Source organism: Oncorhynchus gorbuscha, linkage group LG11 (genome assembly GCF_021184085.1).
Source record: "Oncorhynchus gorbuscha isolate QuinsamMale2020 ecotype Even-year linkage group LG11, OgorEven_v1.0, whole genome shotgun sequence".
In the NCBI taxonomy this organism is placed as follows: domain Eukaryota; kingdom Metazoa; phylum Chordata; class Actinopteri; order Salmoniformes; family Salmonidae; genus Oncorhynchus; species Oncorhynchus gorbuscha.
In genome coordinates, this window is record NC_060183.1 from 66,987,810 (window position 1) to 67,051,041 (window position 63,232).

At 43.1% G+C, this 63,232-nt stretch overlaps 2 protein-coding genes and 2 long non-coding RNA genes across 8 annotated transcripts; 2 read left to right on the forward strand and 2 right to left on the reverse strand.

Moving 5' to 3' along the window:
* Nucleotides 1-16,022: 16,022 nt before the first annotated feature.
* LOC124047932 lies at nt 16,023-21,744 on the forward strand. Of its 5 annotated transcripts, XR_006841142.1 has the most exons (7): nt 16,023-16,174; nt 16,366-16,493; nt 16,797-16,995; nt 19,502-19,631; nt 20,208-20,286; nt 20,467-20,541; nt 20,639-21,744. It is a non-coding gene; the product is annotated as an uncharacterized LOC124047932 (long non-coding RNA). The 5 variants fall into 5 exon arrangements; XR_006841140.1 differs by lacking the exon at nt 20,208-20,286 and having other exon boundaries at nt 16,024-16,174; nt 16,797-17,000; XR_006841141.1 differs by lacking the exon at nt 20,208-20,286 and having other exon boundaries at nt 16,024-16,174; nt 19,502-19,618.
* A 521-nt stretch (nt 21,745-22,265) lies between these two features.
* LOC124049147 (calcium channel flower homolog) lies at nt 22,266-41,726 on the forward strand. The gene is made up of 5 exons (XM_046370516.1): nt 22,266-22,880; nt 36,652-36,724; nt 36,890-37,015; nt 37,170-37,277; nt 37,665-41,726. Exons 1-5 carry the CDS (start codon nt 22,775-22,777, stop codon nt 37,750-37,752), a joined length of 501 nt encoding a protein of 166 aa, XP_046226472.1. The 5' UTR covers nt 22,266-22,774; the 3' UTR covers nt 37,753-41,726.
* Nucleotides 41,492-46,883, reverse strand: LOC124049146 (RNA exonuclease 4-like). The gene is made up of 8 exons (XM_046370515.1): nt 46,142-46,883; nt 45,603-46,009; nt 45,057-45,209; nt 42,345-42,538; nt 42,078-42,166; nt 41,906-41,980; nt 41,732-41,806; nt 41,492-41,635 (listed from the first exon to the last, which is right to left on the reverse strand). The coding sequence occupies exons 1-8, from the start codon at nt 46,355-46,357 to the stop codon at nt 41,492-41,494; spliced, it is 1,353 nt and encodes a 450-aa protein (XP_046226471.1). The 5' UTR covers nt 46,358-46,883.
* Nucleotides 46,884-55,650: 8,767 nt separating this feature from the next.
* Nucleotides 55,651-60,258, reverse strand: LOC124048000. Its single transcript, XR_006841157.1, has 3 exons — nt 60,203-60,258; nt 60,058-60,116; nt 55,651-55,717 (listed from the first exon to the last, which is right to left on the reverse strand). It is a non-coding gene; the product is annotated as an uncharacterized LOC124048000 (long non-coding RNA).
* Between the last annotated feature and the right edge of the window lie 2,974 nt (nt 60,259-63,232).

Below are 63,232 nucleotides of genomic sequence, written 5' to 3' on the forward strand. Positions count from 1 at the left end.
GTAATTAACCGGTTGCTGATAGAGAAGTCCCCTGACTAATTGTCCAGCCCAGGAGCCATATGGGGTCATTCTAAGTGCAGAAATGTGCAGTTATTTGTCACTTGCAATCTACAGTGTGAAAAACATTAAGAACACCAACCTAATATTTTGCCCTTTGAACAGCCTCAATTTCTCAGGGCATAGACTCTACATGGTGTCGAAAGCTGGCCCACGTTGACTCCAATGCTTCCCACAGTTGTGTCAAGTGGCTGGATACACACAGGAAACTTTTGAGTGTGAAAAACCCAGCAGCGTTGCAGTTCTTGACACAAACTAGTGCACCTGGCACCTACTACCATACCTTGTGCAAAGGCACTTAAATATTTTGCTTTGCCAATTCACCCTCTGAATGGCACACATACACAATCCATGTCTCCATAGTCTCAAGGCATAAAAAGCTTCTTTAACCCTCCCCTTCATCTACACTGATTGAAGTACATTTAACAAGTGACACCAATAAGGGATCATAGTGTTCAAGTAGATTCACCTGGTCAGTCTATGTCATGGAAAGAGCAGGTATTCTTAATGTGTTGTACTCTTAGTGTATTTTATTTGATTTATTACACTGAGGGAAAACATAGCATTGCTAAATCCTCAACAGGACAGGGTGTTGTAATTTTCAGGAATTTAAGAATATTTCATTAATTGAAGACTTCTTAACCCCCAAAAAGCATATGTAATATACTGTAATATACTGTCTTTAATGGCCCAGTGCAGTTACAATTCAGTTTCCCTGTGTTTTATATCATATTGTACAACAACGGATGAAACTAACACTGTAAAAGTGTGACTTTTTTCTTGTCTGTGTTATTTCCTGATAGTTGCTGGTTGAATATACATTCTACACAGAACCTTCTCATCAGCAGGTTTTCATTGGTGGGAGTTTTAGCTTTCCATGGTTCTGTAGCTCAGTTGGTAGAGCATGGCGCTTGTAACGCCAGGGTAGTGGGTTCGATTCCCGGGACCACCCATACGTACAATGTATGCACACATGACTGTAAGTCGCTTTGGATAAAAGCGTCTGCTAAATGGCATATTATTATTATTATTACATCCCCATGCGGTAAATTGGTTAATAGACCAATAACAAAGAGAGTTCAAAACCTCTCTGCAAATAACAGCTAGTTTTCACTCCCAGACAGTCCTAGCCAAATCTTTGCTTGAGAAATAGTTTTTTTGCTAAAATGGTATTTTTACCCATTTTAATGGAAATCTATTACAGTAAGGTACTTAATTGTTACCCAGTAATGATTTGATATTGGTATAACAAATGGCTGCATTGGGGCATATGACACCTGTACATACAGAGGTTGAAGGGTGGTTCAGGTTGTATGATTTACTCAATTAGAATGCATATGCAGATGTAGAAACTCTGGAGTGTAGCAGCCTCACTAAAGTGAACCCACGTTGATTTAAGGTGGACAAAAACAATCTTTTAAGAAAATACTATGTACTGTATTATAAATGTAAGAGAATCTTACGATCACCCCTTCAAAATCATACATTCATCTTCACAATTAAAGACAAACCACTAGTCACTGAGTCGTTTCATTCACTTTAAAAGGACATAGGTGGTAAACCGCCCACTACTAAGCACCATAGTAGGTGAGAGAGAAACTCAGGACATGTATTAATGATGATGGCACAGGCTCACCCCGGGCCCTTTCCAGCACCCAGACGAAGAGCACACAGGGATAAATCAAAGAACAGCCATTCGCTGGTGGAATAATTTGGCAGAGAGTCAGAGGAAGAAGTCTGGGTCACAAACTGGACCCATTGTATAAGCTATGTGGCTAGGTCCACTAGCTATGTATGTCTGTACAAACCCTGCAGTATGTTTGAATGACTGTAATTGATGGTTCCATGTAAGAGAAAGGTCATTATTTAAATTGAAGACAGAACATTAAATGAGATTAAGAAATGTATGTGCAAATCAAATGTATTTATATAGCCCTTCATACATCAGCTGATATCTCAAAGTGCAGTACAGAAACCCAGCCTAAAACCCCAAATAGCAAGCAATGCAGGTGTTGAAGCACGTTGGCTAGGAAAAACTTCCTAGAAAGGCCAAAACCTAGGAAGAAACCTAGAGAGGAACCAGGCTATGAGGGGTGGCCAGTCCTCTTCTGGCTGTGCCGGGTGGAGATTATAACAGAACAGTTGAAACTGGAGCAGCAGCACGGCCAGGTGGACTGGCAAGGAGTCATCATGCCAGGTAGTCCTGAGGCATGGTCCTAGGGCTCAGGTCCTCCGAGAGAGAGAGAGAGAGAGAGAGAGAGAGAGAGAGAGAGAGAGAGAGAGAGAGAATTAGAGAGAGCATACTTAAATTCACACAGGACACCGGATAAGACAGGAGAAGTACTCCAGATATAACAAACTGACCCCACCCCCCCGACACATAAACTACTGCAGCATAAATACTGGAGGCTGAGACAGGAGAGGTCAGGAGACACTGTGGCCCCATCCGAAGATACCCCCAGACAGGGTCCAAACAGGAAGGATATAACCCCACCCATTTTGCCAAAGCACAGCCCCCACACCACTAGAGGGATATCTTCAACCACCAACTTACCATCCTGAGACAAGGCCGAGTATAGCCCACAAAGATCTCCGCCACAGCACAACCCAATGGGGGACGCCAACCCAGACAGGAAGATCACGTCAGTGACTCAACCTACTCAAGTGACGCACCCCTCCTAGGGACGGCATGAAAGAACACCAGTAAGCCAGTGACTCAGCCCCTGTAATAGGGTTAGAGGCAGAGAATCCCAGTGGAGAGAGGGGAACCAGCCAGGCAGAGACAGCAAGGGCGGTTCGTTGCTCCAGAGCCTTTCCGTTCAACATCACACTCCTGAGCCAGACTACACTCAATCATATGACCCACTGTAAAGACTTAAAGGTTGAAACCGAGTTTGCGTTTCTCACATGGGTAGGCAGACCATTCCATAAAAATGGAGCTCTATAGGAGAAAGCCCTGCCTCCAGCTGTTTGCTTAGAAATTCTACGGACAATTAGGAGGCCTGTGTCTTGTGACGTATGCAAAAGTCTTTCTAACCATCAAGTGGAATAAGTTACATAAAAACCAGCGTTTAAGGTCTATGAGGTCTTGCAAGAAGTACATACTGCATCAGAGACTCCACAATGTCACAGATACTTCAGCAAGGGATGTACTGTTAACCAAACAGGACGTGGGAGGAGAGGACCAGCAACACAGAAGAGGGGGTAGTGTCAGGAGAATGTGTCTAGTCAAGGACACACACCAAGGCCACAGCATCTGTCAACGTGCATGGGAGAGAGAGGAGAGAGAATTAGATAGAATGAGAGGGAGAGACAGGCAGAGACACACACAGACACACACAGACACACACAGACACACACAGACAGAGATCGATAGACAGAGAAGCAGGGAGAGAGGAAGGGAGAGACTGATTGACAGAGAAGCAGAGAGAGAGGACACCGACACACATACTGTAGAGAGCAACAGGATGAGGTTAACTCTTCACCACCAGTGTGTTCATGAAGTGCAGGCAGCATACCAATCAGCCAGTCTGGGGTATTCCAGGCTGTGTGAGCCTCTAAACCAGTCTGAGAAAATAGTTATCCCCCAGGGCATCCTGTGCTTTATGACTATTACTAGATATACTACTACTAGATATACTCCTATTACTACTACTACTAAATCTACTACTACTACAACATCTACTACTACTGTTACTACTCCTAATACTACCTCTCGATCTACTACTACTACTACTACTAGATCTACTACTAGATCTACTACTACTAGATCTATTACTTCGACTAGATCTATTACTACTACTATTACTAGATATACTACTACTAGATATACTGCTACTAGAGCTACTAATACTAGATCTACTACTACTACAATATCTACTACTACATCTACAACTACTGCTAATGATGCTACTTCTAGATCTACTACTAGATCTACTTCTATTACTACAATATCTACTACTACATCTACAACTACTGCTTATAATGCTAATTCTAGATCTACTACTACTAGATCTACTACTACTAGATATACAGTGAAATACAGTGAAAGGCTTACTTATGAGCCCCTAACCAACATGCAGTTTCAAAAAAATATGGATAAGAATAAGAGATAAAATTAATAAGTAATTAAAGAGCAGCAGTAAAATAACAATAACGAGACTATATACAGGTGGGTACTGATACAGAGTCAATGTGTGGGGGCACTGGTTAGTTGAGGTAGTATGTACATGTAGGTAGAGTTATTAAAGTTGCTATGCATAGATGACAACAAAGAGTAGCAGTGGCGTAAGGAGGGGGTGAGGGGGGGGGGGCAATGCAAATAGTCTGGGTAGCCATTTGACTAGATGTTCAGGAGTCTTATGGCTTGGGGGTAGAAGCTGTTTTAGAAGCCTCTTGGACCTGGACTTGGCGCTCCGGTACCGCTTGCTGTGCGGTAGCAGAGAGAACAGTCTATGACTAGGGTGGCTGGAGTCTTTGACAATATTTAGGGCCTTCCTCTGACACCGCCTGGTATAGAGGTCCTGGATGGCAGGAAGCTTGGCCCCAGTGATGTTCTGGACCGAGCAGTTATACTACTACTACTACTACTACTACTATTAGATCTACTACTACTAGATATACTACTATTACTACTACTTTCAACCATTTTGAAAAGAAGGTCGACGACATCCGATCCTCGTTTGCTATGTCAAACGACACCGCTGGTTCTGCTCACACTGCCCTACCCTGTGCTCTGACCTCTTTCTCCCCTCTCTCTCCAGATGAAATCTCGCGTCTTGTGACGGCCGGCCGCTCCAAACAACCTGCCCGCTTGACCCTATCCCCTCCTCTCTTCTCCAGACCATTTCCGGAGACCTTCTCCCTTACCTCACCTCGCTCATCAACTCATCCCTGACCGTTGGCTACGTCCCTTCCGTCTTCAAGAGAGCGAGAGTTGCACCCCTTCTGAAAAAACCTACACTCGATCCCTCCGATGTCAACAATTACAGACCAGTATCCCTTCTTTCTTTTCTCTCCAAAACTCTTGAACGTGCCGTCCTTGGCCAGCTCTCCCGCTATCTCTCTCTGAATGACCTTCTTGATCCAAATCAGTCAGGTTTCAAGACTAGTCATTCAACTGAGACTGCTCTCCTCTGTATCACGGAGGCGCTCCGCACTGCTAAAGCTAACTCTCTCTCCTCTGCTCTCATCCTTCTAGATCTATCGGCTGCCTTCGATACTGTGAACCATCAGATCCTCCTCTCCACCCTCTCCGAGTTGGGCATCTCCGGCGCGGCCCACGCTTGGATTGCGTCCTACCTGACAGGTCGCTCCTACCAGGTGGCGTGGCGAGAATCTGTCTCCTCACCACGCGCTCTCACCACTGGTGTCCCCCAGGGCTCTGTTCTTGGCCCTCTCCTATTCTCGCTATACACCAAGTCACTTGGCTCTGTCATAACCTCACATGGTCTCTCTTATCATTGCTATGCAGACGACACACAATTAATCTTCTCCTTTCCCCCTTCTGATGACCAGGTGGCGAATCGCATCTCTGCATGTCTGGCAGACATATCAGTGTGGATGACGGATCACCACCTCAAGCTGAACCTCGGCAAGACGGAGCTGCTCTTCCTCCCGGGGAAGGACTGCCCGTTCCATGATCTCGCCATCACGGTTGACAACTCCATTGTGTCCTCCTCCCAGAGCGCCAAGAACCTTGGCGTGATCCTGGACAACACCCTGTCGTTCTCAACTAACATCAAGGCGGTGGCCCGTTCCTGTAGGTTCATGCTCTACAACATCCGCAGAGTACGACCCTGCCTCACACAGGAAGCGGCGCAGGTCCTAATCCAGGCACTTGTCATCTCCCGTCTGGATTACTGCAACTCGCTGTTGGCTGGGCTCCCTGCCTGTGCCATTAAACCCCTTCAACTCATCCAGAACGCCGCAGCCCGTCTGGTGTTCAACCTTCCCAAGTTCTCTCACGTCACCCCGCTCCTCCGTTCTCTCCACTGGCTTCCAGTTGAAGCTCGCATCCGCTACAAGACCATGGTGCTTGCCTACGGAGCTGTGAGGGGAACGGCACCTCAGTACCTCCAGGCTCTGATCAGGCCCTACACCCAAACAAGGGCACTGCGTTCATCCACCTCTGGCCTGCTCGCCTCCCTACCACTGAGGAAGTACAGCTCCCGCTCAGCCCAGTCAAAACTGTTCGCTGCCCTGGCCCCCCAATGGTGGAACAAACTCCCTCACGACGCCAGGACAGCGGAGTCAATCACCACCTTCCGGAGACACCTGAAACCCCACCTCTTTAAGGAATACCTAGGATAGGTTAAGTAATCCCTCTCACCCCACCCCCCTAAGTTTTAGATGCACTATTGTTAAGTGACTGTCCCACTGGATGTCATAAGGTGAATGCACCAATTTGTAAGTCGCTCTGGATAAGAGCGTCTGCTAAATGACTTAAATGTAAATGTAAATGTACTAGATATACGTCTACTACTAGATCTACTACTGATAGATCTACCACTATTAGATCTACTACTACTATTATTACTACTACCAGATATACTACTACTGGGAGAAACTCCCCAAATACAGGTGTGCCAAGCATATAGCGTCATACCCAAGAAGCCTCGAGGCTGTAATCGCTTCCAAATGTGCTTCAACAAAGTACTGCGTAAAGGGTCTGAATACTTAGGTAAATGTGTTATTTCTGTTTTTTATTTGTAATACATTTGCAAACATAAAAAAAATGTTTTTGCTTTGTCATTATGGGATATTATGTGTAGATTGTAACGTAACAAAATGTGGAAAAAGTCAATGGACTGAATACTTTCCGAATGCACTGTATATACACTACATTACCAAAAGTATGTGGACACCTGCTTGTCAAACATCTAATTACAAAATCATGGGCATCAATATGGAGTTGGTCCCCCATTTGCTGCTATAACAGCCTCCACTCTTCTGGGAAGATGTTGGAATATTGCTGCGGGGACTTGATTCCATTCAGCCACACAAGCATTAGTGAGGTCGGGAACTGATGTTGGGCGATTAGGCCTGGCTAGCAGTCGGCGTTTCAATTCATCCCAGAGGTGTTCGATGGTGTTGAGGTCAGGGCTCTGTGCAGGCCAGTCAAGTTATTCCACACCGATCTTGACAAACCATTTCTGTATGGACCTCGTTTCCCCCCCCCTAACTGTTGCTACAATGTTGGAAGCACAGAATTGTCTAGAATATCCTTGTATGCTGTGCGTTAAGATTTCCCTTCACTAGAAATAAGGGGCCTAGCCCTAACCATGAAAAACCACCCAAGACCATTATTCCTCCTCCACCAAACGTTACAGTTGCCACTATGCATTGCGGCAGGTACGTTCTCCTGGTATCCTCCAAACCCAACGGTGTCTAGCGTTACACCACTCCAGCCAACACTTGGCATTGCGCATGATGATCTTCAGCTTGTGTGTAGCAGCTCGGCCATGGAAACCCATTTCAAGAAGCTCCCGACAAGCAGTTCTTGTGCTGACGTTGCTTCCAGAGGCAGTTTGGAACTCGGTAGTGAGTGTTGCAACCGAAGACAGGCGATTTTTACACGCTTTCAGCACTCGGCGATCCCGTTCTGTTAGCTTGTGTGGCCTACCAATTCGCAGCTGAGCCGTTGTTGCCACTAGACATTTCCACTTCACAATAGCAGCACTTTCAGTTGACCAGGGCAGCTCTAGCAGTGCAGAAATGAGATGAACTGACTTGTTGGAAAGGTGTCATCCTATGACGGTGACATGTTGAAAGTCACTGAGCTCTTCAGTAAAACCATTTTACTGCCAATGTTCATCTATGGAAATTGCAAGGCTGTGTACTCGAGTTTATACACCTGTCAACAACGGGTGTTGCTGAATATACCAAATACACTCATTTGAAGGGATTCCACATACTTTTGTATATATAGTGTATATTTATATATTCTTATTTTATTTTTTCATTTTTCTGGGGGGGTGCACAAAATAATTTAGGCAACAGGGATCTTGATCCAGGAGGGGATTGAATGTCTCTGCTGTAACCAAAAAGCTTCATCTTCACATCTAGCCACTTAGCTAGCAAGTTAGTAAGCCAAATGCATAGCCCTGAGCTGCATGTCATTTATTTGACACATCTTAGATTTCTTGTAGTTATACTTAACTTAACTAATAAGCATTGGTGTAGAACGCACCCCCCCCCCCCCCACAAAAAAAATAGAAATGTCGCGATTTTTAACAACGGTATTCAGAAGTAGGTATTTCTCAATACCCCAGTATACGGTATAAATGGTATATTGCCCCAAGCCTAACTACTACCACTAATACATCTACTAATACTACTACCTATATCTTCCACTTTCTATGTGTCTCAACAACCTCTACACACTGGGTATCTTGTTTACAGTCCCATCAGTTGGTTAGCTGTGTCAATTCCATCTGCTGTGCTAAATAGATAGAGGGGTTGAAATGCTATGTCCATCTTTTGTCATTGCGTGACTTGGCTACTGGACAAGGGTTCATGTGAGATGTCAACAGGGTCAAATACAAAACTTCAGCTGCACTCGACATGACATCTCTTACCCCTCTCTCTGTGTTGTTGTCCCATTATGACCCAGGAGCCTCTGTCTACAGTGGGACCTTGTCTTACTGACCCTCAGGGGCCTGTCCTGACTAGCTTTGCTATGTGCTTGTCCTGCTCTCTCTATTGCTCTCATTCTCAAGGACAAAAATACATCCTTATTTTTTTATTTAACCAGGCAGGTCAGTTAAGAACAAATTCTTATTTACAATGACGGCCTACCGGGGAACAGTGGGTTAACTACCTTGTTCAGGGGCAGAATGACAGATTTTTACCTTCTCAGCTCAGGGATTCGAACCAGCAACCTTTCAGTTACTGGCCCAGTGCTCTAACCACTAGGCTAGCTGCCACCCCTTACTGGGGAACTCACTCATGTCCTGGAACTCTGGTATTCTGTGGTGATTTGTTCCACACATTTGGGCTAGTCTATAATACTTTGCATCACAATGAAAACAGAACATCCAGTATCCATCTGGTTGTGGACATGGGTGAGATACAGAAGAAATTAACATGGAGGTCACTAGATTTGTGAGTCAGAAATACAGATCAATTCAAGATAAATCTCTCAAGTTATATCACACATGCACGCACACACACACACACACACACACACACACACACACACACACACACACACACACACACACACACACACACACACACACACACACACACACACACACACACACACACACACACACACACACACACACACACACACACACACACACACACACACACACACACACACACACACACACACACACACCTCTGCCACCTCATATCATAAATAACCCAATGCATTGAGAAGAAGCCCTAGCTATGTCTGATTGGCCGGGAAGATGAAATCTCAGCGGGATGGGTGAGATGGGATCCTGTTGCTACAGCAACGGAGGTGAACCTCCCCCCACTCACCTCGCTCTCAGTTCCTCTATGAGACAGTTACCTCATAAGTGGAAAGAGCTCCGAAACATCCATCTATCACAGAGGCGACCAGCATTTACACAGCTTCATAATGACATCACTAAGGCCTGCAGGTCCCCTGACACCTACTGTCTTTAATGTTTCCCTACTGTCAGAGGAGGCGGCCTGGGATCAGACAGAGAAAAGAGAGGAAGATTAATGACAAAATGAAGTCTGTTTAATGCCTCGTGTCTATCTCAGTCTCCCACCAAATTAGTTTTTTGACAGGCAGAGTTTCTCTGTGATACTGACCTTCAAGTTTCATTACAGAACCATGTCATCAATTTATGATCCTAAAATAGAGAGGTCAGTTAGATCATTTTTCCGATGATCTGGACTTGATCAAACAAAACACCATGTAGAAAGCTTGGTTCATGAGAGGACAACTATTCTGCTTCAGTTTGTTTTTGCATCAACACATTTTCCTTTGATACAGGCAAAGATGACATTCCCCATGGGACAGCCCTGCCTATTCTGCTCAAAGAAAGGCCCCTTTACAAAATCCTTGCAAGATATAATTCTACCAGTTAACTGTGTCATAATGGGCGGACGACTGTTAGATCCTGAGATTGGGTCTGCTCTGCTCTCACAACATTTCTTCAACAGACAACAAGGGAATCCCTCTCTGACACAAAATAATCGCAGGCAATACACACGCACAGGCACACACACACACACACACACACACACACACACACACACACACACACACACACACACACACACACACACACACACACACACACACACACACACACACACACACACACACACACACACACACACACACACACACACACACACACACACACACACACACACACCGAGAAGAACAACGGAATGGGCTACAGGCTACACTGGTCTACAGTGATATGAAACTGTTGATTATGTAAACTCGCTTTTTAAAACAGCGAAATTATCGTCCTCAACCCTCATTCAACAATCACACAGTCAGAAATATGAGAATTCTCATTCAATATGGCCACAGATGAAAACATTCCCAATGTTACTTTCTCAACCAATCAACTATCTGCTCTCTTTATGTATTATCCAACAACATTACAGTATATCTCTCTCTGATTTGTCCAATCCACAAAGGTTGTTTGATACTCCCACCACCAGGCAAAATCATTCCAAGACCTGGAAATGAATCTGTTTTTCTTCTCTTTTCTGCAGCCTTATCCCTTTCTCCTCCCCAATTCATAACTCACATTACATTAGCCTCTAAATTTGCAAGGCAAGGAAAACAATATCCTGTAAAATAAAGCTTTCATCCTAGCAAACACATTTGGTTCCTTGGAAGTTGTGGGAACGTATGTTTTTGGTATCACATTGGTTCTGGGAACGAAGCTATACGTTTCCTGACTTGTAAAACTGAACGTTTTTTAAACGTTCTGAGAACAGAAGTGGAAATGTTACCTGTTCTGGGAATGTTGATTTTTAGGTTGCAGGGAGGCTCTAAGAAAGTTTTACTCTGGTTCAAGTTTTCCTGGGAGGTTTTTAGTAACACTGAGAAAAGGTTATTTGGAGGTTTTTGAATAACTTCCTTAAAACTTTAACTGAATGTTTCAATACGATTTTTAATAACACTGCTATCTTATTTTTGGTTAACTTTTTTGAACTCCAAGCACAGATAGGACACAGGGCAATTAATACCTTAGGCATTAATCATGAAATTCGAACCTACAGTATATTCTTCTGTTCTCAATCCATTGAATTAGTTCACTGCTCCACCAGGATGGCGCTAGCATGCCATGTTTTTTTACTCATTCAAGGCTGTTCATTTTAGTCTATTCACACAGACCCCATTTTAAAGAAAGCAAGCACTCATTAAGATCGGGTGTAGCAAATTAGTGGGTGCGGCCAACACACCTGAACACACTTAACAAGATAAAGGACAGAGTTTTGTTGATGCTGAGAACGAATGTACAGTACCAGTCAAACGTTTGGACAGACCTACTCATTCAAGGGTTTTCCTTTATTTTTTACTATTTTCTACTTTGTAGAATAATAGTGAAGACATCAACACTATGAAATAACACAGATGGAATCATGTAGTAACCAAAAAAGTGTTAAACAAATCTAAATATATTTTATATTTGAGATTCTTCAAAGTAGCCACCCTTTGCCTTGATGACAGTTTTGCACACTCTTGGCATTCTCTCAACCAGCTTCATGAGGTAGTCACCTGGATTGCATTTTAATTAACAGGTGTGCCTTGTTAAAGGTAATTTGTGGAATTGATTTATTCTTAATGCGTTTGAACCAATCAGTTGTGTTGTGACAAGGTAGGGGTGGTATACAGAAGATAGCCCAATTTGGTAAAATACCTAGTCCATATTATGGCAAGAACAGCTCAAATAAGCAAAGAGAAACGATAGTCCATCATTACTTTAAGACATGAAGGTCAGTCAAAATGGAAAATGTCAAGAACTTTTCTTTATGTGCAGTTGCAAAAAAACATCAAGAGCTTTGATGAAAATGGCTCTCATGAGGACTGCCACAGGAAAGGAAGACCCAGAGTTACCTCTGCTGCAGAGGATAAGTTCATTGGAGTTAACTGTACCTCAGATTGCAGCCCAAATAAATGCTTAACAAAGTTCAAGTAACAGACACATATCAACATCAACTGTTCAGAGGAGACTGTGTGAATCAGGCCTTCATGGTCGAATTGCTGCAAAGAAACCACTACTAAAGCACACCAATAAAAAGAAGATACTTTCTTGGGCCAAGAAACATGAGCAATGGACATTAGACCGGTGGATATCTGTCCTTTGGTCTGATGAGTCCAAATTTGAGATTTCTGGTGCCAACTGCCATGTCTTTTCATAGTTTTGATGTCTTCACTATTCTACAATGTAGAAAATAATGAAAATAATGAAAAACCCCTGAATGAGTAGGTGTCCAAACTTTTGATTGGTGCTGTATTTGTTTTTAAATAACATTGTTAGACTAAACAGACTAAAATTGTTCTCTGAACAGTACTAAAGTTTTGTTGTGGTTTCTATTTATTTAAATTGTATTTCATCTTCATTTAACCATGTAGGCCAGTTGAGAACAAGTTCTCATTTACAACTGCAACCTGGGCAAGATAAAGCAAAGCAGTGTGACAAAAACAACAACACAGAGTTACACATAAACAAACGTACAGTCAATAACACAATAGAAAAATATATGTACAGTGTGTGCAGATGTAGAAGAGTAGGGAAGGCAGGCAATAAATAGGCCATGGAGGCAAAATAATTACAATTTAGCATTAACACTGGAGTGATAGATGTGCAGGTGGTGATGTGCAAGGAGAGATACTGGGGTGCAAAAGAGCAAGAGGGTAAGTAACAATATGGGGGTGAGGTAGTCAGGTGTGCTATTTACAGATGGGTAAGCTGCTCTGATAGCTGATGCTTAAAGTTAGAGAGTGAGATATAAAACTCCAGCTTCAGTGATTTTTGCAACTCGTTCTAGTCATTGGCAGCAGAGAACTGGAAGGAAAGGTGGCCAAAGGAAGTGTTGGCTTTGGGGGTGACCGGTGACATATATACCTGCTGGAGCGCGTGCTATGGGTGGGTGTTGCTATGGTGACAAGTGAGCTGAGATGAGGCGGGGCTTTTTCCTAGCATTGACTTATAAATGACCTGGAGCCAGTGTGTTTGGCGACAAATATGTAGTGATTGTCAGCCAAAGAGAGCATACAGGTCGCAGTGGTGGGTAGTATATGGGGCTTTGGTGACAAAACGGATGGCACTGTGATAGACTACATCCAATTTGCTGAGTAGAGTGTTGGAGGCTATATTGTATTTTATGGAAAGTTTTCTTAACGTTCTCGGGACAATTTGTGAACATGACTTTAAATAGAACCACGAGGAAACCTCTAGATAATGTAATGCTGAAGTACTAAAATTCCCACAGAATAGTGTTTATTCTTAACGTTCTTGGAACAATTTGACTTTAAATAGAACCATGAGGAAACCTGTAGGCAACATTATGCTGAAGTACTGAAATTCCCACAGAAGAACATTGTTTCTTAATAATGTTCTCTGAAACTAAATGTAAGCATCTTTGAACTTTTACGAAATATTCCGTTAAAGTAATTAAATTACACCCCCAAAATGTTTTTGTCAAGTTCCGTAAATGGGCTGAGAATATTCCAAAGCCAAACAACTATCTTGCACCATTCCCATAAAGTTGTGGGAAGGTTGTACGCAAAATAACCATAGGACAACCACGCGCTCACCAATCTCTAAGAAACATATGGTTTTTAGAACATAATGTGCTAGCTGGGATGGCATGCACCAGAACATTAAACAGACAAGCTACAGTTCTTTAGTGCTCTATAGAATCCCCTCCTTGACTTGAACCACAGGATCAATCCCTAAAAACCTCGAGTTCATATATTACAGATTGTGCTTTTAACTTAGAGAACTGGGCAGGCTTCTAACAAAGCACACTAAGTTTAAGTGTGAGAGAGACACATTCAGGATTCTATGGGACTTAAAGTAATTGTGAATAGTTTCCATTCCACTCCCAATGTTCTGCCTCAAAGCAAGAGATAACAACTATCTTTGGATATTATTCAAATCACTTTAATATATGTACTACTTACTCAAAAAACAAAGGCTTGGATTTCTGTAACAAACTGGTAATATATGGATATTACTTAGCCAAATCTCTTGAGTTTAAGTTTGAGGCAACCACTTATGGGAGAATTTGGGCATTAATGTATTGAGAACCATGTGAATCAAATCAACATGGCTGTGTAGAAAAGCTCTAATAGGTTAGAGATGTCATCAATAATGAATTTAGGATGCTCCCAGATAGTCTAGCGCTGCTGTCGTTAGGGAGCAGACAGGAAATTCTCTCTATTTCTCTGTATCTCTCTCTCTCTCCCTGTTCTCTCTCCCTGTTCTCTCTCCCTGTTCTCTCTCTCTCTCTCTCTCTCTCTCTCTCTCTCTCTCTCTCTCTCTCTCTCTCTCTCTCCCCCCCTCTCTCTCTCCCCCTCTCTCTCTCTCTCTCTCTCTTTGGGCATTCATGTATTGAGAACCATGTGAATCAAATCAACATGGCTGTGTAGAAAACCTCTCACAGGTTAGAGATGTCATCAATAATGAATTTAGGATGCTCCCAGATAGTCTAGCGCTGCTGTCGTTAGGGAGCAGACAGGAAACTCTCTCTATTTCTCTGTCTCTCTGTCTCTCTCTCTCTCTCTCTCTCTCTCTCTCTCTCTCTCACTGGGTCTCTCTCTTTTTCCTCCCTCCCTGTTCTCTCTCCCTATTCTCTCTCTCCCTGTTCTCTCTCTCTCTCTCTCTCTCTCTCTCTCTCTCTCTCTCTCTCTCTCTCTCTCTCTCTCTCTCTCTCTCTCTCTCTCTCTCAGGTCCATTAGGGATGCTCATTCTGCTGCAGAGGAGAAATATGAAACTGGGAAATTAGCCAGCAGCAAATTGATCAGACCCTTCTGTACCTTTCTGAAGGAACTTGGGCTATGGGGACCAGCACTGCTCACTGGTGCTGAGCTATATATTCTCTCCTGTCGAAAAATGTGCACTGACAGGCAGCATACTGTTATGGGTCAGAGAGTCCCAATAGGCGTAGTTTATGACAACGATGAGGTCATCAGGCAGGTTTATATATTAACCCACCTCCCTCAATCTTACACATAATCTAGTACCCGAGTGAAATGTGCACAAGGCAAGGCAATATGCCTATGTGTGGATGTTCCAAAATGCACACAGCACATACATTTCATGGACAGAGATGGAAATATTGGTTAGAAATTTAGAAAGGGGGAGATCTAAAGATGCAACAACTATCATGGGCTGCTAGACAAAAATAAAGTTGAAAGAAAACCAATAGGTTAGGAGAACGCATACTGTAAAACTTCAACTAAACGCTGAGTCTCAAATTGCTGCCTGTCCCTTTTAACAGCCAGGCAACGGCACACATTTCATCAAATAAACACCCATTTCAAATAAACGCTGGGTCTAAATTAATTGTTTACAAGGTTACCATGAATTGTTTTCAAGGTTTAATGTTTAATTTATTACATTAAATAATTTAGTAATGAGTTAGTGCATATACCGCAATTTTTGTATACCCACTTCTCAAGGCACCACTTACTAAACCACTGCTCCTAAGTCTGAGTTTACCACAGACTTTATTTTCGGCGTTTATAAAAAAAAGTTTTAAAAAGAAGAAAAAGGCTTGAGCCATGGCAGAGTTAGTGCATGTACAGTCGTGAGTTGCCCATAAAAAGACACAATTACTATTGCTCTCTAAAACAGGGAAGGAAAGCTCAGGTCATAGTTTGGAGGGTGCATATTGTGTATGGGACACTGCCCCCTTCCGGTTGTAGGATGTAATAGATTTATGTTCAGTATGTGCATGTGCGAAATTAGTTTCGTTTGTTATAAACACAACCAGACGTCGGACAGCTAATGGGAATTGATAATTTTACTCCTCGATAGTCCATTTGTCAGAAGAAATATGCGTTTTAGCTAGACATTTGGAAATCCAGCGTAAAACTGGTCAACAGCCACGACAGGGCGCAGCCATTTTTGAATGTTCCAACTAAATCGTGAAAAAGGTGGAGAATAAAACGTATATATTTCTATCTGTTCGTTTTTTCCTCTTCACTGAACTTATGAGTTGTATGGTAAAACAATAAATATAATTAGTCAATTCATAATAACTGGTTGTGCTTATAACAAATCCAGCGCAGCGAAAGCAGAATGTTTTTTAATTGCCAAACCATTTCACCCTTTGTTCTCGCAATAGTACAGTCAGGGGCAACATGGCGCTTGGCAGGGTCGGCGGCTGCATCCGAAAACTGCTTCACGATTGTCCCTCAAAGGGATTACTTTGTGGCCGCATACAATCGGACTGTATGGCATGCAGAGTAGGAGGTATATTAATAACTTATTTTATGGTTATGGTGCAGTACCTTGTCAACAAACCACCACACGAGGAATCTGTCTCAATCAATGTCACTGTTGCTGTGACAGCGGTTGAGATGTCTTTTCTTGTCCGGTATTTATATTTAGCCTGGAACTATTTCAAATTTCTAGACGAATTTGTAATGCATTCACTCAATTTCCACAAGTTGTTCAGCTCCATGGGCAAGTACAGTAACACAGTACTCCTGTCAGATACGGTCGAGAATATCTAGTCTAATATCATCTCTGCTCCTGTTGCTCCATTCATTTCAGCAAAAAGGCATCTATTGTCAGAGGATGTTGTCAAACTACAAGAATTTCAGCTTCGGAAACAGGCAGTGGCTCATCAGGTGTCCGGATCAAAAAGTTGACTACTCAAGTTTTAATGTGACATGGACAAGTACAGTGACATGGACAAGTACAGTGACATCAAAAACAAGGACATTTCTAAGTGACCCCAAACTTTTGAACGGTAGTGTATGTGTGTTTAATCTATCTATCTATCTATCTATCTATCTATCTATCTATCTATCTATCTATCTATCTATCTATCTATCTACATATTTGCAAATATATCTATCGTTCGATAGATAGATTGATAGAAATATTTGCAAACATCTAGATAGATAGATATATTTGCAAATATCTAGATAGATAGAAATATTTGCAAATGTATTAATGAAGCATAGTGGTGGCAGCATCATGCGGTGCAGATGTTTTTCAGCGCAGGTACTGGGAGACTAGTCAGGATTGAGGGAAAGATGAACGGAGCAAAGTACAGAGAGATCATGAAAACCTGCTCCAGAGCGCTTAGGACCTCAGACTGGGGCGAAGATTCACCTTTTAACAGGACAATGACCCTAAGAACAGAACGCAAGAGTGCCTTTGGGACAAGTCTCTGAATGTCCTTGAGTGGACCTACCAGAGCCTGGACCTGAACCCGATCTAACATCTCTGGAGAGACCTGATAAAATCTGTGCAGCGACATTCCCCTTCCAACCTGACAGATTTTGAGAGGATATGCAGAGAAGAATGGGAGAAACTCCGCCAAATACAGGTGTTTAAAAAAAATATATATATATTTTTTTTTATTTTACCTTTATTTAACCAGGTAGGCTAGTTGAGAACAGGTTCTCATTTGCAACTGCGACCTGGCCCAGATAAAGCATAGCAGTGTGAACAGACAACACAGAGTTACACATGGAGTAAACAATTAACAAGTCAATAACACAGAGAAAAAAAGGGGAGTCTATATACAATGTGTGCAAAAGGCATGAGGAGGTAGGCGAATAATTACAATATTGCAGATTAACACTGGAGTGATAAATGATCAGATGATCATGTACAGGTAGAGATATTGGTGTGCAAAAGAGCAGAAAAGTAAATAAATAAAAACTGTGGGGATGAGGTAGGTGAAAATGGGTGTGCTATTTACCAATAGATTATGTACAGCTGCAGCGATCGGTTAGCTGCTCAGCTAGCTGATGTTTGAAGTTGGTGAGGGAGATAAAAATCTCCAACTTCAGCGATTTTTGCAATTCGTTCCAGTCACAGGCAGCAGAGTACTGGAACGAAAGGCAGCCGAATGAGGTGTTGGCTTTAGGGATGATCAATGAGATACACCTGCTGGAGCGCGTGCTACGGATGGGTGTTGCCATCGTGACCAGTGAGCTGAGATAAGGCGAAGCTTTGCCTAGCATGGCCTTGTAGATGACCTGAAGCCAGTGGGTCTGGCGACGAATATGTAGCGAGTGCCAGCCGACTAGAGCATACAAGTCGCAGTGGTGGGTAGTTTATGGTGCTTTAGTGACAAAACGGATGGCACTGTGATAAACTGCATCCAGTTTGCTGAGTAGAGTGTTGGAAGCAATTTTGTAGATGATGTCGCCGAAGTCGAGGATCGGTAGGATAGTCAGTTTTACTAGGGTAAGCTTGGCAGCGTGAGTGAAGGAGGCTTTGTTGCGGAATAGAAAGCCGATTCTTGATTTGATTTTCGATTGGAGATGTTTGATATGGGTCTGGAAGGAGAGTTTGCAGTCTAGCCAGACACCTAGGTACTTATAGGTGTCCACATATTCAAGGTCGTAGCCATCCAGTGTGGTGATGCTAGTCGGGCATGCGGGTGCAGGCAGCGATCGGTTGAAAAGCATGCATTTGGTTTTACTAGCATTTAAGAGCAGTTGGAGGCCACGGAAGGAGTGTTGTATGGCATTGAAGCTCGATTGGAGGTTAGATAGCACAGTGTCCAATGACGGGCCGAAAGTGTATACAATGGTGTCGTCTGCGTAGAGGTGGATCAGGGAATCGCCCGCAGCAAGAGCAACATCATTGATATATACAGAGAAAAGAGTCGGCCCGAGAATTGAACCCTGTGGCACCCCCATAGAGACTGCCAGAGGACCGGACAACATGCCCTCCGATTTGACACACTGAACTCTGTCTGCAAAGTAATTGGTGAACCAGGCAAGGCAGTCATCCGAAAAACCGAGGCTACTGAGTCTGCCGATAAGAATATGGTGATTGACAGAGTCGAAAGCCTTGGCAAGGTCGATGACGACGGCTGCACAGTACTGTCTTTTATCGATGGCGGTTATGATGTCGTTTAGTACCTCGAGTGTGCCAAGATTGTAGCGTCATACCCAAGAAGACTGTTAACAAAGTACTGATTAAAGGGTCTGAATACTTCTGTGAATGTGACATTTCAGTTTTTGTTTTTTAATAAATTTGCAAGAATTTCTAAAAACCTATTTTTGCTTAGTCATTATGGGGTATTGCGTGTAAATTTATGAGGGCGAAAAAACAATTGAATCATTTTTAATGGGGCTGTAACAAAACGTGGGAAAAGTCCAGAGGCTGGAATACTTTCTCAATGCACTGTATATGTATGTGTGTATATATGCATGTCCTTACTGTTTGGCTCTAACTACTGTACCTCAACTACTTCTTTTGAAGTTGACAGACCATTTTTTATTCTGCAGGTCATTATTTGGAGGTATTCAATCGGAAGCTAAAGAAGAACGAGTTAATATTGAAGGATGGCCTGAAACTGCTTCTACACCTATGCCAATCTGCAGAGGACATGGTCACAGCCAGAGGTGCCATCTACAGGTATGGGTCACACAGTAAAATACTAGTTTCTCACTAATGCATTGTGGCCACTGGCCAGATGAGTATCCTGACAATTAGCTGTCAAAACAGACCTGAAGATCAAGTCTACTCATCAGCTGTGTTACGGACAGATAAAGCATTAGTTTGAAATAATTTAATGCAATCTTGGAGTTTGACTAATGTTGTAATTCTTTCTTAGTTATGGTTCTGTATTATGTACGTGTATGTTTGTGTGTTGTGCATGTTCGTTCCACTGACCAGGGACCTCGAAGATAACAGTAACGTAGCATTTGGAGAGTTTAAGTTTGGTCCCCCGTTCATGAGGCTGTGCTATGAGCTGGGGCTGGAGGAGATGGCTGCTGCCACTCTGACAGACAAGATAACAATATTTATATGCAGCACTTGGACTACAACAATCAGGGAACAGTCATAATCAACTCTGGACTAAGTGCTGTCATGAACTAAGTGCTGTCATAGTAACTCTAGTCCTCTTGACTAGGGCATTGATTGACGTTTACACATACTGTAGTTTGTGAAGTTGTAAAAATACTATTATTTATCTATATTCTCTAACAGGACATGAGAGGATTATTTTCGGAATCAACCTCCTTCAATATTGCCATAGACATGTTGTTTATGAAAGGATTATATGAGAGTAGGTGGCATCATTTTACTATTAGAAGGCAGACACATTAAACTATAAAGATACATTTTTTAGATGACTGATCTTTGTCATCACTAAACAATGTCTATAATACTAGGTTCTCTGAATGTACTAAGAGACATCTCTCTCTGGCATACAAATGTGTTTAAATATATTTTATTCTCCTTCCAGAGTGATGTTGAAAAAGCACAATCTATGTTCGGTCAGATTATGAGCACTGACAGCGGAATATGTCAAAATCTCAAAGTGAGTGCTAATATTCACTGTCTTTACAATAACTTTGTGACAGTGTCAAGCTGTCAGTCAGGGAGCAGGCTATTTGATGATATTTCTGGTGTTTCAGGTGCTGATGCTGGCTATGGCAGGAGCTGTGAAATAATCACTCTCTGTCTTGACATTAGCATTGGGATCCAGCAGCCCTGCATTTATAAAGAAGCCTGAATTCGCACAGGAAGTGTTAAGTAAAAAAAACTCCAAATGGATGTTTAATGTCTGATGCATAATCTGTGTAATTATCTGAGTCATCCAGTCACTAATATAATTCATCAATACATCTATGTGTGCGTGGTCTCTTTCTCAGGGGACTTAGTGCGTCTTCGGAGCGAGGACAGCCCTCTGATGGCGAGCGTGGAGCAGGCAGTGCCCACCTCCAGCAGGCAGGTCAGGTGACCCAACGAAACCTGGACAAGATGTTGTGTCATACCCCCATGGGGAAGAAGAGGATGCCCATGGGGATAATGGACGAGAGAAGGATCAGCCAGAGGACTCCGAGGCCTCTGCAGTCCACTCTGTTGTCAGAGTGAATGGGACTAGGTGTATCTCTCAGCGTGTTTGAGGGGATCAAGGTGAGGCGCAGAATTGTGAATCTTGATCAAGTACTGAGTAGGTTTTTGGGAGGGGATTTGCAGATCAGTGATTCTGCGCAGTCCGAGTGCAATGTAGTCGATTTTAAACAAACATTGTTTCATTCTAAACTCTGCCTTAATTGTACCAGTCCCTGTCACAGCCATGGGGGTCTGCTCTCACACCACCCAAACAAGGCTGAACAGAGATGCGCTCTCTCCCTACACCCAGACCTGGACTTTATAGAGACCTATAGTGTACCATGCAGTGCAATGTACCTCTCCTCTCAGCCAGAGACCCTTCTGTATTCCTCCTTTTTGATCATATTCTTCACCCGTTCACATGCAATGGTACTGGTATACTAGTTGGTTCTACGTCTGGGGAGCCCCTTCAGAGCATTTCAGACTTTTAACTGCTGGCTGTGAAAAGGTTTGTTGAATCCAAGGGACACCAATGTGTGCAAGAGAAGAATGTAATGGTGTATGTGAGACAGATATGTATAAACATGTAATTATTTGTGATTTATAGGGTAATACATATTGAATGAAATAAAAGCTGATGTTGTAGAACTCTTTATTTTATTGTTGAATAAAGAGTCCTTCTTTACATAAGTCCAATCAAAATGTATTTTTCACATGCACCGAATACAACAGGTGCAGATCTTACAGTGACATACTTACTTGCAGGCCCTTAACCAACAATGTACAGTCGTGGCCAAAAGTTTTGAGATTGACACAAATATACATTTTCACAAAGTTTAACACTTTTTTGGTTACTACATGAATCCATATGTGTTATTTCATAATTTTGATGTCTTCAATATTATTCTACAAAGTAGAAAATAGTACAAAATAAAGGAAAACCATTGAATGATTAGGTGCGGTAGCAGAGAGAACAGTCTATGACTAGGGTGGCTGGAGTCTTAGGCAAAAGTAGGAGCTTCATATGTCTCAGGCAAATCATAATTAAATAGATAAATGCTCATAATTAATTAGGGATAATAAAAAAAACATTACAGGATTTTGTTGTGTCGCTGTGCAGCATCTACCGAACTGTATGGATTGGAACACACCCACATGTAAACAAATAGTGACGTAGACTATATTAGTTCCACCCACAATGCAACGCGGACGAACCTGAGGGATCCTCCGAGAAGACGGGACAGAAAAACAAAAACAGATTAGAGACAAATTAAGACAAAGCAGGTCGTTAAAACGATAATTTCTGAATGGTGTAATTTAATAGTGGTAGCTCTAGCTGCCTAATTAAAAAAAAAAAAAATAGTTTAGTAAGTTCCAACTTTGTTATAGTGGAGGTTAGCGGTGTGACAGAAGCCAGACTTTGCTTTGGCGACAGGGACAGCAGAGTTAGCCAGCTTCATAGCTAATGTTAGCTGTCAGCTATCTTGACAACAAAATGCTCCGTTGATAACCATAGTTTGTTATTTAGCTAGCCAGAGTATAGACCGGATCAAAGCTATCATTAAAACACACATCTCTGTGATTTATTCAACTATCAACAAGACCATTGACGTTGGCTAACTAACGCTAGTTTTCCTTGTCCAAGTGAGCCACAGCCGGTAGTGGCTATTGTTAAATTAACTGAGGCGAGTCGCTGAATCATTTACTGGGTCAAAATGAACATCAACGAGGCGGCAGCTCCGAAACCTGTCACCGACGATGATGGAATGACATGGTGGTACCGATGGCTCTGTAAAATCGTCGGGGTCCTGGGCGGAGTATGTAAGTAAAAACTAACTAAGCGTTTTCATAACTACTGTGATTGACAGTACAATTTGAATGACTAATACACAGGGAGGTGATTTCCTACAGTCAACGTCCCACAAAAAGAGTTGTGACGCTAATATTTGTGTTAACTCTTTGGAATGGTAATCTGTGGCTTTCACTGAGTACTGGGCTGGTACCCAGTTTCAACGGTTCACACTCTAGTTTATTTTTTTTAATATATTTTTTTCACCTTTATTTAACCAGGTAGGCAAGTTGAGAACAAGTTCTCATTTACAATTGCGACCTGGCCAAGATAAAGCAAAGCAGTTCGACACATACAACGACACAGAGTTACACATGGAGTAAAACAAACATACAGTCAATAATGCAGTATAAACAAGTCTATATACAATGTGAGCAAATGAGGTGAGAAGGGAGGTAAAGGCAAAAAAGGCCATGGTGGCAAAGTAAATACAATATAGCAAGTAAAACACTGGAATGGTAGTTTTGCAATGGAAGAATGTGCAAAGTAGAAATAAAAATAATGGGGTGCAAAGGAGCAAAATAAATAAAATACAGTTGGGAAAGAGGTAGTTGTTTGGGCTAAATTATAGGTGGGTTATGTACAGGTGCAGTAATCTGTGAGCTGCTCTGACAGTTGGTGCTTAAAGCTAGTGAGGGAGATAAGTGTTTCCAGTTTCAGAGATTTTTGTAGTTCGTTCCAGTCATTGGCAGCAGAGAACTGGAAGGAGAGGCGGCCAAAGAAATAATTGGTTTTGGGGGTGACTAGAGAGATATACCTGCTGGAGCGTGTGCTACTGGTGGGAGATGCTATGGTGACCAGCGAGCTGAGATAAGGGGGGACTTTACCTAGCAGGGTCTTGTAGATGACATGGAGCCAGTGGGTTTGGCGACGAGTATGAAGCGAGGGCCAGCCAACGAGAGCGTACAGGTCGCAATGGTGGGTAGTATATGGGGCTTTGGTGACAAAACGGATTGCACTGTGATAGACTGCATCCAATTTGTTGAGTAGGGTATTGAAGGCTATTTTGTAAATGACATCGCCAAAGTCGAGGATTGGTAGGATGGTCAGTTTTACAAGGGTATGTTTGGCAGAATGAGTGAAGGATGCTTTGTTGCGAAATAGGAAGCCAATTCTAGATTTACCTTTGGATTGGATATGTTTGATATGGGTCTGGAAGGAGAGTTTACAGTCTAACCAGACACCTAAGTATTTATAGTTGTCCATGTATTCTAAGTCAGAGCCGTCCAGAAAAATATCAGAAGTCAACTGATCAGTGTAGTGTTAGCTAGCTACATAGCTGTCTTTGCTGTCTTCGTATCTTCGTTCCAAGATAATTGTGTTGTTTAGGTTTAGAGTGTGTAGTCTTAGAGTGATTATCTTAATTTACCGAGGTTAGCTAGCCAGCTATTTGTCGTCCTTAACGTAGGAGACTCTGCTAGCTAGCCAACAGCTAGCCAACGCTAGCCAACGTCTTCTGAATAGAACTCAACAACCCGGTCGCATTCACAGGTAGTATCACATTTTCATTTCATTTCATTACAGTACAACGGTTTGATTTGTTTGATCGTAGCTAGCTACATAGCTAGCTACATAGCCGTCTTTGTATCAAAGATAATTGTGTAGTCTAGAGCGATTTTCTAGGTTAGCTAGCCAGCTATTGTCGTTCTTTTAACGCAACTTAACGTAAACAACACTACTAGCTAGCCAGCTAGCCCCCGAATAGCAGCACTGTAGAAACTATTACACTCAACGGAACGACTTGATTAGTTTAGTGTCAACAACGCACCCACTGCCAGCTAGCCTACTTCAGCAGTACTGTATCATTTTAATCATTTTAGTCAATAAGATTCTTGCAACGTAGCTTAACTTTCTGAACATTCGAGACGTGTAGTCCACTTGTCATTCCAATCTCCTTTGCATTAGCGTAGCCTCTTCTGTAGCCTGTTAACTATGTGTCTGTTTATCCCTGTTCTCTCCTCTCTGCACAGACCATACAAACGCTCCACACCGCGTGGCCGCGGCCACGGCCACCCTAATCTGGTGGTCCCAGCGCGCACGACCCACGTGGAGTTCCAGGTCTCCGGTAGCCTCTGGAATTGCCGATCTGCGGTCAACAAGGCAGAGTTCATCTCAGCCTATGCCTCCCTCCAGTCCCTCGACTTCTTGGCACTAACGGAAACATGGATCACCACAGACAACACTGCTACTCCTACTGCTCTCTCTTCGTCCGCCCACGTGTTCTCGCACACCCGAGAGCTTCTGGTCAGCGGGGTGGTGGCACCGGGATCCTCATCTCTCCCAAGTGGTCATTCTCTCTTTCTCCCCTTACCCATCTGTCTATCGCCTCCTTTGAATTCCATGCTGTCACAGTTACCAGCCCTTTCAAGCTTAACATCCTTATCATTTATCGCCCTCCAGGTTCCCTCGGAGAGTTCATCAATGAGCTTGATTCCTTGATAAGCTCCTTTCCTGAGGACGGCTCACCTCTCACAGTTCTGGGCGACTTTAACCTCCCCACGTCTACCTTTGACTCATTCCTCTCTGCCTCCTTCTTTCCACTCCTCTCCTCTTTTGACCTCACCCTCTCACCTTCCCCCCTACTCACAAGGCAGGCAATACGCTCGACCTCATCTTTACTAGATGCTGTTCTTCCACTAACCTCATTGCAACTCCCCTCCAAGTCTCCGACCACTACCTTGTATCCTTTTCCCTCTCGCTCTCATCCAACACCTCCCACACTGCCCCTACTCGGATGGTATCGCGCCGTCCCAACCTTCGCTCTCTCTCCCCGCTACTCTCTCCTCTTCCATCCTATCATCTCTTCCCTCCGCTCAAACCTTCTCCAACCTATCTCCTGATTCTGCCTCCTCAACCCTCCTCTCCTCCCTCTCTGCATCCTTTGACTCTCTATGTCCCCTATCCTCCAGGCCGGCTCGGTCCTCCCCTCCCGCTCCGTGGCTCGATGACTCATTGCGAGCTCACAGAACAGGGCTCCGGGCAGCCGAGCGGAAATGGAGGAAAACTCGCCTCCCTGCGGACCTGGCATCCTTTCACTCCCTCCTCTATACATTTTCCTCCTCTGTCTCTGCTGCTAAAGCCACTTTCTACCACGCTAAATTCCAAGCATCTGCCTCTAACCCTAGGAAGCTCTTTGCCACCTTCTCCTCCCTCCTGAATCCTTCCCCCCCCCCCTCCTCCCTCTCTGCAGACGACTTCGTCAACCATTTTGAAAAGAAGGTCGAAGACATCCGATCCTCGTTTGCTAAGTCAAACGACACCGCTGGTTCTGCTCACACTGCCCTACCCTGTGCTCTGACCTATTTCTCCCCTCTCTCTCCAGATGAAATCTCGCGTCTTGTGACGGCCGGCCGCCCAACAACCTGCCCGCTTGACCCTATCCCCTCCCCTCTTCTCCAGAACATTTCCGGAGACCTTCTCCCTTACCTCACCTCGCTCATCAACTCATCACTGACCGCTGGCTACGTCCCTTCCGTCTTCAAGAGAGCGAGAGTTGCACCCCTTCTGAAAAAACCTACACTCGATCCCTCCGATGTCAACAATTACAGACCAGTATCCCTTTCTTTTCTCTCCAAAACTCTTGAACGTGCCGTCCTTGGCCAGCTCTCCCGCTATCTCTCTCTGAATGACCTTCTTGATCCAAATCAGTCAGGTTTCAAGACTAGTCATTCAACTGAGACTGCTCTCCTCTGTATCACGGAGGCGCTCCGCACTGCTAAAGCTAACTCTCTCTCCTCTGCTCTCATCCTTCTAGATCTATCGGCTGCCTTCGATACTGTGAACCATCAGATCCTCCTCTCCACCCTCTCCGAGTTGGGCATCTCCGGCGCGGCCCACGCTTGGATTGCGTCCTACCTGACAGGTCGCTCCTACCAGGTGGCGTGGCGAGAATCTGTCTCCTCACCACGCGCTCTCACCACTGGTGTCCCCCAGGGCTCTGTTCTAGGCCCTCTCCTATTCTCGCTATACACCAAGTCACTTGGCTCTGTCATAACCTCACATGGTCTCTCCTATCATTGCTATGCAGACGACACACAACTAATCTTCTCCTTTCCCCCTTCTGATGACCAGGTGGCGAATCGCATCTCTGCATGTCTGGCAGACATATCAGTGTGGATGACGGATCACCACCTCAAGCTGAACCTCGGCAAGACGGAGCTGCTCTTCCTCCCGGGGAAGGACTGCCCGTTCCATGATCTCGCCATCACGGTTGACAACTCCATTGTGTCCTCCTCCCAGAGCGCTAAGAACCTTGGTGTGATCCTGGACAACACCCTGTCGTTCTCAACCAACATCAAGGCGGTGGCCTGTTCCTGTAGGTTCATGCTCTACAACATCCGCAGAGTACGACCCTGCCTCACAGAGGAAGCGGCGCAGGTCCTAATCCAGGCACTTGTCATCTCCCGTCTGGATTACTGCAATTCGCTGTTGGCTGGGCTCCCTGCCTGTGCCATTAAACCCCTTCAACTCATCCAGAACGCCGCAGCCCGTCTGGTGTTCAACCTTCCCAAGTTCTCTCACGTCACCCCGCTCCTCCGTTCTCTCCACTGGCTTCCAGTTGAAGCTCGCATCCGCTACAAGACCATGGTGCTTGCCTACGGAGCTGTGAGGGGAACGGCACCTCAGTACCTCCAGGCTCTGATCAGGCCCTACACCCAAACAAGGGCACTGCGTTCATCCACCTCTGGCCTGCTCGCCTCCCTACCACTGAGGAAGTACAGCTCCCGCTCAGCCCAGTCAAAACTGTTCGCTGCTCTGGCCCCCCAATGGTGGAACAAACTCCCTCACGACGCCAGGACAGCGGAGTCAATCACCACCTTCCGGAGACACCTGAAACCCCACCTCTTTAAGGAATACCTAGGATAGGATAAGTATTCCCTCCCCCCCCCTTTAAGATTTAGATGCACTATTGTAAAGTGACTGTTCCACTGGATGTCATAAGGTGAATGCACCAATTTGTAAGTCGCTCTGGATAAGAGCGTCTGCTAAATGATTTAAATGTAAATGTTTGCATAGAGGTGGATCAGAGACTCACCAGCAGCAAGAGCGACCTCATTGATGTATACAGAGAAGAGAGTTGGTCCAAGAATTGAACCCTGTGGCACCCCCATAGAGACTGCCAGAGGTCCAGACAGCAGACCCTCCGATTTGACACACTGAACTCTATCAGAGAAGTAGTTGGTGAACCAGGCGAGGCAATCATTTGAGAAACCAAGGCTGTCGAGTCTGCCGATGAGGATGTGGTGATTGACAGAGTCGAAAGCCTTGGCCAGATCAATGAATACGGCTGCACAGTAATGTTTCTTATCGATGGCGGTTAAGATATCGTTTAGGACCTTGAGCGTGGCTGAGGTGCACCCATGACCAGCTCTGAAACCAGATTGCATAGCAGAGAAGGTATGGTGAGATTCGAAATGGTCGGTAATCTGTTTGTTGACTTGGCTTTCGAAGACCTTAGAAAGGCATGGTAGGATAGATATAGGTCTGTAGCAGTTTGGGTCAAGAGTGTCCCCCCCTTTGAAGAGGGGGATGACCGCAGCTGCTTTCCAATCTTTGGGAATCTCAGACGACACGAAAGAGAGGTTGAACAGGCTAGTAATAGGGGTGGCAACAATTTCGGCAGATAATTTTAGAAAGAAAGGGTCCAGATTGTCTAGCCCGGCTGATTTGTAGGGGTCCAGATTTTGCAGCTCTTTCAGAACATCAGCTGAACGGATTTGGGAGAAGGAGAAATGGGGAAGGCTTGGGCGAGTTGCTGTTGGGGGTGCAGTGCTGTTGACCGAGGTAGGAGTAGCCAGGTGGAAAGCATGGCCAGCCGTAGAAAAATGCTTATTGAAATTCTCAATTATGGTGGATTTATCAGTGGTGACAGTGTTTCCTATCTTCAGTGCAGTGTGCAGCTGGGAGGAGGTGTTCTTATTCTCCATGGACTTTACAGTGTCCCAGAACATTTTTGAGTTAGTGTTGCAGGAAGCAAATTTCTGCTTGAAAAAGCTAGCCTTGGCTTTTCTAACTGACTATAATGGTTTCTAGCTTCCCTGAACAGCTGCATCTCACAGGGGCTGTTCGATGCTAATGCAGAACGCCATAGGATGTTTTTGTGTTGGTTAAGGGCAGTCAGGTCTGGGGAGAACCAAGGGCTATATCTGTTCCTGGTTCTAAATTTCTTGAATGGGACATGTTTAAAAAAAAATATCCAGGCATCCTCTACTGACTGGATGAGATCAATATCCTTCCAGGATACCCCGGCCAGGTCGATTAGAAAGGCCTGCTCGCTGAAGTGTTTCAGGGAGCGTTTTACAGTGATGAGTGGAGGTTGTTTGACCGCTGACCCATTACGGATGCAGGCAATGAGGCAGTGATCGCTGAGATCTTGGTTGAAGACAGCAGAGGTGTATTTAGAGGGCAAGTTGGTTAGGATGATATCTATGAGGGTGCCTGTGTTTAAGGCTTTGGGGAGGTACCTGGTAGGTTCATTTATAATTTGTGTGAGATTGAGGGCATCAAGTTTAGATTGTAGGATGGCTGGGATGTTAAGCATGTTCCAGTTTAGGTCGCCTAGCAGCACTAGTTCTGAAGATAGATGGGGGGCAATCAGTTCACATATGGTGTCCAGAGCACAGCTGGGGGCAGAGGGTGGTCTATAGCAGGCGGCAACGGTGAGAGACTTGTTTTTAGAGAGGTAGGTTTTTAAAAGTAGAAGTTCAAATTGTTTGGGTACAGACCTGGATAGTAGCACAGAACTCTGCAGGCTATCTTTGCAGTAGATTGCAACACCGCCCCCTTTGGCAGTTCTATCTTGTCTGAAAATGTTGTAGTTTGGAATAAAAATGTCAGAATTTTTGGTGGTCTTCCTAAGCCAGGATTCAGACACAGCTAGAACATCCGGGTTGGCAGTGTGCTAAAGCAGTGAATAGAACAAACTTAGGGAGGAGGCTTCTAATGTTAACATGCATGAAACCAAGGCTATTACGGTTACAGAAGTCGTCAAAAGAGAGCGCCTGGGGAATAGGAGTGGAGCTAGGCACTGCTGGGCCTGGGTTCACCTCTACAATGCCAGAGGAACATAGGAGGAGTAGAATAAGGGTGCGGCTAAAAGCAATAAGAATTGGTCGTCTAGAACGTCTGGAACAGAGAGTAAAAGGAGGTTTCTGGGGGCGATAAAATAGCATCAAGGTATAATGTACAGACAAAGCTATGGTAGGATGTGAATACAGTGGAGGTAAACCTAGGTATTGAGTGATGAAGAGAGAGATATTATCTCTAGAAACATCATTGAAACCAGGAGATGTCATTGCATGTGTGGGTGGTGGAACTAATAGGTTAGATAAGGTATAGTGAGCAGGACTAGAGGCTCTACAGTGAAATAAGCCAATAAACACTAACCAGAACAGCAATGGACAAGGCATATTGACATTAAGGAGAGGCATGCTTAGCCGAGTGATCATAAGGGTTCAGTGAGTAGTGAGGTTGGTTGGGGGTCGCGGCGACACACAGCTAGCCAGGCCATCGGTAGCAAGCTAGCATAGGATGGAGGTCTGTTATTAGCCACCTCTTGCGTTCTGTCAGTAGATTAGTGGGGTTCCGTGTGGTAGAGGGGATTAATCCAAATCCAAATCACACAACAACAACAAAAATAAAAACAATAGATATAGTTATAGAGGCCCAAGAAGAAAACATAATAATAAAAATAAATAAATTGTCCGATTGTCTATTCAGATAGCAGCCGATAAGACAGCTAACGGTTAGCAGGCCGCAGATGGGCGTTCAGGTAACGTCGCGACGGAGGAGCCAGCCGGATAACTCCTTCGGGTAGATAACGTCGGAAGTCCAGTTGTGAAGGCCCGGTGGGGCTCCGCATAGGCAGTAAAACGGGTCCGGATAGGTGACTGCAGCCCAGGAGTGATTGATGGAACTCAGGAGTGATTGACGGAGCTGGCTAGCTCCGGAATAATTGATGTTTGCTCCGGAATCGACGAAAGCCGATAGTCACACGGATAGCAGCTAGCTAGCTGTGAGATCCAGGTATGAATGTCCAGAGAGTGGTTGAAATCCAGGGACATGGAGAGAAAAATTGGTCCGGTATGTTCCGTTCCGAGCCACGCTGCGCCGTACAAAACTAGCGATAGATTTTCTTAGCTTGATGACCACAAACCGTGGTTAGCTGAATACTAACGATTTGCCAGTAAAGAAGCTAACTAGCTTCTGAACTAGCTTCTGAACTAGCTTCTGAACTAGCTTCTGAACTAGCTTCTGGATTAGCTTCTGGGCTAGCTTCTGGCTAGCTCCTGGCTAGCTTCTTGGAGGATTACAGATTTGAGGTAAATAATACTTTTTTATAAATATCAATTGGTGAGGCGGGTTGCAGGAGTGTGTTTTGAAGATGAGTTGATGGAAAATGTAAATGAATTATGTGAAAAAAGTTATATATATATATATATATACGGGACAAGACGAGGACAAAAGACGTCTGAACTGCTATGCCATCTTCGATCATTGATCATAGTTAAGGCTGTACAATTATTTTGTCTAATACATCCACAGTGGAATCACCCAACTCAGCAAAACCCACAGATCACAACTCTGTAGAGTTTACTTATTAATTATTGTATTTATTTTTATGTTATGTATCAATATTCCAACCTGTTTAGCATTATCTAGTCCAAATATGGCATTATTCCACTATTTTTTGAATCCGTTTCAATGGGGAACCTTTGTCTGGAATTTGGATACCTGTGTGAAGATAGCTACAATATTGGAATTTGCTGGTTGCCTTCAAAATGAAAGTTACCCATTGTAACTGAGCCAAACAGATCCAAATAGTGGAATAATGCCATATGTGGACTAGATCATGCTAAACCAGGTTGGAACGTTGTTACAGAACTATTTATTTTCTTAAATCATTAATTAATTAAACTCTACATCGTTGTGATCTGTGGGTGTTGCTGAGTAGGGTGATAACCCATTTCATGGGTGCACACTCCATAGGTAAGGCTATATGTACAGTGCATATGTATGCCCCCAATGCAATTATGCGGTCTAGTGCAACCACAGTGGGATTATTTGACTGTTTATTGTCTAATTAATCTATATATTATGTAACTACATTCCAACCTTACTTAACATTATCTAGACTGAATTATTCCACTATTTATGTCTTTTAGGATACATTTCAATGAGGAACTTTTTGTTTTCAAGGTGAACTGCAAATTCCACTATTGTGGCTAATCCTTATTGTCTCTACCTTAACACAGGTCAGTGTTTTCACCTGCTGACTTTAGGCTGATGGTATACACAGCCTGAATGTTGAATACAATTACATTTGAACTTACTCTACCGGTTGTCTGTGGTGTTGGTCCTTCAGATGGTTGAAACTTGAGACAAAATATCCATATTTATTGGTCTGTATTTATCTATTTAGATCCAATATCTTCCAGACAATTCTGCTAATTTAATATATGACAGTTCTCTACCTTCTTCCACTTGCCTCCTCAATTTTTACAGCAATGTTGCAATCATAAAAAAAATATTAAAAAATATTTACATTTCTATCACCTGACACAGGCACAAAACCATGTAAATACTAGCTGACTTCAATTGACATGCGATGCATGCTTACTCTCTCATGACTGAAGGCACGTGCACATGAAGGAAGGGCATGAAATGACAGTGTGAGGCTATACTCTTTTGGAAGCTCTGCTGATCTGCTGTCTTTGAAATATTACAGTGTTTAGTTGAGGCCTTCAGTGTTCTTACTGAGCGCCTCTGTCTGCCCAGACAAAGCACTGCCACATCACTCTACCCCAGCATCTCTCTGTACAACAATAACCCATTAGTCACATGTTCACATTGTTCCTTACAGGAACTAAGAGGCTGGAAGTTGGCACTGTCTGTCTGCTCTCCTGGCTGTCACATATCTTCTTGTGCCATAGGCTTTCTACTTGCCTGGCTGGCACAATAAGTCATAAGCTATGTTCAGTGATAGCTTCTATTTTATAATGTTAACTAGAGTAGAGTACTCAGTGCGAGACAGACAGAGAGGTGTTGTTTCTGCCTGCGTTGCAGTTCCCAAGCAGTAGGCCAATCACATCCCTGCCCTCCCTTCCCACCTATCCCTTCCCTGCTCGCTGTAGCTATGATTCCGGAGTAGTGGTCGCTGTATCACATTCACATGCGGGACCGCTGCATTTTAAATTGGCTCTGTATACTTCAGCATGCTGTTGAATCCGAGCTCAGGATAGGATATGTCCTACAGTGCCTTCAGAAAGTATTGACACCCCTAGACTTTTTACACATTTAGTTACAGCCTGAATTGAAAATGGATTAAATTGAGATTTTGTGTCACTGGCCTACACACATTAACCCATAACGTCAAAGTGGAATTAGTTTGACAAATTAATAACAAATGAAAAGCTGAAATGTCTTGAGTCAGTAAGAATGAACCCTTTGCTATGGTTTACCCTGGATAAGTTCAGGAGTAAAATGTTGCTTAACAAGTCACATAATAAGTTGCATGGACTCACTCTGTGTGCAATAATAGTGTTTCTCATCTCTGTACCCCACACATACAATTATCTGTAAGGTCCCTCCGTCGAGCAGTGAATTTCAAACACAGATTCAACCACTAAGACCAGGGAGGTTTTCCAATACCCCGCAACAAAGGGCACCTATTGATAGATGGGTAAAAATAAAGAATGGATTACATTTACATTACATGATTACATTTTAGACGGTGTATAAACACACCCAGTCACTACAAAGATACAGGCGTCCTTCCTAACTCAGTTGTCAGTGAGGAAATAAACCGCACTGGAATTTCACCATGAGGCCAATAGTGACTTTAAAGCAGTTACGTTTAATGGCTGTGATAGAATAAAAACTGAAGATGGATGGATGGAACAGTGTAGTTACTTCACAATACTAACCTAATTGACAGAGTGAAAAAAGCCTGTACAGAATAAAGATATTCTAAAACATGCATCTTGTTTGCAACAAGGCACTGAATTAATACAACAACAACAACAACAAAATGGCAACTTTTAGTCCTAAATACAAAAAAAGTGTTATGTTTGATGCAAATCCAATACACCACATTAGTGAGTACCACTCTCCATATTTTCAAGCATACTGCATAATGCTGGGTGTTGTTATGGGTATGCGGCTAATCATTAAGGACTGGAGTTTTTCAAGATAAAATATAAATGGAGTGGAGCTAAGCACAGGCAAGATCCTAGAGGAAAACCTGGTTGTCTGCTTTCCACCAGACACTGGGAGATTTAAATCATCTTTCAGCAGGACAATAACCTTAAACACAAGGCCAAATATACACTGGAGTTGCTTACCAAGTAGACTGTGAATCAAATCAAATTGATTTATATAGCCCTTACATCAGCTGATACCTCAAGGTGCTGTACAGAAACCCAGCCTAAAACCCCAAACAGCAAGCAATGCAGGTGTAGAAGCATGGTGGCTAGGAAAAACTCCCTAGAAAGGCCAAAACCTAGAGAGAAACCAGGCTATGGGGTGGCCAGTCCTCTTCTGGCTGTGCCGGGTGGAGATTATAACAGAACATGGCCAAGATGTTCATAAATGACCAGCATGGTCAAATAATAATGATCACAGTAGTTGTCGAGGGTGCAGCAAGTCAGCACCTCAGGAGTAAATGTCAGTTGGCTTTTCATAGCTGATCATTAAGATTATCTCCACCGCTCCTGCTGTCTCTAGAGAGTTGAAAACAGCAGGTTTGGGACAGGTAGCACGTCCGGTGAACAGGTCAGGGTTCCATAGCCGCAGGCAGAAAAGTTGAAACTGGAGCAGCAGCACGGCCAGGTGGACTGGGGACAGCAAGGAGTCATCATGCCAGGTAGTCCTGAGGCATGGTCCTAGGGCTCAGGTCCTCCGACAGAGAGAAAGAAAGAGATAATTAGAGGGAGCACACTTAAATTCACACAGGACACAGAATAGGACAGGAGAAGCACTCCAGTTATAACAAACTGACCCTAGCCCCCGACACATAAACTACTGCAGCATAAATACTGGAGGCTGAGACAGGAGAGGTCAGGAGACACTGTGGCCTCACCCGGACAGGGCCAAACAGGCAGGATATAACCCTACCCACTTTGCAAAAGCACAGCCCCCACACCACGAGAGGGATATCTTGACTTCCTAAGTTGGCACGTTACAGTTTTGACTTAAATCTATTTTACTAGGCAAGTCCGTTAAGAACCAATTCTTATTTTCAATGACTGCCTAGGAACAATGGGTTAACTGCCTGTTCAGTGGCAGAACAACAGAACAACCATGTCAGCTCGGGGGTTTGAACTTGCAACCTTCCAGTTACTAGTCCAACGCTCTAACCACTAGGCTACCCTGCCGCCACAACGATCAACAACCAATTTGACAGAGGTCGAAGAATCCTAAAAACAATCATGTGCAATTTGCACAATCCAGGTGTGGAAAGCTCTTAGAGACTCACAGCTGTAATCATTGCCAAATATGCTTCTACAAAGTATTAATTTGGGGGTGTGAATAATTATGTAAATGAAATATGTCTGTATTTAATTTTCAATAAATGTGCAAAAATGTCTAAAAACATGTTTTCACTTTGTCATTGTGGGGTATTGTGTGTAGATGGGTAAGGAAAATAATCTTATGTAACTCATTTTGAATTCAAGCTGTAACACAACAAAATATGGACTAAGTCAAGTGGTATGAATACCTTCTGAAGGCACTGTATATGATTCCTCTGACTTTAGCTACTGCAGAGTAGACTGCATATGTGTGTCTCTGAGACTAGCAGTGCTTGTGTGTGGTTGTCTCTGTGTGGGTATGGCATGTGTGTGCTAGCAAGCCGAATGGTCTCATCTGGTACTGTGGGAGGTTGTTGCCAGTGGCAGCCATTTAATTTAATCACACTTGTATGGGATCTCCAATCTGTCATTACTAGCATGAGGTTAGCATGATGTTTCTCTCTTGATAGAAATCCTGTGCTGTGTTTTCAAGCTTTAATGGTTTCAAACCAATACAACTCTAGCCCCACTAGTTAATAATTTAACCAAAATCAAAGTTGGGTACAAAATACAATATGAGCTGTCTCAGCTTTGAGACACTAGTGGGCTGTGTGAATTCATGTATTTGTGTGTGTGTGTGTGTGTGTGTGTGTGTGTGTGTGTGTGTGTGTGTGTGTGTGTTGTGTGTATTACAGAGTACAATGGATGTCATGTGTGTAATTATCCCGTCTTTTCATTGTCTGGGTCCCTTCCCATGCTCACAGTGTGGCCACTGGACTGGTAGCTGCACCCAGCAGAGCCAACCAGGCAATGTATATCAGGGACCTAGCAGGATCTTAGCATGGGGCCTGTAACCTCAGATTAATACTCATCTGTCTCCTGTTTGGCTCGTATTCTATGGCTCTCTGCCAGAGGAGAAGAGCTGATCCTCTGGTGCTCCTGCTATCAAAACCACTCATGTTTGTTTAAACGGAAATTTAGGCCCTTGTTGTTTCCAGTTAGGCTATATTTGATTTAAGTGTGGATGAATAATGTCCCCAGTCAGGGTAATAGCACTGTTTGTCATATTTCTAAATTGGAACAAAGCCTCCTTTATTCTGGTAAATTGGTATTCATGGTGACCCTATATGCCTGAAGCGTCCACATGCATATTTATACCTGTTTGGACTTGATCTGGTTGCATTATCAGAACTGTAACATTGCATGTAATTTGATATGTTCTCTCCCACTGAAGCATGTGCCATCTCAGGAGTGTGGATGTGTGTCACTGTCAACCCTTTAAACATCGCTGCTGGAGTATGGATGGTGTAAGTTTGTCTTGAACTATATGATCCTTATCCAAGGCTTTAGATTTGCATACATGCCTACATATATTAGAGAGAGAGAGAGAGTGTGTGTGTGTGTGTGTATATATATATATATATATATATATAAGATCCATCACTGTGCTAATGTCCTCCTTCTTTTTCAAGGTTGAATGCCTTTGTGCTGTTCCTGTGTGAAGTTCCATTCTGCTGCCAGTTCATTGAGTTTGCAAACGCAGTGGCAGCTAGAGCTGACAAATTCAAGCCATGGCAGAAAGCCTTCTTCTACTGCGGGTAAGAACTGGACTGATACCTGCTGTCTTCACATGACTCAGCTGTCCATTGTCTAGGCCTGCAATTTTAAATGACCTTTTAACCAGTTGAAAAACATACTTCCAAGTTTTCTGTAATCAACCATTCAATCAAACCCTGTTTCTTGTATTTCCAGGATGGCACTGTTTCCCATATTCCTGAGCTTCTCCATCACCACTTTGTTTGGAAATGCCATTGCCTTCGCTACGGGAGTCCTCTATGGTCTCGTCTCACTGGGCAAAAAGTGAGGCTTTTCTATTCATACTTTTGTGATAAGATTTGAATATATGTGTGTAGGCCTACATAGTGTACTTGAGATTGAATTTGTTTCTTTCTCGCCCCTCTTTCTCACACTTTCTCCCCTTTCAGTTCAAATGAACATACATTTTTAATCAACATTTAGATGTTTAGGTGTTATTAATCAGTAGTAAGATGCATTACATTTAAAATAATGTAACATCTTGTAACAGGAGATAACAGCTTCATTCCATACTCTCATTGTAACTTTGAGTGGCAAAAAGTAACTCTGTAAATGATCTCATTCAACATTATATCTAATATCTCCCCTTTCCTCTGTGGTGTCATGCTTTCGGCCCTATTTCTCTCTCTTCCACCACTCTGTTTCTTTCAGGGGCGATGCGGTGAGTTACGCCAGGCTGAATCACCAGAAACTGGGGGATGAGGAGAAGCTGACCGGGACGACTGACGGGTCAATATAGTGACATGGGTCAATATAGTGACATGGCTCATCCCTCCGGTCTCACAGAGGAACACTATCCTTTATCAAGAGATAAAGATGTCAACCCCTCTAACCCACCATCTCTTCTCTTTTACCCCACCTCTCTGTTACTGGCTTTATTTATGTATCTAAACTGCTGCATCTTTAATGTCTTATTTGATGAAATGTGTCCGTATAGATTTTATGTAATTTGGTCCTTTTATAGTGTGAATTTAGTTTGACATTTTAGTTCATGTAAAGGTTTAGCGGTTGTTTTAATGTTTTTTCTTTTTTCATTTTTGTGTGCTGTTTTGTTGTCCTGGTTACTGGGGTATCCATTTTTTGCAAGTAGGAAAAGGAATGTACCATTTTAGCCAATCCGCCTTTCAGGAAACCTGGGCGATAGTGAAAGTGGAATTGTAGTTTTTGTTAAGGATTTTCCCAAGTCATCTTCCTCTGTGCCACCGGCAATTGGAAATTCGGCCATTGGGACAGTAATCCCAAATATATCCATCCAGTACCCAAAGATGGGAGTCCTCTTTTATATTGATTACTTGAGATATGAAGTAACCAATATTCAGTTTTCAATTGAATACTTTGAACAAACATTGACAACATTGCATGTTTACAGAGGACATAGGATTCACTGTGACATCATAGTTCTAACAACGGTTTTCAGTGCACAGATAAGATGAACTATCTTATCAGCTTTTGGGGCATTCTACAAATTTGCTTGTAATCAAACAGTCACAGGTTGCTACAGGTTGTGTATATCATGAGAAGAAAAACAGATTAAGGGCTCAATTCAATACATCTCTGAAGTTCAGCGCTGTAGTGCAATTGAAATTCAAAGGTAATGTTCCCACTTTCGTGGAGACTGCATTCACGGTAAACAATGCACATGTCGGCTCAATCGGAAACTACTTTAACATTTAAATCACGCAATAGCACTGAACCTCTGCGATACGAATTGAATTAGGTTCTAAAGCACTATAGCCTTTCTTTAGGGCCCATCTATTGTTGTTCTCTTCTGGAACCTGAAATGACCTAGAACCCGGTTGATCTATGCCACTTCAGAATGTTTGTTTTCGACTCTACAAATCCTAGTGCGATCTAGATTTCTGACCCATGGAAGCAGAATGTTAAAGGTTTAAGGACTGTGATGAGATCATGTCTTGATTCAGAGACTAATAGTGTTTAACACAGCACACAAAGAAGGCTTTTTCCTTAGTCAGATAGGAGATACAATCTTCTGTCCAACCTCTGATCACAGGTGAAATGTGTTCGGCAACATGCTACTGTTGTTTTTTTGATTGACTCTTTTGGTGAAAAGTAATGCATTGAGTTGGCTTGTTTGGCCACACCGCTTACAGTAGTGCATCTCGCACATTATCTCTGGATTGGAAAACATTTCAATCAGTAAAATGGTCACCCATGATTGGTTCTCAGTTAGGCATATTTTTATTTTCTATATACATCATACAGGGTAACTAGCAAGAACACTATTGCAGGTCACTTTAACCAATGCATAGGTACTATCCACATACACGTACAAATGAACCAGCTTTTGTTAAATGGAATCAAACACTACAGGCACACAAACGATATATTACTTAGGAATATATGGAACACTATTTAGGCTCATAGTTCAAAATAATATGCAACATAGGTGTGTTAGCAGCTATCTAATGTAGCTTCACAGTTAACTAGAGCGTTGAGCCAGTAACCGAAAGGTTGCTAGATTGAATCCCCGAGCTGACAAGGTAAAAATGTGTCTTTCTGCCCCTGAACAAGGCAGTTAACCTGCTGTTCCTAGGCTGTCATTGAAAATAACAATTTGTTCTTAACTGACTTGCCTAGTTAAAGGTTCAACACATATATTTCAATAGTTTATCAGATATTATGCATTTTACCAACATTTTCATTACTGTAACAGACCCCAAAAAGTTAAACAAATCAATATTTTATTTTAACATTGCTCCCCTAATGAAAAGGCCTGAGTTAAACATAACACTGAAAATATATATTTCAAATGAAATAACTTTTCCCCAATTTGAGCTCTTCAGACATTTTGGCAATGAGAAGGCCAAATGGGGTACTCTAGATGATGCATAATGGATGAATAAAACCTGGAGATTTACAGGAACTAGAAAGTTTTTTGACACGTGTCCAGACACTGTATGTAATAAATATAGTTTAATGTCAACTTTGTGTTATATTCAAATAACTTAAGCTTTATAAAATGACCTGAGAATTTAATCCGGGTGCATTTCGGTAATAAGATTTTGGGGTGAAAAATTCAGGTAAATGTAAAATGGGTTTAAAATAAGACACCTTCCCCAAAAGACATCTTGGTTCTTGGAATGATAGTCGATTTTGGCAGGTTCATGGTTTTGTAACTCAATTTGCTAGACATTTTAAAAGAGAGTTTCACCCCCATATACAAGAGGGACACTAATCCTTACCTTATGATCTCTGGGCACATACAAGTCTTTAATGGTTACACTATAGCATTATGGAACAATGATCTAAAATATTTTTTTACTTAACTGGAAAAGTCAGTTAAGAACAAATTCGTATTTACAATGACAGCTGGATGACATACAAGCCTGGATTTGAACCAGGGACTGTAGTGACATCTCTTGCGCTGAGATGCAGTGCCTTAGACTGCTGCATCACTCTGGAACCTCAAACACTAACAGCTTGCCCCATGCAATAGGAATGAGTTTTGCAGCCCAGACCTCTAGTTTGCTGTAAGGGGTTTCTGTGTATTCTTCTGTTTAGTTATGTTGAATCGAAGTGAATTTAGTTTTTTTTATGATGTAATGTACTATAAGGTCAAAATTAGCATACTAACTTGGTTTCTAGTTATATGGGGGTGCGTTTGTAAATTCACTCTGGAGTGCCAGAGAGCGATTTGGGCGTTTGTAAATTCAGAGCGTTTTGCTCTGGCCAAGGAGTAGGGTTGATCCGAGCGTTCTGACCTTAACAGCAGTCAAGCTATCCGGCTAAAATTAGCTAGCTTGATAGCTACTTCCATACAAAAATTAGAAAACACCTCACTGACCATTTTACTCACCCTAGCAGAGTTGGTTAGGCTTTTTTCATGTTATCCAGAGCATTGGTGACTAACTTTGCTGCTGGCAACACTAATTCACATTTTTGCCGACATTTACTGACACCGGTCATGTCGAACGTTCTTAAATTCATCCGTTATAGATGGCCAGAGCAAATTTACGAACGCGCCCATGGTATTCTCTCCATATGGCCAAACATTTTTCCTCCTAGTTATTACTTGTGATTTAAATATCTAACTTTTAATTCATGAAAAACTCAAATACAAAGGAAACACATCATCCAAACACTTGGAATTTTAACTGCAGATATTCAACATCAAGACATGGATGTTAGATCAGAAAATACCACATTTTAAAACATTCGAACCAGAAAACTGATATAGCAGACAATGAATGAAAGATCCATGCATAGTTAAAGCGGCACTAGGCTGTTTCTGATAACCAACTTTCTGAATGATTAGGGTTGAGTGGGATTTGATCAAACCACTTTGTGTAATCCTTATGGGTCACCAAGAAAAAAGATTCCTCAATTCACTAAGACCTCAAAGTGCAAGTTCACTTCCAAAAGAAACAATTGTTAATTCAATCAAGCCTCCTGTCCTGTGCCATCTAGTCAAGGGCGAGTCCTCAGTCCCATTACAGACCGATGCAGTTCAGTCAGGTTCATTTGTGTTTGGGCGATTTGGGCTTCCTTGGTTCCTTTGTCTTCTTGGTTAACTCCGGGTTGTTATGACTAGCCTTGATCTCTGCCTCCCAATGTTTCTTCACCACCGTGTACAACCTCATGGTCGCCTGGGCGTCTTGGACCTGCAACACATTCTCAGACATTGGCTACGGTTCACAGTTGTACTACTGTATATGTGAGCTACAAAATAAAAAAAGATTGATAAAAAGCTGACTTACGGATGAATGTTCTCCCTGTTGTACTTTGACACCGAGTATTTCTCTACACAGGAGTTTCAGAGAGGGCCGACCACTCTGGAAAAAAAATAACATTATCCTCCTCTTATAGTGATATTACAACCCCTTCAGTCACGCACATTAATACAAAATATCTGCCCACAAACCAGTCTTTACCTTCACAATTTTCTTGAAAGGTTTATACTTCTGGGTGTCTCTGATTCTCTTTTTTGGGTGATCCAAAAACAAAATCTGAAAAATGTTAGCATGGAAAGTATATGTAAATGTTGACAATGGTCAGGTTTTAGTTAGAATGATAAACAATGCAAGTTACATCATAGTAGTGTACCTTGAGGTCATTGTGAATGGCGTGTCCCACAAGCGTTCTCCCCTGGAGGATCTCAGCCACCTCTTTCTGTACGGTCTTCACATTCTCACCTGCAGAATATAACAGACGACACAAAAGTCACATTTGAAAACGACCCGCAGATAACTTCATCCTAAAATAAGACTCTTTTGGTCTTTAGGGAGTTTGTTGCCGTTTCCAATGCTACCATAAGACCATATTAATACAGTGGTAAAATAATCACTAAGGAGGTCAGCTCATCCTGCTTACCGTTTTTGATGTCATCTGGTCGGATACCACTGACAGCTGTCCTGTAGTCCGTCACCTTCTCTGTGGGTTTGACGAATTTGTCATAGATGCACTTTCCAAACTGGTTGACAAGGGAGACCCGGGCTACGATGCTGTCCTCGCCATCTGGCCCCACACCCACCATCTCACAGTCCATAGCCACCGCCTTGGTCAGGCTGACAGGTGCCATGATGAACAGGGAAAGAAAAAGCCTTGGTCACACCTGGTACTTGACTTGAAGCTTGACCCCCCCCCCCCCCCCATTCCCTAGGTTTTTTAGCCCATTGATTTTGTAGTAATGTTTGAGTCACTCATATCACATAAAAATACAGTGTACAATTGCAAGACAGAGCTTTAAAACCGCACGTTTTTCTCTGCTACTCATGACAACGTGTAGAATTGCAGGAAATAAGCTATAAACCTGCAAAAAAAAACTCCAACTAGAGGGGTGTTAACAGTTTGTATTATTAACAGTGCTTGTGCTCATAGAAATAGGAGGACGTTTCCCAATGCTGGAAGGGGGGCCTGAGTGAAAACGTTTGAGAACCCCTGCACTAGATAGCAGTAGGAGGTCACATGACATCTCTTGGCCACTTGAAACCAGAGGTGTTTGGGTAGTGAGTCACTGGGCCCAAATGGCTGAACAGGTTTTCAAATCACATTATAAAATGAATGTAGCAAACGGGGCTTTCAAGTTATGGAATAATTTTTAATTTTTTAAATAAGGACACCAATAGGTGAAGAAACAAACTTCTATTCCCAGCTAGCTAAACGACGCATACAAGGTAATGTGGGAGAAGGAAATGCATTTCTTTACAATGACAATCAGGCGTACCCTTCATGCATATTAAAAAGGTGACTTGACCTACATTGCATAATCTATGAATATGTCCACAGGGCATCATTTATGGGGCGGGGATTCTTATGACATTGCCAGAAGTAAGATTCTAGTAAGATTTCCAAAAAACAACCTGTTAAACTTATGTGGTTAACTCAGTGGTTCTCAACTGGTTTTGCTTCGGTTCTCAACTGGTTTTGCTTCGGGACCCAAATTGAACCAGTTTGTCTGTCACAAACCAATACTCACATCATGAAAAATAATTATTTTGAATGCTGTAGTGATATACTCAATCAAGGAGCTGTATGCGCTCCAACCAGACAAAGTGGAGCGGTGTCTCCCGACCCCTCCTGTCCCAGCCTCTAGTATTTATGCTGCAGTAGTTTATGTGTCGGGAGGCTAGGGCCAGTCTGTTATATCTGACTATTTCTTCTCTCTTATCCGGAGTCCTGTGTGAATTTAAGTATACTCTCTCGAATTCCCTCTCGGAGGAGGACCTGAACCCTAGGATAATGTCCCAGGACTACCTGGCCTGATGCCTCCTTGCTGTCCCCAGTCCACCTGGCCGTGCTGCTGCTCCAGTTTCAACTGTTCTACCTGCGGCTATGGAACCTTGACCTGTTCACCGGACGTCCCATCTGTTCATTCTCTGAATGATCGGCTGTGAAAAGCCAACTGACATTTACTCCTGAGTTGCTGACCTGTTGTTTCATCCTTAACAACCACTGTGATTATTATTATTTGACCCTGCTGGTCATCTATGAACATTTGAACATCTTGGCCATGTTCTGTTATAATCTCCACCCGGCACAGCCAGAAGAGGACTGTCCAACCCCCATAGCCTGGTTCCTCTCTAGGTTTCTTCCTAGGTTTTGGCCTTTCTAGGGAGTTTTTCCTAGCCACCGCGCTTCTACACCTGCATTGCTTGCTGTTTGGGGTTTTAGGCTGGGTTTCTGTACAGCACTTTGAGATATCAGCTGATGTAAGAAGGGCTTTATAAATACATTTGGTGTGAGAGTGCGGAACAGACAGAGAAAATGCAAGCCTTCATCATTATGGGGGGGAACGTGCACCCACTCCCCAACAAGGTAGATGAGCTGTACGCAAACATTCAATGCCAACAGGACTTTTACGATGTTAGCTTTCCTTCTTTCATCAAAACTTGGCTTAGGGAGGATACACTTGTTGAATCAGTGACTTTGGATGGGTTCTCTGTCATGCGCTTGGATAGTGACTGCCACAGTACGGGTAATTACTCAGACTGTGGACCATATGAGGAAACAGTTCAAATGGACAAATGCCAGGAAGGCTGTTGGACCGGATAGAATCAGACCCGAGTGCTCAGTGACTGTACTGTGCAGGTGAGCGGCACCCTGCACTTTATCTTCATGCAGTCACTGTCTACCTCTACTGTACCTACACAATGGAAATCCCCCTGCATTGTGCCTGTTCCCAAAAACACCAAGGGCAGGGCCTAAACAACTTCAAGCCTGTTGCACTCACTTCCCAGCTGATGAAGGTATGTGAGAGAGTGGTCCTGGCACAACTAAAGCAGCAGGTGCTCCGGGTTTCTTTACACCCCCACAGTTTGCCTACCAGGCTAAGATAGGTGTGGAATATGCACTGCTGTTCATGTAGCACAAATAAGCTAATAGCTCTATATTGAAATCACTGCAATACTGTGAAGAAAAATTATTGAGATTAAAATGAAGTAAAAATCTAAATTCATTATAATTGACACACTTTCTATATGGTTTAAGATCAGACTGGAGTATTCTTTCATAATAAAAAATAAAAAAACTCAACACTTGCAACCCATTCAAAAACCACCAGTTGAGAATCGCTGCCTAACTTACCCCTCAAATGCCCTGTCCTTGACCAGCGCGCTCTCTGTGGTCTGGGCGTCTGTCTTCTGAGTGCCTTGAATCTTCCTCATGATATTGGCTGCCTCTGTTCCCACTGTGGCCTCAATGTCGTCAGGGTCCACATCATCAAACCACATGTCCGATCTATTGGAGGACAGATATGCATTAACCATCACATACATTAACCAACACTGAGTGTCTGTGGAAATAATATCTGATAATCTGACCGTAGGTTTGGATGCAAGTTTGACAATTGACTACAGAAGTGACTAAACACAGACAAACCATACACTTGCTTTTTACAACAGTGAGAAGTTTTTGAAGTCAACACCTCAATAGTCACACTTACTTGCCGGTATTCATTTTGGGTGCCTGTACTGTTTATATTTAGGTGCAGAAACTCTGCAACACCTTTGAGCTGATATTCTATAAAAGATGTGCAGAAACTCAAACAGTAGAACAGTGGAGGTGCTGGTACTTAGTTCTGGTAAGCTCCTGCCCAAGTCAAGGAAATATTGGTAACACTGAAAGACTTACTCAGTGGGTTTCTTTTCCTCCAATTCTACTTTCTTCTTCTTCAACTGTGCATTGCTGTCTATCTGGACACTGCTCGGTTTCCTCTTCTTGGCTTTGGGCTGTTCTGTCCCCGATCGTCCTGGATCTATCCCATTCACCTGAGTTTTACTAGGAACAGAACTGTCCTTCCATCCTTTCCCACTGTTCACCTGCTTGGGCTTTATTGCCTTGGCATCAGTCACTGTCTTTGATAAGTTCTTAGCAGGCTTCTTATGCACCACCGCCACCTCCTTCGGAATGTCTTTCGTTGGTTTCTTATGAGTCTCGTCCTTCTTTGAAATGTCTTTGGTGGGTTTATTAGGGACTTCCTTCTTTGAGTTCTGCTGAAACAGTTGTCTTTTCACAGGAGGGGGGTTGGATTTGAACACCTGCAAATAGAGAGAGCTCTAATAACACCACATTTTTGACAGGGATGACAGTGGTACTAATGCATTCAAGTCTGTCATTTATCCAAAAATCTGTATCACAACATGCCATTTCTGTCATAACCAAGTCCTTACCTCTAGTAACGTTTTCCAGTTGGTTGAAAACTGTTGGGCATCTTTCGGGGGAAGCAACGCCTTGGTTTTACCTTGATCTTTTGAAATGGGCTCTTTTTTCTTGGTGTGTTGATAAAACGTTTTCTTTAGAGGTTTCTTTTTCGTTTGGCTCTGACTGGATTTTGGCATTTTAGAAGCATCAGAGTCCGTTTTCTCTGGTTTGACTTTACACATCATGTCTCGATGGCTGTGAGCTTTGCTTTTGAAAATCTTGCTGTCAACTCGGTTCTGATTTCTTGGTGGGAAGCAGTGTGAGAGTAATGACAGCCAGGACTTCCACTTTATACTCTTAATATCTCATTAAAAAAATTAACCTTGCTAAATGACTAGCTTTTGACAACCCAATATACTTCAAACGTTCTGTAGCTCAGTAAGTTAGCTACTTGCTACAAGTTCACTAGCTCTTCTAACATGTGATCAGAAGCTTAAACATGAACGAATTCGCTAACTTTAGCTACATTTGCTAAGTAACAATAACATAACTAATCGGTACTCATGGTTTAAACAGGAATATTTCACCTCTATAAAGAGCTAAATGAATAATTACAACGCCGCAACAATCGTTATGCTGTACACAATTAGAGATCCAACGTTACACATTTTTCTCCACGCCATGCTGAAATGTGTACTTCGGAAATTTGTCACAAGTGTGAATGTCCGAAAGGAAACACGTCCACGGTTGCGCTTGGTTCCTAGATTAAGGAGTTCATTCCGTTCATCCTGAATTATGTTGCTTAATATAAACTATTCTACCAATAAAAACTGTAATCAATGATGTTGGCTGAAAATCTATACATAATATCCAGTAAGATGACAAGCACACAAAAGAGAACCATAGCAGACAACCAGTAACAAGAGGGGATTGCGTTGAAAGGTCTTGCACTAAAATACTTCAACACAAGGGGGCAGTGTTGTCTAATTGTTTAATCACTTTCGTCCTGGTTTCAGAACAATACACCCAAATCACAACATACAAGACAATAAATGTAGACCTACATTTGAAGTTGCAAACATTATTTTTATACATCAGAAACTTTATCACCTTGATAATGGCCAATATATTGTAATATATGGCACATTTATAAGATTATGAATTGTTATTACTGATTTGTTACTCCACCTCAAGAATTCCATTTGTCAAATCGCTTGGGGCACGCATACTCTCGTTCAGGCAAATTAGAAATAAGTGCACTCAGGCTATCCGGAAGGCCAAAGTTAGTTTCTTTAAGGAGGAGTTCTCTCACTGGAAAATGGTTAAAGACCTGGAGAATAAACCCTCCTCCACACAGCTGCCCATGTCCCTTAATGTTGATGATGTGGTTGTTACTGACAAGGAGCACATGGCTGAGCACTTTAATCGCCACTTCATTAAATCAGGATTCCTATTTTACGCAGCCATGCCTCCTTGCCCGTCCAACATTTCCTCATCTCCCATCCCTTCTAATGCGGCTATCCCCGATGCTCCTCCCCCTTTTCCCCCTGCCTCGCTACAAAGTTTCTCCTTGCAGGCAGTCACTGAGTCCGAGGTGCTAAAGAAGCTCCTTAAATTTGACCTCCAAAAAACATCTGGGTCAAATGGTTTAGACCCTTACTTCTTTAAGTTTGCTGCCCCTATCATCACCAGGCCTGTCTAAACTCTCTGGGGAGGTTCCCATTGTTTCGAAGGCAGCCACGGTGTGTCCTTTATTTAAAGAGGGAGATTAAAGCTGATTTCCAATTTCTATGTTGCCCTGTTTATCAAAAGTTGTGGAAAAACTTGTCAATAATCAACTGACTGGCTTTCTTGACATCTATAGTATTCTCTTGGGTATGCAATAGGGTTTCCACTCAGGTTATGGATGTGTCACTGCAAACTTAAAAGGTCCTAAATGATGTCACCATTGCCCTTGATTCTAAGCAATGTTGTGCTGTTATTTTTATTGACTTGGCCAAAGCTTTTGATACGATAGACCATCCCATTCTTGTTGGCCGGCTAAGGAGTATTGGTGTCTCTGAGGGGTCTTTGGCCTGGTTTGCTAACTACCTCTCTGAAAGAGTGCAGTGTATAAAGTCAGAACATCTGCTGTCTCAGCCACTGCCTGTCACCAAGGGAGTACCCCAAAGCTCGATCCTAGGTCCACGCTCTTCTCAATTTACATCAAACAGCATAGCTAAAGCAGTAGGAATCTCTGTCATCCATTTATATGCAGATGATACAGTCTTATGCTCAGCTGGCCCCTCCCCGCATTTTGTGTTAAACGCTCTACAACAAAGCTTTCTTAGTGTCCAATAAGCATTCTCTGCCCTTAATCTTGTTCTGAACACCTCCAAAACAAAGGTCATGTGGTTTGGTAAGAAGAATTCCCCTCACCCCACCGGTGTGATTATTACCTTTGAGGGTTTAGAGCTTGAAGTAATCACCTAATACAAGTATTTGGGATTATGGCTAGATGGTATGTAACGGATGTGAAACGGCTAGCTTAGTTTGCGGTGTGCGCTAAATAGCGTTTCAATCGGTTACGTCACTTGCTCTGAGACCTTGAAGTAGTAGTTCCCCTTGCTCTGCAAGGGCCGTGGCTTTTGTGGAGCGATGGGTAACGATGCTTCGTGGGTGACTGTTGTCGATGTGTGCAGAAGGTCCCTGGTTCGCGCCCGGGTATGGGCGAGGGGACGGTTTAAAATTATACGGTTACAGGTACATTGTCCTTCTCTCAGCACATATCAAAGCTGCAGGCTAAGGTTAAATCTAGACTTGGTTTCCTCCTTCACCCCAGCTGCCAAACTAACCCTGATTCAGATGACCATCCTACCCATGCTAGACTACGGAGACATAATTTATAGATCGGCAGGCTAGGGTGCTCTCGAGCGGCTAGATGTTCTTTACCATTCGGCCATCAGATTTGCCACCAATGCACCTTATAGGACACATCACTGCAATCTATACTACTCTGTAAACTGGTCATCTCTATACCCATTGCAAGACCCAGTGGTTGATGCTTATTTATAAAACCCTCTTAGGCCTCACTCCCCCCTATCCCTGATCCCTACTGCAGCCCTCATCCTCCACATACAACATCCATTCTGCCAGTCACTTTCTGTTAAAGGTCCCCAAAGCGCACACATCGCTCCTCTTTTCAGTTCGCTGCAGCTAGCGACTGGAACGAGATGCAACAAACACTCTAACTGGGACATTTTATCTCAAGCTCTCCATTCAAAGACTCAATCATGGACACTCTTACTGACAGTTGTGGCTGCTTTGTGTGATGTATTGTTGTCTCTACCTTCTTGCCCTTTGTGCTGTTGTCTGTGCCCAATAATGTTTGTACCATGTTTTGTTCTGCTACCATGTTGTGCTGCCTCCATGTTGTGTTAATACCATGTTGTGTTGCTACCATACTGTGTTTTCACGTGTCGCTGCCATGCTATGTTGTTGTCTTAGGTCTCTCTTTATGTAGTATTGTGGTGTCTCTCCTGTCAGGGGTGGCAGGGTAGCCTAGTGGTTAGAGTGTTGGACTAGTAACTGAAAGGTTGCAAGTTTGAATCCCTGAGCTGACAAGGTACAAATCTGTTTTTCTACCCCTGAACACGCATTTAACCCACTGTTCCTAGGCCGTCATTGAAAATAAGAATTTGTTCTAAACTGACTTGCCTAGTTAAATAAATAAAATAATACTGCATATTATAGGTTTTCTTTACTCTCGTGCCTCAGTTGTCTTTGAAAGTGTGCTGTTAGCTTTACCAAATAACATTCAGCTATTATCATTATGACTTTGTTGCAGAGTGGGTGTGTGCAGGCTTTTGCTCCAGTAATAAAGTACCACGGTATGAGTCATAATACCCATAAAACCTAGCGATCAAACAAGGAAATGCTTCTAATCGTTTTTCCACCATACATTTTTCCTATAGGGGATTTTAGAAATACTTAAAATAAAGGCTGTAAACACAGCTCTTATTTTTGTGTTTCTAAAATTCCCCGCGGGAAAAATGTATAGTGGAAAGCATTTGGAGCCATTTCTCTGTTTGACCACTAGGTTTTATGGGTATTATGACACCTCCACTGTGGGACTCTATGCTCTAACACACCTGATTCACGGTGTCAAAGTCCCGAAGAGCAGCTGATTAGCTGAATCCGATGTGAGATGTTAGCCAGTAGCTAGTTCTCCAGAATCCTGGGTCTACACTGTGGTTTGTGAACCAACCAGGATAGTATTAATTATTGCACACCTTGTATTAATTATTGCACACCATAGCAAGACATTTCGCAAACAAAAAACAAAAACTAGGGTTTCTTTTTGGACAAATTCAGGGGTGTGTATTCATTAGTGTACACCATAGCAAAACATGTGATGGCACTATTTTGCTTCCATTGGTTCTGGGGCCCTTGTTAAGGTCAACGGCATCATTAACTTTACCCAGTACCAGGACATGTTAACCAAAACCTTGTTACCTCTGCCAGGAGGTTGAAACTGGGCCACAATTGGATCTTCCAGATATACAATAATCACAAATCAAAAGCCAAAGAAATAGTTAATTGGTCACAAAATAAACATTTTACAATGGCCGTCTCAGTCTCTGAACTTGAAACCCATTGACAACCTGTGGTTTGAATTGAAGAAGGCGGTCCATAAGTGCAGACGAAGGATATCAAGGAATTGGAAGGATTATGTATCGAGAAATGGTCTATGATCACTCTCAATGTGTTCTCCAACTCAAAAAACATTTTAGAAAAAGGCTCAGGGCATTTAACCTTGCAAGTTGAGGTATTGAAAACAGGGGTGTTGAATGTTCACTTCTCTACCATAAACTGTGAGGCCAGTTGGCAGTACTTGAAACTCGCCTCACAACCGCAAACCACGTGTCACCACGCCGGCGTCTTTACCTGCGGGATCATTTGAGACCAGCCACCCGGACAGCTGATGAAACTGAGGAGTATTTCTGTCTGTAATAAAGCCCTTTTGTGTGGAAAAACTCATTCTGTTTGGCTGGACCTGGCTCCCCAGTGGCTGGGCCTGGCTCCCCAGTGGGTGGACCTATGCCCTCCCAGCCCCCCATGGCTGTGCTCCTACCCAGTCATTAGGAAATCCATAGATTATGGCATTATTTATTTAAATTGACTGATTTCCTTATATGAACTGTTACTTAGTAAAATCCTTGCATGTTGCGTTTTATATATATTTGAAGTATATCTAAGTGGTAATGCCTGAGAAGCCGGTGTTTGGAGGATATATTAGCATGGGTGTTGTTAGGCCCAAGACGAAGTCGAGATCTCTTTCTGAACCCTCATACCTCTGTCACCCAATCAACACAGAAGGGATCAGATTGACCAGGAGGTTATCCAGATGTGGAAGCAGATTCCCCTTGATGAGCTTTGTCAGCAGCATGTCCACTGAGGTTGGATCTATGACATCAGACCAGCTCTTACTGGTCCTGTACTCTAGGGGCAGTCGGCACTCATCCAGACCATCAAGAACAAACAGGACATTGTACTTGCTCTCATTATCGTTTGAGTCTCCTGATTCTTGTAACTTCATGAAGAGCTGACTGAAAAACCCCATCTTAATCCCTTTAGTTTCTCTGATACATGTATGAACAAGTCCAAGCAAACTATGCTGTTCCTCACTCACCACATTCAGCTCCCGAAAAGAAAGTGAAAAGATGAACTGGATATCTTGATTGGCTTTTCCTTCAGCCCAGTCCAGCATGAAATTCTGCACAGAGACTGTTATCCCGATTACAGTGTGTTTTGTCCAGGTGTGGGTTGAAATAAATAGTTACATTTGATTGATGTCTCTAGTCTATCTGAATTCTTGGATTGTGTCGTGTCGCGACCTGCCTCATGTACACTATTGACCTCTCCACATTCACCTTCTGTGATGTAGATCTCTGTGTAGACCTTAATGAATAGTGTTTTATGGCACAGTTTTGCCAAATCCTCAAATACATGCTGAAACTTCTTTATTTAGGTTGGATTGAAGTTTCTGTTGGTACAACACAACATTTTCCTCTTAAGGATCTGAGAATGAACACAACATTTTACTTTGAACTAAGATATAATAAAGATTTCAGGCAAACATAGTGATAACCAAAATAAGATGTATTAAATGTGTTATAAGATCTACCTTTGTATCCCCTAAATAAGTCTAAATAAAGCTTGAAGGTAACTTTTTTAAAAGTGAAGTACTGTCGCCCTCGACCTAAAGCGTTTTTTTTGTTGATGCTGTATTTGTGTTTCATTGTATTTGTGTCTCTGCACCACCAATTATTTACCATGTTGTGTAGAATCTCTAGCAGGACATGTCGTGGCTGTAACATGGCCTTCAGTCTCAGCACTGTCAGAAGAACGATCAGAAACAAGAGTTTATGTTTCCTCAGCCGCTTCTTCCTCAACACTGACATCTGCTGAGCGAAAACGAGGAAGGGGGAAGGACATAGATGAATAATTGTTGAGCTTATTTAGAACATCTAGAAATCATCCATTGTGGACCATCCACATTTTTAAATATTTATCATCATAGATAATGCCTCTCCTATGAGCTATTCTCAGCAAGATACATTTTCTGACTACTCGACAATAAACAGACGAACAGAAGAGATGGTCCCCAATTTCGTGATATCTAATTGGTTGTTACAGTCTTGTCCCATCGCTGCAACTCCCATACGGACTCGGGAGAGGCAAAGGTCGAGAGCCATTGTTAAGTCCGTTGTTAGAAGGAGACCATGGTGCGGCGTCGTAGGCGTAAATTTTATTTTAATTTTAAATGTTCCACCAAAAACAATAAACAACTCAACGAACGTAAAGCTAGGAGTGCAAACACATGCAACACACAAAGACAACATCCCATAACAGAAGGTGGGAAAAAGTGCTGCCTAATATGATCCCCAATCAGCGACAACAATAGACAGCTGCCTCTGATTGGGAACCATATTCGGCCAACAAAGAAATATTAACATAGATTTCCCACCCCTAGTCACACCCTGACCTACCAAATAGAGAATTTAAAGGATCTCTAAGGTCAGGGAGTGACAGTACCCCCCCCCAAAGGTGTGGACTCCCGGCTGCAAATCTGAACCTATAGGGGAGGGTCCGCGTGGGCATCTACCCTCGGTGGCGGCTCCAGTTCGGGACGTAGCCCCCGCTCCCTACGCTGATCCCTCCGCTTCTGTGGAATTGGACCGTGGATCGTCGCCGGAGATTCCGGACCGTGGATCGTCGCCGGAGACTCCGGTCCGTGGATCGTCGCCGGAGGAACCGGACCCTGGATCATCGCCGGAGGCTCCAAACTGGGAACCACCACTGGAGGCTCCGGACTGCAGATTGTCGCCAGAGGCTCCGGACTGGTAACCCCCGCTGGAGGCTCTGGACTGCGGATCGTCGCTGGAGGCTTTGGACTGAGGATTGTCGCTGGAGGCTTTGGACTGCGGATCGTCGCTGGAGGCTCCGGACTGCTGGAGGCTCCGGACTGCTCAACCCTGTCAAGCAGCACTGCTTCTTGACCCACTGCGCGCTTAAACCGGAAGCCAGCCGCACCAATGTGTCGGAAGAAACGCTGTATAACTGGCGACAGAAGTCAGCGTGCATGAGCCCAGCCTGCCACAAGGAGTTGCTAGAGTGTGGTGGGACAAGGACATCCTAACCCTAACCGTAACCCTAAACCCTCCACTAATCCGTACGACGCTGGGCCAATTGTGCGCCGCCTCATGGGACTCCTTGGCGCCGCCCGCTGCGACACATTCTGGGATCGAAACCAGGTCTGTAGTGATGCCTCAACCACTGCGATGCAGTGCATTAGACCGCTGCACCACTCATGAGGCAATTGAATGAATCTTGATACCTAAACTCAGCAACAAAAAAGAAACGTCCCCTTTTCAGGACCCTGTCTTTCAAAGGTAATTTGTAAAAATCCAAATACCTTCACAGATCTTCATTGTAAAGGGTTTAAACACTGTTTCCCATGCTTGTTCAATGAACAATAAACAATTAATGAACATGCACCTGTGGAACAGACGTTAAGACACTAAGAGCTTACAGATGGTAGGCAAATAAGGTCACAATTATAAAAACTTAGGACACTAAAGAGGCCTTTCTAGTGACTCTGAAAAACACCAAAAGAAAGATGCCCAGGGTCCCTGCTCATCAGTGTGAACATGCCTTAGGCATGCTGCAAGGAGGCATGAGGACTGCAGATGTAGCTAGGGCAATAAATTGCAAAGGGAGACAGGATGGACAGCTGATCGCCCTCACAGTGGCTAACCACGTGTAACAACACCTGCACAGGATCGGTACATCTGAACATCACACCTGCGGAACAGGTACAGGATGGCAACAACAATTGTCCGAGTTACACCAGGAACGCACAATCCCTCCATCAGTGTTCAGACTGTCCGCAATAGGCTGAGAGAGGCTGGACTGAGGGCTTGTAGGCCTGTTGTAAGGCAGGTCCTCACCAGACATCACCGGCAACATATGGGCACATAGCTGGACCAGACAGGACTGGAAAAAAGTGCTCTTCATTGACAAGTCACAGTTTTGTCTCACCAGGGGTGATGGTCGGATTCACATTTATCGTCGAAGGAATGCAAGTTATACTGAGGCCTGTACTCTGGAGCGGGATCAATTTGGAGCGGGAGGGTCCGTCATGGTCTGGGGCAGTGTGTCACAGCATCATCGGACTGAGCTTGTTGTCATTGCAGGCAATCTCAATGCTGTGCATTACAGGAAAGACATCCTCCTCCCTCATGTGGTACCCTTCCTGCAGGCTCATCCTGACCCTCCAGCATGACAATGCCACCAGCCATACTGCTCGTTCTGTGTGTGATGTCCTGCAAGACAGGAATGCCAGTATTCTGCCGTGGCCAGCGAAGAGCCCGGATCTCAATCCTATTGAGCACTTCTGGGACCTGTTAGATCAGAGGGTGAGGGCAAGGGCCATTCCCCCCAGAAATGTCTGGGAACTTGTAGGTGCCTTGGTGGAAGAGTGGGGTAACATCTCACAGCAAGAACTGGCAAATCCGGTTCCAGTCCATGAAGAGGAGTTGCACTGCAGTACTTAATGCAGCTGGTGGCCACACCAGATACCTACTGTTGCTTTTGATTTTGACTCCCCCTTTGTTCAGGTACACATTATTCCATTTTTGTTAGTCACATGTCTGTGGAACTTGTTCAGTTTATGTCTCAGTTGTTGAATCTTGTTATATTCATACAAATTTTACACATGTTAAGTTTGCTGAAAATAAAGCAGTTGACAGTGAGAGGACATTTCTTTTTTTACTGAGTTTATTTTATAGCCTGCCTTTAACTGCTCAGCTAGATTGTTCTGTTCCATCCTCCTCAGGATCTCCAGTGAGATCTTCACAGCTCCTTCAGGACCATAGGTCTCCACCATCTTATCCATAGTGTCCTGTCTGTCAGCATTCTCCAGTCTGCTACTTGGGATGCTAGAGAAGCCTTCCAGTACATCCTGATTTAGGAACCACTGAAACATCTTCAGTTCATCAGTGACAAGCTCCTCCAGAGTGGCCAGCAGCCGCTCAGGTGTAGCTGTTGTAGATTACCAGACACTGGGAAACAACAGAACAGGTAGAATATTAACATATTAACAAGCCCTCCAATAAAAGACTGAGCAGATGCTCTCGGATTTATGGACTATAGTACATTGAAGAAGTTTAATTGTATGGTTGCTTTCCATGTCATTGGAAAGTCGCACATGTCAGTCGGGCATTCAATTGCTCTATGATGTGGTTAGCTGATATGTTAAACACCTATCCAGGCGTTGTGAGATCTGGCAGGAACACCACCATGGGTCGATTAGACGTTGGATGCATCAACCAAAGATTGCATGCCTCATCAACGACTGACAGATTTCTATGACATATGTGGTTAGCTGATATGTAAAATACCTATCCAGGCATTGTAAGATCTGCTAACATCTAAGCAGTGGAACACTACTATGATCATATGATGTGGTTAGTTGATATGTTAAACACCTATCCAGGCGTTATGTGAACGTATGACAGGAAATTACTAGCATGAAATGGTGGAGGGCTACACCACTGTGTTGCTGTGACTTGGAGAAGGTGAACAAAGGATAATGTAATAACAATGGTTGATGTAATAAATAGCTGGATAGCATAATACAACTGTTGAATGCATAATGTAATATATATTTTTTAACTTGAACCTGTCTGTCTCAAAAACAGTTCTCACTTTAAAATGCAGCACCCTGAGAAATAACAACAAATGTCTTCTGACCTCAACGGAACTTCCTGGTATGGAAGTCCTGAGAGGCCCTATGAATAAAAAACAACAACAATTATCTCGTTATGTCGAGATCACGACTTATTTATCTCATGATCACTACATAACTACATGTTTTGTCAAGATCACAAGATCAACAAAAGTACCACGCATCATCCATTTATTTATTCAGATGCATGATAAACACTTCATCATTGTTGTCCACCATAGTGACCTCAAAGCTCATCACTAAGATAAGGACCCTGGGACTAAACATCTCCCTCTGCAACTTGATCCTGGACTTTCTGATGGCCGCCCTCAGGTGGTAAGGGTAGGTAACAACACATCTGCCACGCTGATCCTTAACATGGGGCTCTCAAGGGGTGCGTGCTCAGTCTCTTCCTGTACTCCCTGGTCACTCATGACTGCACAGCCAGCCATGACTCCAACACCGTCATAAGTTTGCTGATGACACAACAGTGGTAGGCCTGATTACCAGCAACAACGAGACAACATATAGCAGGGGGTCAGTGACCTGGCCGTGAGGTGCCAGGACAACAACCTCTCCCTCAACGTGAGCAAGACTAAGGAGATGATTGTGGACTACAGGAAAAGGTGGACCGAGAATACCCCCATTCTCATACACAGGGCTGCCGTGGAGCAGTTTGAGAGCTTCAATTTCCTTGCCGTCCACATCACCAACAAACTAACATGGTCCATGCACACCAAGACAGTCGCCAAAACCTATTCCCCCTCAGGAGATTTGGCATGGGTCCTCAGACCCTCAAACGGTTCTACAGCTGTACTATCAAGAGCATCCTGACTGGTTGCAGAATCCTGACTGGTTGCATCACTGTCTGGTATGGCAACTGCTTGGCCTCCGACCACAAGCCACTACAGAAGGTAGTGCGTTCAGCCCAGTACATCACTGGGGTCAAGCTTCCTGCCATCCAGGACCTCTATACAAGGTGGTGTCAGAGAAAGGCCATAAACATTGTCAAAGACTCCAGCCACCCTCGTCATAGACTGTTCTCTCTGCTACCGCACGGCAAGCGGTACCGGAGCGCCAAGTCTAGGTCCAAGAGGCTTCTAATCAGCTTCTATCTCCAAGCCATAAGACTACTGTACTGTACTAAATTCCCAATCGGGCCCTCAAACCACCACGATCACCTAATAATCCCCAGTTTAAAATTGGCTCATTAATCCCCCTCCTCTCCCCTGTAACTATTCGTTGCTGCAAATGAGAATGTGTTGTCAGCCAACTTACCAGGTAAAATAACGGATAAATAAATAAAATATACTGAACATCTAATCAAATGGCTACCCAGACTACTTGCCTTGACCCCCCCCCCCCCCCCATTTTACGCTGCTTTTACTCTCTGTTATTATCTATGCATAAGTCACTTTAATAACTACACGCATGTATATATTACCTCAACTACCTTGACTAACTGGTGCCCCCAAACATTGACTCTGTACTGTTACCCTGTCACACCCTAACCTGAGAGAGACTTTTTATGTCTCTATTTTGGCTTGGTCAGGGTGTGATTTGGGTGGGCATTCTGTTACATGTTTTTGTATTTCTTTGTTTTGGCCGGGTATGGTTCTCAATCAGGGACAGCTGTCTATCGTTGTCCCTGATTGGGAATCATACTTAGGCAGCCTTCTTTCCCTGTTGTATTTGTGGGTAGTTGACTTTGTTAGAGGCATTATAGCCGAAGTTAAGCTTCACGGTCGTGTTCTTGGCTACATTGTTACCTAAATAAAAATACTATGTACGCTCACCACGCTGCACTTTGCTCCACTTCTTACGACGCCCGTGACATACCCCCTGTATATAGCCTCGCTATTGTTATTTTACTGCTGCTCTTTAATTATTTGTTACTTAATTTCTTATTTTTGGGGGTATTTTTCTGAAATCTGCATGGTTGGTTAAGGGCTTGTAAGTAAGCATTTCACTCTAAGGTTGTATTTGGCGCATGTGACAAATAAAAGTTGATTTGATCAAGGAGCCCTGTGGCTGCTTGATGCAATGCGGGCATTTAAGCCCTGAACGATGCCTGACAGGCAACTCTGTCTACCAGGCTGCGTGTCGACCCCAAGACCACAGCCAATCGCATGCAAGGACTAGTTAACTTGACTAGTCTTGTGAGCTGGCTCGTTAGCTAGGAAGTATTGTTAGCTATTTAGCTAGCTAGCAAGATAGCTTGTTATCTATGCTGGTTGTTAGCTTGCATAACTGATATAGGGCGGCAGGAGCCCTAGCGGTTAGAGCTTTGGGTCAGTAACCCGAAAGGTTGCTGTTTTCAATACCCGAGCTGACAAGGTGAAAAACCTGTCGATGTGCCCTTAATCCTAATTTGCTCCAGTGTATGTGTATTCCTATACAGTGTATCTGACAATAAAACAATGTGTATAAATATAAGGGACACTTCATAATAATATTTACAGTGGGTGAGCTCCATTCCTGACAGGCTGATCTTATTCAATAGCAGCCTCAGAAGCTTATGTCAGGATGCTGCCTTGTATTAGCCGTCAGACTGATGCATATCAACCAGAGTGGATGTGCTCTATTCCTGGCATTATGAGAAGATTCAATAATAGTCTGTATCATATGTAAGGCTCCTTGCAGACAAGGTGCAGCATCCTGATTTATCAGCCCGAGTCTGCTACTGAATCTGATCAGCCTGCCAGGAATAGAGTGTACCCACTCTTGATCACATAATGCAGTGACTGCTAATCTGTCGGCAAGAAGCTTTTACTTATGAAATAGCCTACAGGCAGCATTCTGACTATTCAGCCTCTTAGGCTGCTATTGACTCTTATCAGCCTGCCAGGAATGGAGCTCAACCACTGTAAATATTATCCACAAAACATAAAGTGTCTAAATATTAATATCATCCTTAAAGAATATCAGTTATGCAAGCTATCAACCAGCATAGATAACAACACTACCTACCGAACTAGGTCTCTCGCTCACAAGACTAGCCAAGTTAGCTGCGTTGCTGTTTGCATGCGATTGGCTGTGGTCTTGAGGTTGGCACAAAGCCTGGGAGACGAGGTTGCCTGTCATGCATCGTTCAGGGCTTAAATGCTCTTAGCTCAAGGTAAAGGACCTTTAGCTCACTGACATTCTAATTTATAAACTGATAATGAGCTACAAACACAAATGTGTGATGTTAGCATGAAATGTACATGTACCATCCCTTAGGGTAGCAATCAATAAAAACGTATGCACTGATCCACTGTGCGCTTTGCCAACTCAGACATTTCCCGTGACCTCCACAAAACAACTTTTCTTATGTCATGATCATGAGAAAATGATCTTGCGATCTCGACAAAACAACTTTTGTTATGTGGTGATCATGACATATGTGGTGATCATGAGATAAATAAGTTATCTTAACATAATGAGGGAATATTTTTTCTGGAAATCCTTTCTGGACTTCTGTAATATGGAGCAAACACACTGGTTTGATAAAATAAAATTGAACAAAATAATATTTACATTTTCAAAAATTCAGAAGAACTACCTCCAGATAAGTGGCTGTACTGATCCACTTCACCTCCTCTTTGAAAATGTTAGATAGGCAAATACGATTAATAATTTAGGCCCACTCCATTCAGTCACTCTGCTCTGTCTTGTAGATTCTGAAATACTTACTTTATGTTCTCCTCTTCGTTTTGAAGATGATATTCTGCTCTCTAGTCTCAAAATGGATCCTGTGCAAAGAGATTCTTAATATAATTTAAACTTCCTTCTCATTTCTGACGCACATAACAACAACTCAAGGCAATCTCGAACATACACTAACGACACTGGATACAACTTCTGAATCCACTTTCATCCAACGCCATCTTCTCTACTCTCTACCGCTCTCTACACATGATGCACTACTTGGCCAGGTGAGGTCACCACACTATTAGATAGCATTTTGAAACACCTTTTCCACTCTTAGGGTGGTTGTAAAACTGTTGACAGCCACTAGGTGGAGCAAATACCCTGTCACCTCTATTGTCATTGTACACTGCTCTCTACTGCGCTAGTTGTGTCTGTCTTAATAGTACTAAGAAAATATTAATGAATTAAAGCTAGAATACTTAATTGTAACAATAACAAATGCGTTACCCCGCCTCAGTTTAGGTAAAAAGCTGAGCGATGAGAGAAATGTAACTACTCTCAAATTCATAGACAGATGTATGGATGTAAGGACTGCCCATCCATGATATCAAAATTATACTTTAAATATTCTTTTGAGGCTATACAGTGTTTGTTTACATTTGCATTGTTTAAAGCAAGCTTATATTTTGAGTTCTGATGGGGTATGACAGTTGAACTAAACGCATTTATAAGTTATATTCTTCAAGAAGCAATGAGTATATCATTAGTTGATAAGTCCAAAAATGTATGTAGCAACTAAGAATTCTAGCTTTAAAAGTCCAATGCAGCCGTTTTTATCTCAATATAAAATTATTCTGGGTCAACATAATTAAGTACCTTACTGTGGTTGTTTTAAAATAAAATAGCTTCTTAGTAATGTGCAATTTCTCAAGCAAGAATTTTGCTAGGACTGTCCGGGAGTGGTCTGAGTGGAGAGGGGACAAGTGAAAACTACCTGTTATTGGCATAGTAGAGGGTTGGAACCAGTGGCGGTTGGTGACGTTTAAGATTAGGGAGGACACCTTTAATTAATTTATATTACGGCATATTGGATGAGTGCCATTCATTTCCCTTTCACCCAGCTCAATGTAACATTGGTAGGTTTAGGCTACTACATGATACTCTAATTTCCCCTATACCCATCATGAGGTTCCTAAAACCTAGCCTACGAATGAAAGTTTACAACATACGTGCACAAGTCGAGAGAACATTTGAACATTTTGAGTAATCAGGGTGACAGATCCAATACCGCCGTGCACACTCTCGCCTGCATCTCGCTGATCTAGTATGTAATCATTAGTCCAACAGCTGCAAATTAGTTTCTATTGTACAAGTGTGTACAGCTGTGTTTATCCCCATTTTGATCGGTTTGCTTCAGTTTAAGAAATGTTTTTCCCAAAATTTGGCGGATAGGTTGGAGGACGTCCTCCAGAAGTTGTCATAATTACTGTGGCTATGGAATGGGGTGAGAACCATGAGAACCATGCTACCCCAGAAAGTGCCGTCGAGTCTACTGTGGAACTTCATTGAATAACAGTGTGTTTTAATCAATTATTTGTTGACCTGAATATATTTAATATAGTTTTATCAAAAAGGAAACTTTTTAAATGTTTCAATATTAAATCATTTATGAAATTCCCCGAGCAGGATGGTCCTCCCCTTCCTCCTCTAAGGTTCCACTGTTTGGAACGGTTTGTTATTGGTCTATTATCTGACGTCACCAGGTGTAACGGATGTGAAACGGCTAGCTTAGTTAGCGGTGTGCGCTAAATAGCGTTTCAATCGGTTACGTCACTTGCTCTGAGACCTTGAAGTAGTAGAATACCTTGCTCTGCAAGGGCTGCGGCTTTTGTGGAGCGATGGCTAACGACGCTTCGTGGGTGACTGTTGTTGATGTGTGCAGAAGGTCCCTGGTTCGCGCCCGGGTATGGGCGAGGGGACGGTTTAAAAACTGTTACACAGGCAGGCCAAAACAGGCTGACATTTCAGGCTTTCTTTTCAAAAAAGCTGTTACACCAAACTAATCATTATTTTCACAATTTCATAGTATTATTCCAACCTTTTAGTGTGGAAATATATATAAAACACAGAAATAACACATTTTGACTGAACTGGGCCTTTAAATAATCCGTGGCAGTCCGCGTATAGTGTAAAATGCAAATCATAACATGTAATTACCAATTTCCACACAAAAACAATATTAATTCCTCATCACCAGACAACAACCAACCTGTGTAGCTCAGTTGGTAGAGCATGGCGCTTGTAACGCCAGGTTAGTGGGTTCGATCCCCGGGACCACCCATACGTAGAATGTATGCACACATGACTGTAAGTCGCTTTGGATAAAAGCGTCTGCTAAATGGCATATATTATTATTATTATTATTAACCATCTGTAGCTCCACCATCGCCCCAACGACCCCCCGCTACTTCTCCTCTTGTGCCTTTTATGAATGCACGCGCCTCAGCAGCTGTCATTCTTGTTTGAAAAGCGGGTGCCCGCACTCTGCACCGAACAGCACAGCGCCACACACACTCAATTTGAAGATTATGTTGTGGTTTCTGTCCATTTTGTAGAAAACAGACAGATTGAGGAGGTGAAAAAATCTTGCATTTACGCACTAGGAGGGAATAACGACACATTCCGAGGGCGCTCACAAAGAGACCGTCTACCTCAAAGAAATAAAACAATTATACCCGCCTCAGTGGTTTCGATACACCCGGTCTGAATCGTGGATTATTACGAGGAAATCGCTTTGGAACCATGAGCTGGGGGTCAGAGCTATGGGTAAGGATAATCTCTTAATTTATTAGCCACGATTAGTGGCTATCGATAGTGAGAAACACCCCGACGACTCAACAGTGCTCGCAAACCAAGCCCGAATGTTTTTTTTTGTTACATTGCAATAACTGCAAAACACCGTCCATTTTCCCAGTCGTCAATCAGTTCATCCCAATGAAGGCTAATTCCTATTGGAAATCTATCATGTTCCCTGCCTGACTGACATGTAGGCCATTGATATGTAGCTAGCTACCTTGTCCAGAACGATGTGCATTTATGCCTACTGTAGCCTACATCATAATAACGATACGCACTGAGCTATTTTACGCTTTCAATTCAACACAACACTAACATGCTTTTATAAAACACACCACCACTTGATGTTTTTCACTATAGA

Coding starts and splice junctions, on each gene's coding strand:
- LOC124049146 (XM_046370515.1), bottom strand. CDS start 46,357: ATGATGTGTAAAGTCAAACCAGAGAAAACGGACTCTGATGCTTCTAAA. Junction 46,010..46,141: donor ACTGGAAAACGTTACTAGAG/GTAAGGACTTGG, acceptor CTCTATTTGCAG/GTGTTCAAATCCAACCCCCC. Junction 41,981..42,077: donor CCATTCACAATGACCTCAAG/GTACACTACTAT, acceptor AACATTTTTCAG/ATTTTGTTTTTGGATCACCC.
- LOC124049147 (XM_046370516.1), top strand. CDS start 22,775: ATGAACATCAACGAGGCGGCAGCTCCGAAACCTGTCACCGACGATGAT. Junction 22,881..36,651: donor CGGGGTCCTGGGCGGAGTAT/GTAAGTAAAAAC, acceptor CTCCCACTGAAG/CATGTGCCATCTCAGGAGTG. Junction 37,278..37,664: donor CTCGTCTCACTGGGCAAAAA/GTGAGGCTTTTC, acceptor TGTTTCTTTCAG/GGGCGATGCGGTGAGTTACG.